Here is a 68,834-nt window from a genome sequence, read left to right on the forward strand (position 1 = left end):
GATATGGTGTCCTAAGGGGTCATAAGACACCATATGACCCCTTAGGACACCATACGACCCATAACGACACCATATTGTGTCCTAAGGGGTCATAAGACACCATATGACCCCTTAGGACACAATACGACCCATAACGACACCCTATTGTGTCCTAGGGGTTCATATGGTGTCCTAAGGGGTCATAGGACACCATATGACCCCTTACAACACCATAAGACCCATAACGACACCTAAGGGGTCATATGGTGTCCTATGGCCCCATAGGACACCATATGACCCCTTAGGTGTCCATACGACCCATAACGACACCATATTGTGTCCTAATGGGTCATATGGTGTCCTAAGGGGTCATAGGACACCAAATGACCCCTTAGGACACTATACGACCCATAACGACACCGTATTGTGTCCTAAGTGGCCATATGGTGTCCTAGAGGTCATAAGAAATCATATGACCCCTTAGGACACAATGAGACCCATAACAACACCTTATTGTGTTCTAGGGGGTCATATCATGTCCTAAGGGGTCATAGGACACCATATGACCCCTTACGACACCATACGACCCATAACGACACCTAAGGGGTCATATGGTGTCCCATGGCCCCATAAGATATCATATGACCCCTTAGGTGTCCATACGACCCATAAAAACACCATATTATGTCTTAAGGGGTCATATGGTGTCCTAAGGGGTCATAGGACACCATATGACCCCTTAGGACACCATATTGTGTCCTAAGGGGTCATAGGACACCATATGACCCCTTAGGACACCATATTGTGTCCTAAGGGGTCATATGGTTTCCTAAGGGGTCATAAGACACCATATGACCCCTTAGGACACCATACGACCCATAACGACACCCTATTGTGTCCTAGGGGGTCATATGGTGTCCTAAGGGGTCATAGGACACCATATGACCCCTTACGACACCATATGACCCATAACAACACCTAAGGGGTCATATGGTGTCCTATGGCCCCATAGGACACCATATGACCCCTTAGGTGTCCATACGACCCATAATGACACCATATTGTTTCCTAATGGGTCATATGGTGTCCTAAGGGGTCATAGGACACCATATGACCCCTTAGGACACCATACGACCAATAAGGACACCGTATTGTGTCCTAAGGGGTCATAAGACACCATATGACCCCTTAGGACACCATATGACCCATAACGACATGATATTGTGTCCTAAGGGGCCATATGGTGTTCTAAGGGGTCATAAGACACCACATGACGCCTTAGGACACCATACGACAAATAACGACACCCTATTGTGTCCTAGGGGGTCATATGGTGTCCTAAGGGGTCATAGGACACGATATGACCCCTTATGACACCATATGACCCATAATGACACCTAAGGGGTCATATGGTGTCCTATGGCCCCATAGGACACCATATGACCCCTTAGGTGTCCATACGACCCATAATGACACCATATTGTGTCCTAAGGTGTCATATGGTGTCCTAAGGGGTCATAGGACACCATATGACCCCTTAGGACATAATACGACCCATAACGACACCCTATTGTGTCCTAGGGGTCATATGGTGTCCTAAGGGGTCATAGGACACCATATGACCCCTTACGAGACCATACGACCCATAATGACACCTAAGGGGTCATATGGTGTCCTATGGCTGCATAGGACACCATATGACCCCTTAGGTGTCCATATGACCCATAACGACACCATATTGTGTCCTAATGGGTCATATGGTGTCCTAAGGGGTCGTAGGACACCATATGACCCCTTGGGACACCATACGACCCATAATAGCACCGTATTGTGTCCTAGGGTGTCATATGATGTCCTAGAGGTTATAAGACACCATATGACCCCTTAGCACACCATACCACCCATAACGACACCCTATTGTGTCCTAGGGGGTCATATAGTGTCCTAAGGGGTCATTGGACAACATATGACCCCTTGCGACACCATATGACCCATAACGACACCTAAGGGGTCATATGGTCTCCTATGGCCCCATAGGACATGATATGACCCCTTAGGTGTCCATACGACCCATAACAACACCATATTATGTCCTAAGGGGTCATATGGTGTCCTAAGGGGTCATATGGTGTCCTAAGGGGTCATAGGACACCATATGACCCCTTAGGACACCATACGACCCATAACGACACCATATTGTGTCCTAAGGGGTCATATGGTGTCCTAAGGGGTCATAAGACACCATATGACCCCTTAGGACACCATACAACCCATAACAACACCTTATTGTGTCCTAGGGGGTCATATGGTGTGCTAAGGGGTCATAGGACACCATATGACCACTTATGACACCATACGACCCATAACGACACCTAAGGGGTCAAATGGTGTCCTATGGCCCCATAAGACACCATATGGCCCCTTAGGTCTCTATACGACCCATAACAACACCATATTGTGTCCTAATGGGTCATATGGTGTCCTAAGGGGTCATAGGACACGATATGACCCCTTAGGACACCATACGACCCATAACGACACCGTATTGTGTCCTAAGGGGTCATATGGTGTCCTAAGGGGTCATAAGACACCATATGACCCCTTAAGAAACCATACGACCCATAACGACACCATATTGTGTCCTAAGGGGCCATATGGTGTCCTTAGGGGTCATATGACACCATATGACCCCTTAGGACACCATATGACCCATAACGACACCCTATTGTGTCCTAGGGGGTCATATGGTGTCCTAAGGGGTCATAGGACACCATATGACCCCTTACGACACCATATGAGCCATAACAACACCTAAGGGGTCATATGGTGTCCTAAGGGGCCATAGGACACCATATGACCCCTTAGGACATTATATGACCCATAACGACACCATATTGTGTTGTAAGGGGTCATATGGTGTCCTAAGGGGTCATAAGATACCATATGACCCATTAGGACACCATACAACCCATAACGACACCCTATTGTGTCCTAGGGGGTCATATGGTGTCCTAAGGGGTCATAGGACATCATATGACCTCTTATGACACCATACGACCCATAACGACACCTAAGGGGTCATATGGTGTCCTATGGCCCCATAGGACACCATATGACCCCTTAGGTGTCCATACGACCCATAACGACACCATATTGTGTCCTAAGGGGTCATATGGTGTCCTAAGGGATCATAAGACACCATATGATCTCTTAGGACACCATACGACCCATAACGACACCATATTATGTCCTAACGGGTCATATGGTGTCCTAAGGTGTCGTTATGGGTTGTATGGTGTCATAAGGGGTCATATGGTGTCCTATGACCCCCTATGACATAATAGGGTGTTGTTATGGGTCGTATGGTGTCCTTAGGGGTCATATGGTGTCTTATGATCCCTTAGGACACCATATGACCATCTAGGACACAATAGGGTGTTGTTATGGGTCGTATGGTGTTCTAAAGGGTCATATGGTGTCTTATGACCCCTTACGACACCATATGACCCCTTAGGACACAATACAGCATTGTTATGGGTCGTATGGTGTCCTAAGGGGTCATATGGTGTCCTATGACCCCTTAGGACACCATACGGTGTCGTTATGGGTCGTATGGTGTCCTAAGGGGTCATATGGTGTCCTAAGGGGTCATAGGACACCATATGACCCCTTAGGACACCATACGACCCATAATGACACCGTATTATGTCCTAAGGGGTCATATGGTGTTGTAAGGGGTCATAAGACACCATATGACGCCTTAGAACACCATACGACCCATAACAACACCCTATTGTGTCCTAGGTGGTCATATGGTGTCTTAAGGGGTCATAAGACACCATATGACCCCTTAGGACACCATGCGACCCATAACAACACCCTATTGTGTCATAGGGGTTCATATGGTGTCCTAAGGGGTCATAGGACACCATATGACCCCTTAGGTATCTATACAACCCATAATGACACCATATTATGTCCTAATGGGTCATATGGTGTCCTAAGGTGTCGTTATGGGTTGTATGGTGTCATAAGGGGTCATATGGTGTCCTATGACCCCTTAGGACACCATATGACCCCCTATGACATAATAGGGTGTTGTTATGGGTCGTATGGTGTCCTAAGGTGTCATATGGTGTCTTATGAACCCTTAGGACACCATACGACCCATAACGACACCGTATTATGTCCTAAGGGGTCATATGGTGTCGTAAGGGGTCATAAGACACCATATGACCCCTTAGAACACCATACGACCCATAACAACACCCTATTGTGTCCTAGGTGGTCATATGGTGTCTTAAGGGGTCATAAGACACCATATGACCCCTTAGGACACCATATGACCCATAACAACACCCTATTGTGTCATAGGGGTTCATATGGTGTCCTAAGGGGTCATAGGACACCATATGACCCTTTATGACACCATACAACCCATAACGACACCTAAGGGGCCCCATAGGACACCATATGACCCCTTAGGTATCCATACGACACATAACGACACCATATTGTGTCCTAATGGGTCATATGGTGTCCTAAGGGGTCATAGGACACCATATGACCCCTTAGGACACCATACGACCCATAACGACACCGCATTGTGTCCTAAGGGGTCATATGGTGTCCCAAGGGGTCATAAGACACCATATGACCCCTTAGGACACCATACGACCCATACTGACACCCTATTATGTCCTAGGGGGTCATATGGTGTCCTAAGGGGTCATAAGACACCATATGACCCCTTAGGACACCATACAACCCATAACAACACCCTATTATGTCCTAGGGAATCATATGGTGTCTTAAGGGGTCATAGAACACCATATGACCCCTTATGACACCATACAACCCATAACGACACTTAAGGGGTCATATGGTGTCCTATGGCCCCATAGGACACCATATGACCCCTTAGGTGTCCATACGACCCATAATGACACCATATTGTGTCCTAATGGGTCATATAGTGTCCTAAGGGGTCATAGGACACCATATGACCCCTTAGGACACAATACGACCTATAATGACACCGTATTGTGTCCTAAGGTGTCATATAGTGTCGTAAGGGGTCATAAGACACCATATGACCCCTTAGGACACCATACGACCCATACCCAAATGAGCTGCACAAAAAAAAGGTTATAGGGTATCGATTAGAAATTTATCAAAGGTAAAAATTTTAAATGGAAGTCATTTGGCTAGCGCAAAAAAAAGGTTATAGGGTATATAGTTAGTGTTTAGTTTAAGGTAAAAAGTTTCAATGGAATTCATTTGGCTAGCGCCATATTTGGCGCTAGCCAAATGAGCTGCACTAAAAAACAGTTATATGGGACCCTTGACCCGTGTTCCAAGCCCACATTCTCTCATTTTGTCTTCTTTCTGCGCATGATCAGACAAAAAAATGTTTTTTGCATGGTGTTGACATTTTATGCAAGGTTATTTTATACATTCCATTAGCTCTCCACCACCTTTTTTTTCATTTGGCAATGTCAAAGAGGAAGAACATAGTTTTTTTATCAAATTTGAATAATTGAGGTAATATTTTCTTGTTTTTAGAATTCAAATACTTATTAAGTTTTATTTTGTTTAAATGTTAGAATAAAAGTGTGAGTCAAAATTGATTATAATCCTATTAGATTTACATTAGATTTAACAATGCATTTGAAGGAAGTTGCATAAGAAAATTATTTGTTTAGTGGTTTAAAACAAAATTTGCAATTTCATACATCCTTTTAAAGATCTTATGAAATAATTTAGAAAAGGAATACATGAAATAATTTCAATTTCATATATCCATTTTAACATATCTAGCATCATCATCATGTCGAGGAAACGACCAAAAAATGTAACACCGGAAGAGCGTGAAGCTAAGAATGCAAAAAAAAGAGAAGGAATGAAGCAACTTCATGAACAAAGGAAATTGAATACCATAGAAGAAGAGGTGTCAATTGAAGAGGTGCCAATTGAAGATGAACATGAAATATCCATCCAATCTAAGAGAGAGACAAAATTGGCCACACAAAGGCAATAGATGCAAAACCTTCATGCAATGAGACAATTGAATCTCGAGGTTGAGAGCATGTCTACAACAATTCAAGTTGAAGGCACCCCATCTCTTACATCTCAAGTTGAAGGCACACCATCTCTTATTGGCACACCGTTGGTGTCTACAACATCTCATATTGAATGCACTCCCTCTATGACATTTGACGTTGCAAGTACTTCACTACTCACATCAAGTATTGGAGCTACACCATCTTGTACACCTCAATTTCAAGGTATGTCATCATTTTCATCTCTGCTTGAAGGTATGCCACCTATCCCTAATGTTGTTGACATTCCTAATCTTGAGATAACTCAAAGTTTGAGAACACCTCCTAGAGTTTTGCATAGAAAGCCTAAGTATTTGATTGATATTGATGCTAATGTTTTGAAACCAATGGTTGACAAGTTTCCGAAGCGTACTTGTCAAAGACATGCTAACCGGATATGGAAAATATTTTTTGAGCCTTTAAATGAGACAGGAAGATGTCAACTATTTGTTGAAATGATGAGAAATCTGAAATTTAGGCCTATAATGAAGATTCTTGGGCTAAGAACATTGATTGAATCAAGCGACAAATGTATTGTGAAGAATCTGATGAATGCATATGATACTGTTGGTTCTAACTCACGCACAAAAGATAGTAATGCCACACGACGTGTCATTACATCAACAATTATAAGCACTCAAACTAAGAAAGCTCACCTCCTTAGAAAGACAAGTAAACAATTGAAGATAAGTAGACAAACTCTAATGAGAGCTTTGGGAAGGCAACAAAGAGCAGAGGATCCATATAACAATGAGTTATGGGCATTTTCAGGTAGATTACCATGGAAAGATAAAGCAATTGTTGAAGCCTTGAGATCCCTAATTGAAGATTTTTGGAAGAATAACACAAGGGTCTCTCCAAATCAAAGAGATTTTGTAAGAAGGAGGAATGGTAGTAAAATCCGTGATCCACATCCGAAACATTTTTTGGATATGACTCAAACACAATTTTTTGCCAAGTTTCAACGTATGTATCCTCAAATAAAAATTAGTCAAAGGTTATTTGAAATGGTAAAGCCTTTTTATGTCAAAATAAATCACACACGCACAACTTGTTGTTGTAGAGTACATATTGAATTTTCTAACCATTATGATGTTTATCAACGCATATGTATAGATTTGCATGCTAACAATGTTTTGCAGGAATGCAACATAAATGGTCCATCGACATCTTCAAGGGAATTCATATCTAGAATCTTATGTGAAAGAGTAGATGGTCAAGTATATTACAATAAGTGTTGCATGGATGGCACATGTGTTGATTGTGGTGGATTGCGACATTTACAAATTTGTCAACATATGGATATTGGACAAGAAATTGGTAATGAATTATTAGAATTTGGAATATATATATAAGACAGTGGCCTACATGCTAAAAGATGGAAAAGAAGCAAAAAGGTGTGAATTGGTTAGTGAGAAGATTCCAGTGTATTAGTTTATGGGCATCTTTCATGAGAATATAGTGTATGAGTATGCAAGGCATAACCATCGAGCTCGTTGGTTGGAATCACAATTTAAGCTATGCAAGGACACATTTCCACTTCATACAATCATTTCAATTGTTGACTTTGTAGAGAACTACACACTACAACCGCATAACGAAATGTAATCACAATATTACAACTCCACACAAGTTGCCATATTTGTGCATATAGCATTCATTCATGCACATGATAGTATGGAAGAGGATATGAAGATATTGAGGGAGTATCATTTTTACATCAATGATGATCGCTCACACTCTACAGAGTTTGTGCAAGGTTGTTTTGAGATATTCTACGATGATTTGGTTAGCCAAGGCATATCATTCTGTCAACATATCATATGGTCAGATAATTGTGCATCATAATTTAAGAACTCTCAGATGTTTTATTGGTTGAGTAGGATGCATAAGTTGACTGCTATTCAACATATGTGGAATTTCTCCGAGGTTGGGCATGGAAAAGGGGAGCATGATGGTGCAAGAGCATGTATTAAAAGAGCTTTAGCACAAGAAGAGTTAAAGTACAAAGGGAATGCAAACTTGAAAGATACAAAATCAATTATTCAATGGTACAATGGTACAATTGGTCCAGGTAATCAAGGTAAGTCTTTAGTTCGCAGATTTTTTTGGTTGGTAGATAAAACTAACATTGCAAAATTAGAAGATTGTTGTACATTGACATGATCGAGTGAGCTACACTCTTTCAAAAGCTCTCATGCAGGTTCATGGACTATCCATATGCGGTGGATGGCATGTTATTGTTGTTCATGTAGAGATGGTGCCTATAATGACTGTGAGTCAAAGGAGTGGGTGGACGAGTGGTGTATGAGACCTCTAATTCCACTTGAGTCATACCGACCTCTGAGTGCACTACAAATCACATAGATGGAAGCATCGACTGACTTTGACCATGTGTCAGATTTAGTCCAACCAGGTAAATTATCCACATGCAATTTTTTTACTTTAATATTTTACCTTAGTTGTTTGCTAAATTCTTCTCACTTTATCATTGCAGGGCATGTTTATGCAATAATTGCAGCTAAAGACAATGAAGAAGGAACATATTATTACCTGTGTCGTTGTGTGGACGCAACAAAGAAATTGGATCGCCCTATGGTAGATGGAGAAAATATTGAGTACCCCACAGGATCAGTAGTTGTTACTGGTACATGGCTTAGAAGGTACCCATTGAAGAAGTCTAACTTGTGGTTGTTCGAGGACTTCGAGACACATAGGAAGATTCTTCATTATTCTAACCTTGTTGTAGCTTCAAATGTTCATTTGATCAGATATGGGGGTAGACCACTAAACAAGAACCTATGGAACGTTCGTGAGTCTGACCATGAGGCCATACTAGACACGATAAAGAGTAGAGCAGATCCAGATGGTTCATTGGATTAAATGTAAATGTAAAAAATTGTAATATCAATCTTATTTGGATATATGTACATGACTTGTATTTTTGACTACTCGAGGCATTGTAATATAAAAAATTACGTTTTTGTCTTGTTTTGTGTGATTTTATGTAAATAATGTCATTTTGGACCATTAGAGATCACATAGGATCATTTCATGAAGTATACCCCGTTAATATGGTAAAAGATGTAAAAAATGCTCATTTGTTGTCAAATCACTCAAAGTGTGAGAAATTGTCGAAATTCGGCATCGTTTTTCTTCATGATAGTGACATGTAAGAATGATCCATCTAATCCTGTGGGGTTGTTTTATGGAACTCTAAAAAATCCTCTCTCAGTTTGGGTAGACTCGGATCCAGTTGCTCGTGGCGACTCTTTCTCAGTCGCGACAAAAAGCGACAAATGAGTTCAATGAAAAGTTGCACAATGCCCCATCTTTCAATCCGCTCATCGCGGCACCGAACCATCAGCTTGTACACATCGGGGTGGTTGGGTTTACACTAGGAATGCCTTCTTTTTTCTCTCCAAATCACCCGATCGTTGCGGGCCACACCCTAGGAGCCAAATCGCCCAAGTGCTCAAAATGCTCAAAGTTGTCAATATTTGGCATCGCGTTTCTCCATGCCCATTAATCATAAGAATGATCCATTTGATCCTATGGGATCATGTTATGGCACTCTAAAAAAGCCTCTCTCGGTTTGGGTAGACTCAGATCCAGTTGCTCGTGGCGACTCTTTCTCGGTCGCGACAAAAAGCAACAGATGAGTTCAATGAAAAATTGCACAATGCCCCATCTTTCAATCCGCTCGTTGCAGCACCGAACCATCAGTCGTACACATCGGGGTGGCTGGGTTTACACTAGGAATGTCTTCTTTTTTCTCTCCAACTCGCCTGATCGTTGCGGGCCACACCCTAGCAGCCAAATCACCCAAGTGCTCAAAATGCTCAAAGTTGTCAATATTTGGCTTTGCGTTTCTCCGTGCCCGTTAATCATAAGAACAATCTGTCTGACCCTACGGGGTCATGTTATGGCACTCTAAAAATGCCTCTCTCGATTTGGGTAGACTCAGATCCAGTTGCTCGTGGCGACTCTTTCTCAGTCGCGACAAAAAGTGTCAGATGGGTTCAATGAAAAGTTGCACAATACCCCATCTTTCAATCCACTCGTCGCGGCACCGAACCGTCAGCTCGTACGCGTCGGGGTGGCCAGGTTTACACTAGGAATGCCTTCTTTTTTCTCTCCAACTTGCTCGATCGTTGTGGGCCACACCCTAGCAGCCAAATCACCCAAGTGCTCAAAATGCTCAAAGTTGTCAATATTTGGCATGGCGTTTCTCCATGCCCGTTAATCATAAGAATGATCCATCTGATCTTCTAGGGTCATGTTATGCACTCTCAAAAAGCCTCTTTTGGTTTGGGTAGACTAGGATCCAGTTGCTTGTGGCGACTCTTTCTCGGTCGCGACAAAAAGCGACAGATGAGTTCAATGAAAAGTTGCACAATGCCCCATCTTTCAATCCGCTTGTCACGGCACCGAATCGTCAGCTCGTACACATCAGGGTGGCCGGGTTTACGCTAGGAATTCCTTCTTTTTTCTCTCCAACTCTCCCAATCGTTGCGGGCCACACCCTAGCAGCCAAATCATCCAAGTGCTTAAAATGCTCAAAGTTGTCAATATTCGGCATCACGTTTCTCCGTGCCCATTAATCATAAGAATGATTTTTCTAATCCTATGGGGTCATGCTATGGCACTCTAAAAAAGACTCTCTCGGTTTGGGTAGACTCAGATCTAGTTTCTCGTGGTGACTCTTTCTCGATCGCGACAAAAAGCGACAAATGAGTTCAATGAAAAGTTGCACAATGCCCCATCTTTCAATCCGCTCATCGCGGCACCAAACCATCAGCTCATACACATCAGGGTGGCTGGGTTTACACTAGGAATGCCTTCTTTTTTCTCTCCAACTCGCCCAATCGTTGCGGGCCACACCCTAGTAGCCAAATCACCCAAGTGCTCAAAATGCTCAAAGTTGTCAATATTCGGTATCACGTTTCTCCCTACTCGTTAATCATAAGAATGATCCATCCAATCCTACGGGGTCATGTTATGGCACTCTAAAAAGGCCTCTCTCGGTTTGGGTAGACTCGGATCCAGTTGCTCATGGTGACTCTTTTTCGGTTGCGACAAAAAGCGTTAGATGAGTTCAATGAAAAGTTGCACAATGCCCCATCTTTCAATCCGCTTGTCATGGCACCAAACCGTCAGCTCGTACGCGTCGAGATGGTTGGGTTTATGCTAGAAATGCCTTCTTTTTGCTCTCCAACTTGCCCGATCGTTGCGGGCCACACCCTAGCAGCCAAATCGCCCAAGTGCTCAAATTGCTCAAAGTTGTCAATATTCGGCATCGCGTTTCTCCATGCCTGTTAATCATAAGAATTATCCATCTGATCCTACAGGGTTGTGTTATGGCACTCTAAAAAATCCTCTCTTGGTTTGGGTAGACTCGGATCTAGTTGCTCGTGGCAACTCTTTCTCGGTTGCAACAAAAAACGACAGATGAGTTCAATGAAAAGTTGCACAATGCCCCATCTTTCAATCCGCTCGTCGTGGCACCGAACCGTCAGCTCGTACGTGTCGGGGTGGCCGGGTTTACAGTAGGAATGCCTTCTTTTTGCTCTCCAACTCACCCAATCGTTACAGGCCACACCCTAGCAACCAAATCGCCCAAGTGCTCAAATTGCTCAAAGTTGTCAATATTCAGCATTGCGTTTCTCTGTGCCCGTTAATCATAAGAAGGATACATCTGATCCTGTGGAGTCGTGTTGCGGCACCAAACTGTTAGCTCATATGCATTGGGGTGGCTTGTGTCTTGGATTACAAACACATATTTAGGTTCAAAGCTTAAGTAATAATAAACTTTGTGCAGTTATTCATCTAATCGTTTGTACTGCAATTATGGATAACCATGATAAATGATTTGCATTAACCAAAAAGCTACAAATCCATGCAACATTGTATATTGTTAAAACTATCAAATATATCCAATACAAACAAATAGGCTTGCCAAAAGCCATATGGACTTAGAATTTCACATATTCATAAAACAAAACATATGTTCAAAATTGCTATAAAGGCATACAACATGATATCCAATAAAGTCAAATAGGGGCTTGCCAAAAGCCATATGGACATAGAATGTCACATATTCATAATACAAAATGTATGTTCGAATTTTCCATATAGGCATACAACATGGTATCCAATAAAGTCAAATAGGAGCTTGCCAAAAGCCATATTGCGATAGAATGTCACATATTCGTAATACAAAACATATGTTCAAAATTGCCATATAGGCATACAATATAGGACCTTATTCTATTCATTTCGCTCTAGGGGAAGGAAACAGATCACGATATATCGTTGCCTATTGAGGGGATGGAGATGTATATGATGTAGGTGTCTTTCGAGTACGTCCACTCGACCTCCTATCTAGACCTTTTTGTAACTCCACCTGATACAATGAAAAGAATGATGTTAGCATATACAACAATTGAATTTTAGAATGACATATAATAGAATAGTCACTTACCGCATACAAATAATGATGATGTTCATCCAGAACAGGTGCACGTTCATGATTTGGAGTGACAAGCCCCTCCTGTAAGCATCACAATATAAATTAAACTAAATACAAGTGTCGTTAAAATTTTCAATAACATGTTATTAAGATAACAAATGTAATGCTAAATTTACTAAATTTATAAATATGTCTCATACTTCTGTTAAAGCAGTTGAACTTGCTACTGCTGAAGCAACACTGCGCTCCATTCATCCTCAGACAGAAGGAGGAGTCTCTGAATTCAACATCTGAAAATTAAACAAAGTATATTGATTAATTGCCAAAACTATCTATATTATTTAATAACAACATTAAAGATAAATTGTTTACTTGGGTAAAAGATTGTCAATGAAATACACTACGAGGTGTTGATGTTGAAGCTCTAGCGTCAAACTATTTGACATCCAAAATGAGTAATTAGAAAATCATTCACATAAGGTTCAACTATCTACATATAATAATTATATTTTTCACTCGTTGTATACTTGTGGAGTCGACAAAGTAGTGAAAAAGGGTGCTGCAGGAATGTTGCTAGTATTGTGAACACTTTGACCCTGTTTTTTATCATAATAATTTACTAATTTAGATATATTCTCAAATTTACATATAAGATTTAATAAAAAGAATGAAATGAACTTGTAATGAAATTCACCTGGGTATCAATGCCAAATGTTTCATTCAGCAAAGATTCTGTCATGACAATGTTCTTTGTAGCAAACTCCGCTCGTGCACGTGCATTCTCAGAACTATTCGGATCATAAGTGCAAACAGAACCACAAGATCGACAAAAATGAGCTGGAACTCGATGCCTAGAAGAATCAACATCATCACTCGCATCACCCTCTACTAGAGGACTAGCATATTGTATAAGGGTCTGAGTGAGTGAGCTAATCGAGTCTAGAGTTTCGACCTCAATACTCTCCTTCACAATGGAAGGAATAATAACATGCTCCACCATAGGTCTGGCCAAGGGTCTTGATGGGAGATTTGGATCACGCTGTGCACCCTCTCTATCATGCGAGGAACCCCCATCTCTACCTTGGAAATCTAGAAAATCAAAATAGTTTGGGATCTCATTAAGGACAAACTCATAGTACAATTTTCTCAAAAAGAATTGGGGTACCTCATGATTATTGCATGGGGCTTGATCAAATACCATCCACCACCTATCCCAAAAATTGTTCTTAATCCCTTCATGATGACACCAATGAATAGGTAATCTCCTACATCCAGGGTGTAAAGGTTGATTCGTTCGGGGGTCCGTAAAAAGAGCACACAAGTCAAATTTATTACTTTTCATTTTCTTCACTGCCGCATATGATAATTTGTCAGCATAAAATTGCTTTTGTTCTTCCTTCTTATGGGACCAAAAATTTATTTGCCCACTCACAGATTGTATGTGAGATACAATAGATTGCAAAGAACTGGCAAGGTTTGTCCTATGTGAGTTTGTTCCAGTGGGATCTTTTAGCCTTGTGATTAAACCTTCAAGCTCTTTTTGGCTATTTTCTATTTGACCTAATAGGTTTTCTTGTGTACCTATGGGGTGTCTAGGGATTGTAGGAGGTTCTTGATGTGCTTCTTCTTCAATATTGTCTTCATGAGGAGGTGATGGAGTGTTTTCAATATTTTCTTGTCTAATCTCATTTTTTGATAATGAAAATAAATTTAAATCATTAAATTTAAATCAATGAAAATTAATTAAAAAAAATGACAATAAGAAAATAAAAATACATACCTCTTCAAGCTCTTCGATGGTGTGGCAACATTTTGATGAGAGATGGACAACTTAGTGCCCAATTTCAAGCTTTTACAAAGGGCGAGCGCAAGAAAATAGAACCCAAAAATGCCAAAACTGTTGGCATTATGTGAACCGGCATGGCATTACATGAACTGGCATGAAGACAAAATGATATTGTATGTTGTCATTGATGTCAATATGAGACATGGTGTGAACCGACACATGTGATAGGTGAAGAGAGAGGAACCAACATATGTATGAACTAGTTTATATGCCAAAGTGAAGCGACATATTTGTTCAAGGTGAACTAGCATGTAGTTATGGGAACCGACATGTAGTTATGGGAACCGACACATGGAAGCATTGTATGACTACCAGTTGGTAGGTAGCTTCCATTTCAGGGTTTCCAGTTGGAGTACCTCAAGTATATGTGACTCAATCGGTGATCTTTGTGTGATGAGTTAGCAGTATGATGGAGGACAGATTGTGTTGCCACATAAGCTTTGTGCACATGAAAGATCTTGCATGAAGAAGACTATTCCTATCTACCTTGGGAATGAGCGAAGTCTGTCAAACAATGATAATGTGTAAAGGGTTATTAGCCGCCATGAAATCGGTGGATAATGGACGATGGAGAATGTCTTGAGATCGATTCAACGGTCAGGATTGAACCGTTTGAATTGCTTAACCTAACAGGTTTAGGGTTTAGGGTTTTTGCTACCAACCTGTATGTTTCCTATAAGGTCGATGTTGTGTTTCTTTCTGAAGTTGTTGGTAAAAGTTGTAAGTGTGTATCCAAGAGAAGTGATACGTGATTCTTGCCAGACCAAAGGAGAGAAGAGATATCTGCAAAGTGAATGTGCAGAAGGTGAAGAGGAGCCTAAACGGATCTGCATTAGCATTTAGTGTTGTTAATAGATCATTGTAATTCATGTTGATCTCTAACCACTTCAACAGTTGTAAAATCCCCTAACAGGGTAGCCTTAACTGGCTTAATTCAAAATCCCTTAAATCGGGTGGTCTTAACTGGCTTGATTAAAATCCCTTAACCGGGTAACTCGAGGCTAATGAGTTCTGAGAAGCTAGAGAGCTTAGGAGATCCTTTCAACTATTGAGCTCTTGAAATCCTCTAACAAGGTGACCCTATCGGGTTTAACCCTTAACCGGGTATCCCTTAACCGAAGGATTCCTAATAGGATCGGTTCCTACCAGAACCTATTGTAATGTCCTTAACTGGACAAGGCTCCTAATAGAGCGGACTTCTAAAGAGTTCAAAAAGCAGCTTGTGGGTATTCATTCCCACTGTGGTTTTTCCCAGTTGGGTTTCCACGTGAAAAATATATGTGTCATATGAAATGCTTTTGTCTTGTGATGCTTTGTTTTACCTGTTAAGCATATGAAGGTTCTATGTTTTATGCCTGTCTATAAAACATATTGCACTCACTGTTGTGAAGATCCAATGGTTAAGTTTACCTGTTTAAGCATGAGAATATAATGATACAGTAGTATTGAGCTAAGAGGGTAGCTTATTGAGTGACCGATTATGACTGAGTGAGCTATACTGGATGTTACCAGTTGCACTCTGTTTTACCAGTATCCCTACTTGTCAGTCATTTGGGGTATTTGTTGTCAAACTGATTTTGGACTGTATTTGTGTTTGTATTGATTCACCCCCCCCCTCTTAGTACCGATTTGGTACTCGTGGTTCATCATTGAGTTATCAATTGGTATCAGAGCACTCCAGATCCTCTGTGTTGTAAGCTTAACCGCTTGAGGAAAAGATCCTAGTCAAATGATGAAGAGGGAAGGTCCAAAGTTTAATAGGGAAAATTTTGGTATATGGAAAGACAGGATGAAGATATTCATCAAAAGCATGGGTGTTCAACACTGGAGTTATGTTGAAAATGTATATGTTGTTCCTACTGGTACTCTCACCGATGGCCAAACGAGAGAGATACAAGAAAATGGGCAAGTCATGGAAGCCCTCATCAGTAGTCTATCTGACATTGAGTTTATTGATGTTCAGGACAAGGCAAATCCCAAAGAGGTATGAGATGCTCTTGAAAATATCTATGGTAGTGATGAGCATGTAAAACAGGCTAAGGAAGAGATCCTGAGAGGGAAGTTTGAAGACATACAGATGGTTGAAGGAGAGGCCATTCAGTAGTATAGAATAAGAATCAAAATAGTTGTTGGAGAAATAAAGAGTGCAGGTGGCAAAATAGAAGATTCCACTGTGGTAAGCAAAGTCCTGAGATCCCTGTTGCTGGTCTATGCAATAAGGGTTGCTGCTATTCATGAGCTGAGATCAATAGACAAGTCTAAGGCGTCCTTGGACTCCATCATAGCCAAGTTGACAGCCTATGAGCTGAATAGTTTTGATGGCAGTGTTCAAAAGACAGAATCAACTTTTAGAGCCTCTACTATACCTTCCAGAAAAGGAAAAGAGGCTAGCACTAGTGGGGAACCTAATTAGAGCAGAGAAATGAATGATGAAGAGTTTCTGATGGAATTTGAAGCTCTTCTTGCCAGGAAATTTTCAAAAGGAACTGGTAAATACAAAGGTAAGCTACCTTTGAAATGTTTTTCCTGTAGCCGGATAGGACATATTGCTATGAACTGTCCTAATAGCGACAACAAGGATAAACCGGAAAGGTTCAAGAAATTCAAAGGAGGAAACTAAAGAAACTATTTTGTGGCAGTTGATGAAGGTGTCACAGATGAGGAATCAGAAGATGAAGAGAATGAAGACATTGTGTTTGTTGCTGTAAAGGAAGATGTGGCAGACAAGAAGGCTCTTGTCTCTCGGTTTGATGATTCCAATGAGTGGATCATTGACAGTGGTTGTTCTCACCATATGACTGGTGACTAGAGCAAGTTTCTATCCTTAGAGGAGTATGATGGTGGTGTGGTTCGCTTTGGCAATGATGCACCATGCATGGTCAAAGGCAGAGGGTCCATCTCTTTGAATGGAAAGAGTAGTGCTGACAATGTGTACTGGGTTGATGGTCTCAGACACAACCTTCTAAGTGTTGCCCAGCTAAATGACAGTGGCCTCACTCTGCAATTCAAGAATGGAGTTTGTAGAATCAAAGGAAAAGATGGCAAATTGGTAGCCACTAGCATGTAGACTAAAGGTAACCTATTTCATCTGACTGCAAATATAAGTACATGTCTTATGGCTAAGCTTCATGATAGCTGGATATGGCATAGGAGATTCTGCCATGTGAACTTTGACAACATTGTGAAGGCTAGTAAGATCAAGGCAGTTAGAGGGTTGCTGGTGCTGAGTAAACCGGATAATACCTTGTGTAGAGAATGTCAATTGGGGAAAATGTCTTCCTCAACCTTTAAAGGTAAATCTTTCACTGCTGACAACTTGCTTGATCTTGTGCATACTGATTTATGTGGTCCTATGAAAACTAGAAGTGTGCAGGGTGATAGGTACTTCATGATTCTCACCGATGACTGCTCAAGAATGATGTGGGTCACATTCTTGAAAGACAAGTCTGAAGCTTTTGGGAAATTCAAAGCTTTCAAAGCATTAGTGGAGAAGGAAAGCGGTAAAAGGATCAAATGTCTCAGAACTGATCAAGGAGGGGAATTCACTTCCAGTGAATTCAACAAGTATTGTGAAGAATTTGGCATCAAGAGACAACTGTCTGCCCCCCGGACTCCAAAACAGAATGGCCTAGCAGAGAGGAATAACCGGACTGTGGTTGAAGCAATTAGAACCATGTTGATCGAAGGAAAGGTAGCTCACACCTTTTGGAGAGAAGCAGTGAGCATTGCAGTTTACACTATGAACCGGGTACTCATCAAAAGGGGTAAGGACAAAACTCCTTATGAGTATTGGACTGGTAAGACACCTGTGGTTAACTACTTTAAGGTATTTGGTAGCAAATGTTACATCAAGAGGAGTGAACATCAGGGCAAATTTGAAGCTAAATGTGATGAAGGAATATTTCTAGGATATTCCACCAAGAGTAAAGCTTTCAAGTGCTACAACAATAGGACTCAGAGAATTATGGAAAGCATCAATGTAAGAGTTGATGAATCCTCTGAGAAGACTGAGGAAACCGGCAGTGAGCAAGTTGTAAATGAACCGGTTGTTAGCCAACCAAGTACCAGTAACAGTGTCCCTGAACCGGTGAATGCTAATACTGATGAAGATGAGGATGAAGAAGAAAAGCAAGAAGAACCAGTTAAGACCATTCCTCTGTATGTCAAGTTGAATCATGATCCCAAGCAGATCATAGGTGATAAGGATGCAGGAATCCTTACTAGAAGAAAAATCAGAGAAAACTCATGTATGATCTCTGAATTTGAGCCTAAGTCATTCAAAGAAGCTCATAAAGATGAAGACTGGATCAAGGCAATGGAAGAGGAACTTGATTAGATAGAGAAAAATGGTACATGGTCCTTGGTACCCAGACCTGAGCATAAAAATGTCATTGGCACCAAATGGGTGTTCAGAAATAAGTTGAATGAGGATGGCACAGTGATTAGGAATAAAGCCAAATTGGTATGCAAAGGATATAATCACGAAGAAGGAGAAGACTATGGAGAAACCTTTGCTCCCATGGCCAGATTGGAAGGAGTTCGTATGCTTCTTGCATATGCAACTTTTAAGAGGTTCAAGGTATATCAAATGGATGTAAAATCTGCATTCCTAAATGGTGTACTTGAAGAGGAGGTGTATATTGAGCAACCAGATGGGTTTGCCCTATTTGAAGAGAGTGACATGGTATGTAGGCTACATAAAGCATTATATGGTCTAAAGCAAGCACCTAGGGCATGGTATGAGTGCCTACATTCCCATCTTGTGAAGATTGGATTTGAGAGAACAAATGAAGATAGAAATATCTACTTGAAGTCTGAAGGAGATCAGATCCTGATCTGTGAAGTTATTGTTGATGACATCATCTTTGGTGGAGATGACAAGATGAGTCATGAGTTTGCCGATGAGATGAAGAAAGAGTTTGAGATGTCACTCATAGGGGAGATTAAGTTCTTCATTGGACTGCAGATCCAGCAGATGAAAGATGGAATCTTCATCACTCAGTCCAAATATGTCAAAGAGGTGTTGAAGATTTTTGGCATGGAAGATAGCAAACTGGTTGGTACACCGATGGTGACCGGTTGCAAATTGACAAAAGAGGATGATTCCGCACTGGTTGATGAGAAGGAATACTGATCAATGATTGGTAAGTTGCATTATGTAGTGCATAGGAATACCGATCAATGATTGGTAAGTTGCATTATGTAGTGCATAGCAGACCGGATATTGCACATGCAGTTGGCATTACTGCAAGATTCCAAAAGAGTCCAAGAGAATCTCACTTGATTTCAGTCAAGCGGATTCTTAGGTATCTGAAGGGAACAATTGACTATGGATTGTGGTACCCATACAACAATAATTTCAATCTGAAAGTGTTCACAGATGCTAATTAGGCAGGCAATGTGGATGACTGGAAAAGCACAACCGGTGGTGCATTCTTTCTCGGTGGTAGACTGGTCTCATGGATGAGTAAAAAGCAGAGTTGTATCTCTCAGTCTACAGTGGAAGTGGAGTATGTTGCAACTTTCATAAACTGCACTCAGACAATCTGGATGAAGCATGTACTGGAAGGCTTCAAGATCCCTGTATCTAAACCGATAAGTATATTCTGTGATAACACAAGTGCTATCAATATATCAAAGAATCCAGTTTTACATTTTAGAACCAAGAATTTTGAGCTTAAGTATCATTTCTTGAGGGAAAAGGTTCAGAATAAAGAGATTGCACCGGAGCATGTGTCCAGTAAGGAGTAGTTAGCAGACATATTCACCAAGCCTCTCCCAAAGACAACATTTGTGCATTTGAGAGGTGAATTAGGGGTATTGCCCCTTCAGGAAGTGAACTAAAAGTGATTGTTCCACATCAGTCAGGTACTGGAAAGACAAATTTTTGGTTGATTGGTGTGTTGAAGGATGCTCCTCCTTAGGGGGAGCAGCATGATGAAACAGTGATGACTGTACCTCCACTTTGGCATTGTTGTCAAAGGGGGAGAAGGAGTGAAGCAAAAAGATATCTGTAGCAAATGGGGAGAAGATGTGAAGCAGAGAAGATATCTTTTGTATATTGCTTTCTATGCCAAAGGGGGAGATTGTTGGCATTATGTGAACTGGCATGGCATTACGTGAACCAGCAGGAAGACATAATGATATTGTATGTTGTCATTGATGTCAATATGAGACATGGTGTGAACCGACACATGTGATAGGTGAAGAGAGAGGAATCGACATATGTATGAACCGGTTTATATGCCAAAGTGAAGTGACATATTTGTTCAAGGTGAACTGGCATGTAGTTATGGGAACCAACATGTAATTATGGGAACTGGTACATGGAAGCATTGTATGACTACCGGTTGGTAGGTAGCTTCCACTTCAGGGTTTTCGGTTGGAGTACCTCAAGTCTGTGTGACTCAATCGGTGATCTTTGTGTGATGAGTTAGCAGTATGATGGAGGACAGATCGTGTTGCCACGTAAGCTCTGTGCATGTGAAGGATCTTGCATGAAGAAGACTATTCCTATCTACCTCGAGAATGAGTGAAGTCTGTCAAATGGTGATAATGCGTAAAGGGTTATCAGCCGCCATGAAATCGGTGGATAATGGATGATGGAGAATGTCTTGAGATCGATTCAAGATTGTTGCATTTAATGCAGTATGATTCAACGGTTAGGATCGAACCGTTTGAATTGCTTAACCTAATAGGTTTAGGGTTTAGGGTTTTTGCTACCAACCGGTATGTTTCCTATAAGGTCGATGTTGTGTTTCTTTCTGAAGTTGTTGGAAAAAGTTGTGAGTGTGTATCCAAGAGAAGTGATACGTGATTCTTGCCAGACCAAAGGAGAGAAGAGATATTTGCAAAGTGAATGTGCAGAAGATGAAGAGGAGCCTAAATGGATCTACATTAGCATTTAGTGTTGTTAACAGATCATTGTAATTCCTATTGATCTCTAACCACTTCAACAGTTGTAAAATCCCCTAACAGGGTAGCCTTAACTGGCTTGATTCAAAATCCCTTAAATCGGGTGGTCTTAACCGGCTTGATTAAAATCCCTTAACCGGGTAACTCGAGGTTAATGAGTTCTGAGAAGCTAGAGAGCTTAGGAGATCCTTTCAGCTATTGAGTTCTTGAAATCCTCTAACAAGGTGACCCTACCGAGTTTAACCCTTAACCGGGTATCCCTTAACCGGGTATCTCTTAACCGAGTGATCCCTAACAGGATCGGTTCCTACCAGAACCTATTGTAATGTCCTTAACTGGACAAGGCTCCTAACAGAGCAGACTTCTAAAGAGTTCAAAAAGTAGCTTGTGGGTATTCATTCCCACCGCGGTTTTTCCCAGTTGGGTTTCCACGTGAAAAATATATGTGTCATGTGAAATGCTTTTGTCTTGTGATGCCTTGTTTTACCTATTAAGCATACGAAGGTTCTATGTTTTATGCCTGTCTATAAAACATATTGCACTCACTGTTGTGAAGAACTGATGGTTAAGTTTACTTGTTTAAGCATGAGAATATAATGATACAATAGTATTAAGCTAAGAGGGTAGCTTATTGAGTGATCGGTTCATGACTGAGTGAGTTGTACTGGATGTTACCGGTTGCACTCTATTTTACCGGTATCCCTGCTTGTCAATCATTTGGGGTATTTGCTATCAAACCGGTTTTGGACTGTATTTGTGTTTGTATTGATTCACCCCCCCCTCTCAGTACTGGTTTGGTACTCGTGGTTCATCATTGAGTTATCAAAAACGCGGGTTTGGAATGTAGAAATGTGGAGCAAGGTTTTTTTGCTATTTACAATGCACATACACCTTATAAGGCGTGCGCACGCCCTATAGGATTGGTGTGCCAAGCCTAAGGCTTAGCACACAAAGCCTATAGGGCGCGCGCCCTATAGTGCGTGCACGTTATGTGCTTTTTAATTTTTTTTTGAAGTGTGGCACCTTTTTGGTACCACAACTTCGTGCATATACCCCTGGCCAAGGGTCTTGGTGGGAGATTTGGGTCACGCTGTGCACCCTCTCTATCATGTGAGGAACCCCCACCTCTACCTTGGAAATCTAGAAATTCAAAATAGTTTGGGATCTCATTAAGGACAAACTCACAGTACAGTTTTCTCAAAAAGTATTGGGGTACCTCGTGATTATTGCATGGGGGCTGATCAAATACCATCCACCACCTATCCCAAAAATTGTTCTTAATCCCTTCATGATGACACCAATAAATAGAGAATCTCCTACATCTAGGGTGTAAAGGTTGATTCGTTCGGGGGTCCGTAAAAAGAGCACACAAGTCAAATTTATTTATTTTCTTTTTCTTCACTGCCACATATGATAATTTGTCAGCATAAAATTGCTTTTGTTCTTCCTTCTTACTGGACCAAAAATTTATTTGCCCTCACAAATTGTATGTGAGATACAATAGATTGCAAAGAACTGGCAAGGTTTGTCCTATGGAGTTTGTTCCATTGGGATCTTTTAGCCTTGTGATTAAACCTTCAAGCTCTTTTTGGCTATTTTCTATTTGACCTAATAGGTTTTATTGTGTACCTATGGGATGTATAGGGATTGTAGGAGGTTCTTGATGTGCTTCTTCTTCAATATGGTCTTCATGAGGAGGTGAATGAGTGTTTTCAACATTTTCTTGTCTAATCTCATTTCTTGATAATGAAAATAAATTTAAATCAATAAACCTAGTTTAATCTTCAAATTAATAAAAAAATGACAATAAGAAAGCAAAAATACATACCTCTTCGAGCTCTTCGATGGCGTGGTCGCATTTTGATGAGATATGGACAACTTAGTGCCCAATATCAAGTTTTTACAAAGGGCGAGCGCAAGAAAATGGCACCCCAAATCGCCAAAACGTGGGTTTGGGAATGCAGAATGCATTCAAAATGCGGACATGGGTTTTTTTAAAGTTTGAAATGCTCATAAGGTGTGCGCCTTATAAGGCGCGCACCCTATAGTGTGTGCGCCTTATAAGGTACGCGCCTTATGAGCATTTTTCATTTTTTTTGAAGTGTGGCACCTTTTTGGTACCACAACTTCATGCATATACCATTTGGTATCTTGGTTTGGATGTGCTAGAGTTACTCATCTCTTTGTATGTTGAGATATTTGCGAGTTAAATCTTATTTTATGTTTAAATCCCCTTTGTATCAATCATCATTTGTGAAATCCTATATGGTGTTCGTAGGTTTGCCATTGGGGTTTCCGTTATTCTCTTTTATTTAGTTTAGTGTTTTCTCCTTTATGTACTTTTAGGTTAAAAGTACACAAAAATATTGAATACCCCCATCATACGAGGGAGCTACCCCTCTCAAACGCAGAGGAAGATTGTGGTTTTACTACAATCTCTCCAACTGTTGGAATGTTTGTCACTACTCTTTCGGGCAAACAAGCTTAGTTTCAGATAAACAACCGCAGTGACAAATCTGTTTACCAACAATCCTCAATTGTGGAATTAAAGTTTTAGCCTTTCCCTAAATTGTTGATCTCAATTTAACTTTTTCATCAAGCTTCCATGTAGGGTTAAATTTTTTGATATAGCATGCTTTTTATTTTGCCTAGCTATTTTATCCACATGTTATTTTTTATTTTTTCTTTAACACCCACCTTTTTATCCCCTCATTAGTGTTAGGACACTCATGTTGATTTATTTCCCACTTATTCATCCACTTGTTATTCTCTTTCTTCCAAGTCTTTTTCCTATGACTTAGCTCCTCTTCAACAACAATTTTGGACTAGCAGTGGTTATCCATATTTTCAACTTTTTTTAAGTAGCATAACCATTGAGTGATCACTGAACCCTGAATTGGGAATATATTAGCCTCAACTAAAATAATCTCATATGGTATCATTGACTAGACTTTGAGGCTGCTAATGATTAGATGTTTTTGAATTCTTTCTATTTGTCACTATTTGTGGTTTGACATGCTATTCCCCCAAACCTCACACCCGTAACTATACAAGCTTGAGAGCCCCTTGGCAATTAAGGTAAAATGCCAATTTGTGATATCTTCCCACAACTATACAAGCTCAAGAACCCCTTGACAATGCTTTGAAAAAATGTAATCTCATAAAATGAGTTAAGATATTTATTTTTCTTTTCCCACTATGCCAACTGCTTTCAACTATTTTTACCCTCCACCAAGAAAATGTGTCTTAATGGATTATTTTCCACCATTGGTACTATGACTCCTTAATATGAAGCATTCAAAGAGATGGAAATGTCTATGGAGCTAGAAGAATGCATCTGAATAGACAATTTTTTTGCATTTATTAAATAAATTAAAAATCTAGACACGGTTATATTATGATTTTTAATTTATTCAATAAATGCAAAAAAATGTCAAATCAAGTACAAATTGTTGGCTGTAGAGATACCTCCCAAAGAGATAGGGAGAATACAATCCATCTAAACATATTGTCTTATTGTAGGATTTATCTTTTCTTATAATTAAGTAAAATAATTTCGTTATATTTTAAAATGATAATTCAATTATCAAAATGATCATAACAAAGTTATGTCTTAAAATTATTAAGACTATAATAACATGATAATCACATAAACATTAACTATTTTTAGTGTATTTCTAATATTTATTTTCAGCAAACGTAAAAGAAATTGGACATTCACCTTCAATTGTTTAAATAGTTAAAAGACACTTAATAATTTCTAAATGTGTGTGAGTATATTCCATTATAACCCCATGCTTTCAAGAAGTCGGGCTCCTTTTCCATTGATGTTCTCTTTTGTGATGGTGTTGACCTCTCTATCACAATCATCAAAAAATTCATTAAAGCATTAGCTCACATTATTATCATAATCAAAATCAAATATTCATCTCTATTTTTTCCATTATCTATTTAAAATAATGTTCAACATCCAAAATTTAAATATTTAATGAAAGATAAAATGTGTTGTGACAAATGGTCATTAAGAATTTGACCCTATGCACTATGGTTAGATTTGTGTTAGTCCTTGTGGATGCTCGCTAGACAATGTATATGTGATGTATGTGAGAACTAGTCACTTTGTATATGTGATGTATGTTGGAGTTAGTCACCTTGTGACATGTGATGTATGCTCAAGTCACTCACTATAGAAATTTGGGGATTATGGAATGATATGACCCATGTGTATTTGTGCACACTATTATTGGTAATGTTTGGTATGAAACCAACACTTAATGGAAAACTATTATCAATAGAGTAATTGGACTAAATTAAAAGATTGCACTTAATTAACAATCAAGGTTTAAAGGGAGATCAAAGATCTCTCACAAAAGGAGAGAATGAATTTCCTCTAATATTGGTGGACATACTACATAGCCTCTGATTTTTCAAAAGGATATCTAGGTAGGTCATCATGGACAAACCTCGAGGCTTAGGTCTAAGTCTAAGGATAACCCTAACATCAAGAGCTTACCACTTTCACTTGTGTAAGCTTTTTTGAGTCTTAGCATGGAATTGTCGCCATAACAGTGGTTGGTTTTAAGTTGGAAGTTGTGAATTAAATAAAAAATATTGACCATAACACTGAATGGATTGATCTTTGTCCCTAAGATGATACATCACCTCCTCATGATATAATTATGTGTGAGTTTAACCAAATGATAATATTTTCTCTAATCTTTTTATAAAAATTACTAAAATTAAATTGAACTATACATAAACAAATTATTTTTAGTATAAAGTTTCATATATACTCTTCTGTCTGTAAAATCAACTAAATATACTGTAAAATATAGATAAACGAAATTTGAAAACAACAATTTAAAGCAAATAACATGGCAGCACACAAATGATGCAGATTGTCAACGTAGATAAAATACTTAATAAGAATTGATAAAAAGCTTGCCCATCACATCATTCATATTCAAACTTCTCTCCTGTATTAGCATCATGGATCAGGTTACATGAGGACTTCAGTTTACATTGTAAATTGTCTGATATCCTCAATGTTGAAACATGTTTATTAAAACATTCACAACCTCAATGAAGCAATTGAAAAGCTCTTTGGAGCTGATTATTTGTTGAGATAGCAAACCTTACAAAAGATTCTAACATGCAGACTTCAAATCTGCCCCTTATCTATGCTGGAAATTCAAGACTTTTATACAAAAAGCAAAAATAAATGCGAAGAAAAATGTGAAGCCCACAAGAACCACAGCTATAGTACTCAGAAAATCATTATCGAATCCAAAATAATCCGCTAAATACTTATTTAGCGGCTCTCCTTGTTTCTTCCCATCTACTTCTATGAGGTCAGTGATGTCTCCGTACTGTGAAACAATGAGTCCATAAACCGTCCAAGCTAATGGGCAGATCCAGTAATACCAAACCCACCATGGTGGAATTTTCTGCATCAAAACAGAGTAAAAAATCCCCAATAGAAGAATGAGATAAACCTTCAGTTTTGAATTTATAGAAGCCAGTATATGTATCGGAGATATTAAATCTCTACAGTTCCTGTTGATTATTTTGTGATGTTTGTGAATTCATTTAACTGTGTGTAATTTATTTGCATTAATGTTTCAGATTATAGATCATGAAATGTGATCCGAAACATTGATGCAGATAAATTATACAGAATTGAATTCAAAAACACAACACAATAATCAGCATATATATTCTAAAACTAGTAGACACGATGAAAATGAGAGAGCATTCATAGCTTTTGGATTTTGTTAATGATTAAAGCATAAGATAATCTCATAGCTTTTAGCTTTTGGATTTTGTTAATGATTAAAGCATAAGATAATACGTAACATGTCAATAAGAATTAGTGTTTGTAATTGTTAACTTGTTATTTGAATATTTTATTTCTAGATAGAGGAGTTGATGGAAACACTGATTAAATTAATTGGATACCTTTCTAGAAATGAAAAATCCTGAAAATAGGCCAAATAGAGAAACACAAGCTCCAGCCAAAACTGTAGCCACTTGTAGGTTTGGTGTGATTGAGACTGTCATCATCCCATAATAGATAAAATAGAGAAATGAAATGAAATTGATGAAGAAAAACCACAAGAACTTGGGAATTGTCCATTTGAAACCAATCATGCCATAGACTATGATGGTGTAAACAACTGTCTGGAATATGGTGTATGGAATCTCAATGGTCACCTGCACTGACATAGTAAAGAGCATTAGCAATGTTGTGTGTTGTTCAATTGTGAATTGTTTGAAAAATGGTAGAATGTGGAGCAAGATTTCACATTAACATAAAGAGAATCTTTGAAAATCTACTTGCCTGTGCCAAAGCATAGGGTATTGCAGAATACATTCCTGCAGCTCTTTCTCTATAGAAAACTATTCTCTCGACTGCAACCAAAGGCTGTACTGTTTGACAATTCATCACTCCTATGAACAACACTGCTGAATACATGCCCCCTATGATATTAAAGATATTTGTATTGTTATCCCTGTTGCAAACACATCTGTTGTTAGTATCTTTGAAATTCCCTTAGAAGTTAGATTAACTTTACAAATTTACTTGATTTTCTTATGTTGTACAATGATGCACATACTGTTTTCCTCCGAGCTGCCAAAATATAGATCCAACCAATGCACCAACCACAAAACTTATTAGAATTCTAATGCTATTGTAGTCTGGACTTCTCCAATATGACCAATTTTGCTTCCACAAACAAAATTTGAACTGTTCAAAGAAAGATTGTGAGAATTGGGTTGGAAAATGAAGATCTTTTGCACCAGGAGGTGGATTACACAGCTCTTCTGCTAAAGATATATTCCTCCTGCATCATTAAGACATGCATCATCATTTGATTTTATTGAAAAAGCCACATATTAGATACAAATCCTAAACTAAACAAGTACTTACTTATAGAGAGTTGAGTTCTTGTAGCGTTCTGCAAAGTCTATTCCATGAAACTGTTCAACAGTACCAGAGCTCACTTCTAACATCCATGTAGCAGGATTTTGCTTATAACTTATATTTGGCACTCCAGGAAAAGCCTGGAACAAAGCAGTTTGGAAAAGATAACATCTCAAGTTATCTCAGATACATTTTATGTTTGTAAAACTCTAAAGATACCATAAAATTCATTTCTTAACTCTTCTTAACATTTCTGCTGACTTATTATAAGACCTCAATACAAATATTTTTCTTTTTTTCTTTTATTTGTTAAATATGAAATTCTAATAAATTTATATCATAACATATACCTTCTTATAAAATTATTTACATTACAATATTTTACGATTGAATTTGATTTTGAATTTAGAATTTAGCTTTTTTTGCTTAACCTTTTGTGCAATAGTTTTTTTCTCTCTTATACCAGATTATATCTTCAGCGACATTAATAAAACATTTTATTTGAATTTCACCTATTAAAAAATGGTCCTACATAGATAAACCTACCTCAAAATACTCAACTACCTTTTCAGAGTTTTGACCCAAGGGTCCTGCATAGATGACTTGACCACCTGTTTTCATTAGGAGCAACTGCACCGAAAATGAACCAGATATTAATGTCTAAATCTATTGAAAAAGAAGAACACAATCAAATGCAGCCATTTCAGATTTATTCTACCTCATCGAAAGATTCAAAAATGTCAATGCTAGGCTGGTGAATGGTACAGACAACGGTTCTTCCTGTATCAACTGTATTGCGTACAGTTCTGATGACAATAGCTGCTGATCTGGCATCTAGTCCTGAAGTTGGTTCATCCATGAAAATAATAGATGGATTTGCAACAAGCTCCACAGCAATTGTTAACCTTTTTCTTTGTTCTATTGACAAACCAGTTACACCGGGAAGACCCACCAATGCATCCCTTAAACCTTCCAACTCTACCAGCTCCAAAATCTCATCTACAAAGGCCTATGGCAGTTCAAATGAATCGATTCAGTGAGGGCTCAAGAACTGAATCCTATCAAATTATGTAAGGATTGAATATGCAAAACAAAAGTTGAGCATGGGGCTTACAGTTTTGGTGTTGTTATCAACCTCTTTTGGAAGACGAAGAAATGCAGAATATAGTAAGGATTCTCTCACTGTTATTTGTGGAGAATGAATATCAGTCTGCTCACAATAACCAGAGATTCGAGCAAATGTTTCTTGCTTTTTGGGAAATCCAGAGATCCTAATATCCCCTTCAATATATCCTCCTGTTTTCCTTCCAGCCAAAACATCCATTAGTGTCGTCTTTCCAGCCCCAGTAACCCCCATCAACGCTGTGAGAACTCCTGGCCTAAATGCCCCTGTTACATTACGAAGTAGTTGAAGTTTATCCTCTGTTTCTCCCTGTTCTTTCATTTCCTGCAGAAGGTTGAGTGCCAAAAGTTCCAATATTATTCAAAAGTCCATTTTTTTTGGTATGTTTATTCAATTTGAACCATCTTATCCATCAATTTAGGATACATAAACACTCAATTTCATAGTTCAAATCACTAGCAATTACAGAGAGCTATCAACTTAACAAGTGGGCTTAAAGTGCTAAACATAGGTAATACCCGAGGCATGTCAACGAAGTAATTCACATTAGTAAAAGACATTGCCAATGGTTTGAAAGGAAGAGCCATTCCTCGTTTTTTCAAACCGCCAGTTTCTACATCCAAATCTGTTGAAATGATTTCTGTTTTGGTTGACCTCCTGTTCATCTGATGCATCTGCATTTCTTCTGCATAAGCAAACACTGTTAAGCAGACCGGGAGAGAGAAGATTTTACGACTTATATTACTATCATGTACGTATGTCTAGAAAAAAATTGCTCTTTTGTAATCATTTTTCTTTTATACTGATTCTTATCCATTTCTAATCTTCTGGTTCTGAAGTTGAAAATGCAAGAACATATTTGAAAAGAGAAGAAAAACCATTCTTACTTGCGCCTTTTCCATTTTTGGTGGCAGATGTTTTAGATGGTGCCCTTTTAGATTTTGATTGACCGAATTGGAGCTTTTGGTCTTGTGCAACATCTTCAGGCCCGGAGACTTGTGTGAGCATTTTTTCCGATATTATAACCTGATGCTTGCCAAGAGCTTCTCGGCACAAAAAACATTCTCAGCATGCAGAAAGGCCCAAATTTTGAATTGAATGAAGAAGGTATAGAATGAACGAGTGAACTCACGATTCAGATATGCAAGCGATATAGTGAATAAAAAATTGAAGAGTACAGAAAACCCCAATAAAGCTGCAGCTCCTATCCAATACCAGTCTGCGTTGGGGTTGATGTTACGCCTCTCAAGTAAACCAAGAGCCAAGTTTGGTGAAGATTCTGTTCTCTGTGATTTGAAAAAGTAATCAAACTGTTAATCTGTTCTTTCAAAAATTTGATTAAGGAGAGGGTTTATATATCCCTGTATAATAGTCAATGCACTTGCTGCTTATATTTACTGTCTCTGTTCATTCACCTCTTGAGTTGTTAGTTTGTTGTTCTTACAACCAAATTGCTATAGCATTTAATATGCAATTAGATTAGTTATTATGGACTGAAACTCACTTTATTCCATCTGGCATCAAGCATCTCATTCAAAACAATGGAAGTTTGTGCATACGATAGCGGAGAACACCAGTAACCCCATCTCAACCACTTGGGTATGTTATCTGTACAGGAAATAAAATGTTGAAGAAGCTGAGATCCAACAAATCTTTTCTTATTTGAGTACTGTGTAGCTTGAGAAGGATGACATACCTTTGGTAATGATGACTCCTCCAAACAGACAAACTAGTAGCAAAGTGAGTGCTGCTCCAATATTGGATACTGTCGTTGTTCTACAAAGTCCTGCTAAAAATCTGAAAAGAGAAGATGACATCTGATGTGCCAGAAATAGGATAAGAAAATGCCTGAAAAACCTGCATTGTCAGCGGCACTATTAAGTGTAAAGATTCTAAAAAACCAACTCTCACAAAGATAAACATCCTAAAATTACTTTCAATTCAGTGGACTCTTCTCATGAAACTGTGACTTTTCGTACAAAAAAAAAATAGTTCAGGAAAAAAAATGAAAACAGAAAATGGTTCAGACTTGAGGGTGCATCATCTATCAATGTTAATGCAATCTCCAAGCCTACCTGACAGCTTCAGGGGCAAGTCCTATTCCATAATAGGTAATGGCAATCCAAACAGCTGACTCCAGAAATGATATTGGAATACTCAGCAAAAGGGAGGGAAGAGAGAAAGCCCATGCAGGATATAGCAGAAGGTCCCGTTGTTTATAAAATACGGGTAGTCTGGCAAGTGTTAGTGGAAGCTCAGCCATGCCATTGAACATGTTTGTCATCAGGGCACTAAAGAGAGCCCCAAGATATAAATTTGCATCCTGCTCATCTCGTTGGTGCATTCGTGTTCTCAAGAACACTGTAGTTGCTATAAATGCTACGAAAATAATCTGCATGATAAACAGCTTCCATGAGACCTACTTATATTGAGTGTGAATCATTATACAGTAGAGCTTCTTATCGGAAATAAAGACTTACTTGTACAGCCTTGAATATGTAAATGAAGGAATTGCGTTTGAGAAGAAGCCATTCTTTAGCAAAGCAGATCTTGAAGATCTCCATTTTAGGAATTAGGCTTTTACTCAATATCGGAGATTGTTTGCGCCTAGAAACCTTGTTGTCTGGTACAGATAATTTTCTGGAGAGCCTTCTATCTTCACGAAACCTCTTGTACATATCCGCAAATTCCTTTACAGAGATATAGCGATATGGTATTCTCCTGTCAGTCCAATATTGCTCTTGGTCCTTCATTGAAGTCACCTACAAATCACAGCCCGGTTACGTTTGTTCAGGAAAAATACAATGAAAGTGAATGTCGTGGAAAGAAAAACTACAGTCTGGTGCATCAGGTAAAGATATATGGACTCTCAGAGAGACTTGAACCGCTGGTCGTTGGGGGATGGGATCTTCTGTCTGATTGTAATTGGCCGGATCTTGTTAATGTTTGAGTTTTTTATCAATTAGTTAAAATTCAAATTAGATTCTTTCATTTGCTGCTGGAATGTTCTATTGATGAGTTACTGGTTCTTTTCTTAATTTGGTTCTGGTATTTTCTATAGAATGTTTGGAGTTCCTTGTCTAGTCTGGAAATAGCTATTTAATTCTTAGAATGCATCAATGCATTAATCTTACAATATAACTTATGTATTGATGCATCCTAGGGGCTGGATAGTCTAGTCTGAATCTCATATCATGTCAAATTTTTCATAGTCCTAGAATGCACCAATGCATAAGTTACTCTTGTACACTATAACTTATGTATTGGTACATCCTAGAGACAGGATGGTCTAGTCTGGCTCTCATACCATGTTGAGCTTTTCATGGATCAACTAGGACTCAAACTAACCCTAGAATGCACCAATGCATAAGTTACCCTCATACACAATTTTTATGTATTGGTACATCCTAAAGACGGGATAGGCTTGTCTGACTCTCATACCATGTCGAACTTTTCATGGACCGACTAAGACTCGAACATAAGACCACCTATTTTCTGCTGGAATACTCTATCAATAAGCTACTGGCTCCTTTAAACCAGCCTGTCTTTAATTGGAATATAACACCCAGAATTTCACATAAAAACAGTTAGAACAAACTTTATGAACTTGTTTACAAGTGCTTAAAAGATAATAACTCTTCAAGAAACTAATAAAAATTATATGTTTCTAGATTTTTACTAAGCATACAAAGATTCCAAATATATTGTTGTCTTTGTTTTCTGAATTTTAACTGCATAAATCTTTTTGTATCAACGTTTCGAATCATACTATCATCCATCATCATGATGAAAGAACTGTAGAATGAAAATCTTGATGGACTGTGAAAACGAGATTAGATTCCAAATATATGTTTACCTCCTGCAAGAAATCTGCAGCACCCTTTCTCTCGGGGCATCTGAATCCACAATTTTGAAAAAATTCAAGCACGTATTTCCTCGGCCCATGGTAGACGACCTGTCCTTCTGAAAGGAGTATTATGTCGTCAAACAATTCAAATGTTTCTGGTGCAGGTTGCAGCAAAGACATGACAATGGTTGCTTTCATATGGGAACAAAATTGCTGCAGACATTTAACAATTTGATACGTCGTAGAACTGTCCAGGCCTGTGGAAATTTCATCCATGAAAAGAGTAGTTTTTGGTCCAACAATTATCTCACCTACAGCCAAACAAAAAAATCATTTACAAATTATACAGTCTCAACCCATAAAAACTTGGAAAACAATAATACTCGAGTGCACTATTTAATATGCATACCAGTCGTGAGACGTTTCTTCTGTCCACCTGAAATTCCTCTAAACATTTCATCTCCTGCTACTGTATCTGCACATATATCCAAACCAAGAATCTGTTTCCAAGTTGGAGTCAGTCAAGACACTCTTCTATATTCAGTCAAGACGCTCTTCTATATTTTTCTTCACAAACTGAAAATTTTGTTAACGTAAAAATCTATAGGATTCCACTTTAGAAAAGCTGAAAGAGAGAAATTTGTAGAATTTTTATTTCCTATTGTATTTTTGGATTCAATTGTGTAGCATTTATTTGCAGCAATGTTTCAATCACACTTCATGGTCCATCAAGATGAGAGAGCTGTGAAAAGCAAAATGAAGTGTGATCCGTTAGTCAATTTCATATTACATTGATGATGGATCATGGAGTGTTATGGGAAACTTGATCAATTTCATATTACATTGATGATGGATCATGGAGTGTCATGGGAAACTTGATGCAAATAAAAGCTACTGAGTTGAATCTAGAAGTACTTACAATTTTTATCATTATGGATTGCCCAAATCTTGTGTCTGATTGTTTTTAATTTGTTGTGTATGACAAATTATAAATTTATTAGTTTGAAGGATTATTTATGCATTCCTTTGGTGCAATTTACTTTTTTATTTGACTAAAAAAAGGTAACCCGCAATTCTATAATTCTTATATTTGTACATATTTTAATGATTTTACAAAATAACTCTTTTTTTTTCTATTGACTTATTTTCGTCTACTTTTTTAGTTGACCAATGGCATCAAAGAATTAAAAAAGTGATGTGGAAGAAAAAAAAATCTAAGAAAACATGCATAAATCTCATCATCTTGGGTAAGAGACCTAATGGAATCCACACATTTGTTTTAACAATGTTGACAAATGTGAACAAATCTAATCACATTCAATACATAGTATGCCTCATACATTTTGACCTTATTGTGAATATGAATATTGATATATATTCAAAATTTTAAATGTGATATGATTGAAGTGATATTAGAACCATAGATGTTTCATAATTTTTAATTATATTTAATATATTTAGTTTATTGAATCAAATATCAACAATATTAATTGCTTGAATAACATTAGTTTATTGGTATTGGTAGGATTACTGGATGCAATATATTTTTTTAGTTGACCAATATTATGATAGAATTAAAAAAAGGTGATGTGTAATTCTATAGTTCTAATATTTAAACATATTTTAATGATTTAAAAAAACATTTCTTTTTCTATTACCAATTTATTTATATTTTCCTTTATTTGAAGGAAATTAATATTTTCAATGTACTTCCATTTATTATATTCTATTGATTGTGCCTACAATATTTACCGTGATATAAATTTTTGAAATATATAATATAAAAAAAAATTAAATTTCTAAGACAATAATAGATTGCATTAAATTTATTTCTAATTTAATTTTTTTTAATTAATATTTTGAAATTTTGCTTTTGATCTCAGATCTTTTCTCCCATGCTTCTTTTTAAGATCATGTGTGCATCTAAGTCTTTCTTTCCTCTTTTAAATGATAGGCCAATCTGAAAAGTGATTAAAACACAACAAATTCAAAAACAATTTTTATTATTAAATAATTTTCAGTAATTAAAATTTAATTTTCTCTTCGGACTTCAAGACAAAAATACTTTACACACAAAAAGAGTAAAAATTTATTAAAGATAAATGAAGATTACAAAGAAGAATGACCAATAGCCCTACAAAGACAAATGAGATAAATCCAAAGGCAAATATTGCCTTTCTACAATACACCAAGAAATATTATTATAATCAAAAGAGTACAATATTATTACTATATGATCATAACATTTTTATTTTATATCCCATCTTACCCTTATCCTTCATAAAAAAGTAGACTTTATGTAGGAACACTTCAATCTTCCATAATTAATAATATTATTTCCAATTTATTATTATAAACATAAAGGGGTAAAAATATTATAAAACCAAGGAGACATTACAAAGCAAGGCCATTAAATGGCCCTATCAAGATCAAAAAAAAAAAATAATATTAAAGTACTAATCTTGATAAAAAAATAATAAAAAAATGAAAAGTTTGCCCACCTTGAGAGCGTAATCTGTCTGAAGGCTACTCTGGACACCTTCCACGGATGTTGCCTGCACTGAGCATTATTACTATCAATATTGTAGAGCTTTTGTGTAATACTAACTTTAAATATATTTTTTTTGGTAGATAAAAAAAGTAGAGACAGAAAAATATATTGATTTTAAAGAAAATTTACACAAAGAAATCATAGATTTCTACAATGATTCAGAAAGGCATAAAAACTGTAGATATAAAGTTATGTCCATGAACATGTAGAGAAGGAGAAAACCACATCCAAAACCCTGAAATTATCTAAACTCAAAGTGGGATTAACTGCTGATTACAAACCATTTATCCTTTTCAGATGAAATCTATAAAAGCTTTATCAAAATTTGTAAGTCTGAGACTTCATTATAGTTTCTTTTAAAAGATTTAGATGAACAGAGAAAATCAAAAGAAGAGCCAACTATATGCTCTGTTAACGACCTCAAAAACAAACAAACTAACTCAAAACCTATCTGTTTAATCCTCTCCTCCAGACATGAGAGGAGACACTGGAGCTTAAAATATTGAAAGCCCATATTTTTTTCATTTTTCTTTTATAAAACTGTTTAAATATATTTTAAATGCACTTATTCGATGACTTAGGCCAATATAGAACAAGTTAAACTTAGGTATTTTTCTACAACTCACATCAATGATATCCATAACAAAGATTACCAAAAGAGAATAGGAAAAGCTCACTTTCATGAAGAGATCTACTTCAGTATCAGGCAAAATTCCAGCTTGTTTCTCCCTTCTGTCCAGCTCGGAGAGAATTGCTATTCAAATATACAATACAGCAAAAGTTGAAATGGAAAAAAGATAAGATTCGGGTTGAGATGTTTGGTTAGGAAATGGTTATCCAGTTTGTAAGATGTATCAATGTATAAATTATTCTTATATATCAAAACTTAATCAAACTTATATCTTGATATATCCTAAAATCTGGATAGCCATTTCCATCTGGTTCCATACCATGGACAATACAATAAAAATATCAGCTGTAATGAAAAGAAGAAATAAGATGCACCAATACATAAGTTACTCTCAAACATCATAACTTAGAGTAACTTATGTATTGATGCATCCTAAAAACTGGATAGCCATTTCGATCTAATTCCATACCATATTTCTGACCAACACCCTGACATTTTGCAGAGAAATCCAAGGTCTCTCTAACAGTCATGGCTCCTACATGCAGATCATTTTGACTTATGTAGGCAGATGTTTTCTGAGGGACAAACTCCTCCAGTGGATGCCCATTGTAAGTTACAGAACCACTTACCTGTACTTCATATAAATAATTGTGTAAGCAGAAAAACCAAGATTGTATAAATGATATGAACTCTTGTGAAGTAAGTGGGTGGGAGAATTTTTTTTGACCTTTAGTTTCTTGTCCAATCTTCCAGCCAAGGCTAAAAGCAGAGTAGACTTTCCAGATCCAGGTTGGCCTAATAACAAGGTAATTCTGCAACAGATGTATCCTATCTGATCACATTCTGAATAGTAATATCTGTACTTCAGGCTATAAAGTTTTGAGATTATTAACTAAAATTTACCTGGATGGCTTTACAATTCCACTAACATTCTTAAGAATAGTTAGTTTTGTCTTTTTAGTCCATGATAATCCAACCATGCCCAACACTGCCTGCAATTCATTTGTTTGTTACCCATCAATCAAATCCTTTTCAAGAACTAAATACCATTGAGATTCAGAACTCTAGCAGTATACTGTAAGAAAAGAACTAATGGTTTCATGAAATGATATTATAATAGATGTGGGTTTTATCTTAAGTTGTTGAATCCTGAGAATTTTCTAGTGATTTTGGGTACCATCTTGGATATAGATCCAGTTTTAGGTTCCGTGGGTGCGTTTCATTGGTGTTTTTAGATTTCAAAATATTTAGTGATTCTAGTTTGATCTTTTTGATATTCTTAAGACCTACGCTGCTGATTAGTAAACTTAGAACTTATTTATTTTGAGTCATATTGGGATCTGATTCTGAAATGAATCTCCTCTGCATCTGGGTTGGCATTTTTAGATACCAAAATGTTTCTGTAATGTTTAATGATTCTAGTTTGATCTTTTTGATATTCTTAAGACCTACACTGCTGATTAGTGAACTCAAAACTCATGAGATTCTAGTTTAATATTTTTGATATTGAAAACTGAATTTAAATTAGTATGTTATATTTCAAAATTTGAAATTTGTAATAGTTTGGTTTAGTATATGACATTCTAAACATACACACACATATATATATATATCTATTGAACAAAATTTCATGAACTATTAAATTTCTCTATATTTTTTACCTATTTTACATTACTTATTTTTATGAATATGTGATTTATCATTAGGATGAGATTAAATAATCTCCATAAAAATTGTGTAGAAATTTATATTTGATATTTTAAATTATATTATTTATAATTTTTTTTAAAAACATAATAAATAATAAATCATTTGTTTATAAAAATAATCACAAAATAAAAATTAATTGCATAATTTTAAAAATAAATTCTTCATTTCAATTGTAAAAGCTTTTGACAAAACTGATCTAAACAAATAATGATTTTGACATTATCAATAATCTACAATCTAGAATCTAATCTTTATCTATACCATTAAAATTAAGTATATATTTATATTTGATATTTTAAATTATATTAATTGTGTAGATATTTATATTTGATATTAAAGTATATTATGCATAATCTATTTAAGAAACAAAATAAATGATAGATCATTTGTTTATTAGAATAATTACAAAATAAAAAATTAATTACAATCATTTTAAAAATATTTAAAAAAATTCTTCTTTAACATGACATTCACTTTGACATTATCAACATTCTGTAAACAATTCTGTAAACATATAATGATTTTGACATTCACACTGACATTATCAACAATTTCACATTCACTTTGACATCATCAACAATCTGTAAACGGATAATGATTTTGACATTTACACTGACATTATCGACAATTTCATATTCACTTTGACATTATCAACAATCTGATTGATTTGAATCTCATTCACTTTGGCATTATCAACTATCTGGCAAACTGTACTAAGTATCGATGATAGTGAAATATAGCTTACCTCCAAGAAGTTCATGGCTGAGTTCGAAAGTGTTGGAAGTGCTCTCGCACCAACTAAGCACTCAGCATTTACTGTCAGATTTTCGAACCCAACTTCTACCGTTGGGATCCTAATCCCTACTCTGTGCATTGCCAGAAACATTTGTTAATCAGAAATACATGAGCGATCTAAAAAGGAGCGTTAGATGATAAATACTTCTAACAAGATAAACAAAGTCAACCATAGGAACCCTATCATCTTTTAAATATATACATAGAATACATATTCTATGTAATGAGGGGCTATTGGAAATTAGTCACAATCAAAGATGGGTTAGTCTTATATGGGAAGTAGCTTAGTGGTAGAGTACTCCAACGATAAATGGAAGATCTTAGATTTGAGGTGTAGGTGGTCCATGAAAAATTCAACATGGTATTAGAATCAGGCTACGACGGGTCTATGAGCCCCAAGCATTTTATAGAATGGCTTAATACAGTTGTTGGAAACTATGTTATCAGAAACGAGAAACCGAAATCGTAACAACAATGTGATGAGGTATTTAGAAGTTGAATGTTTATATATATATAAGCCACATCTGAATCAAAGATGGACTGATCTTATATAAGGTTCAAAGGTAAAGCACTCCACAAATAAATGGATGGTCTTAGGTTGGAGTGCTAGCTGATTCATGAAAAACTCAACATAATATGAGAGCCATGCTAGACCAGGAGCTCCAAGCATTCTATAGAGTGGCTTAATGGAGGTTGCTGAAAATAAGCCACATTGGAATCATAGATGGGTTGGTCCTATATGAGCCAGTACCATAGTGGTGGAACAATACATCAATCTCCTAATTTCAAGTCCTAACTGATCTTATATGGATCAGCAGCTCAGTGGTAAAGCACTCCAACAGCAAATGGGAAAGTCCTAGATTCAAGTCCTAACTAGTTCATAGAAAACTCAACATGACATGTCAGAGTCAGACTAGGAGATCCAAACATTCTATAGCGTGGCTTAATGGGAGTGCTAGAAATAGGTAACATCTGAATCAAAGATAGGCTGACCCTATATGATGAATAGCTCAATGATAGAACACTCCAACAATAAATGAAAGATCCTAATTTCGAATTCTAACCAATCCATAAAAAGCTCAAAGAGAGAATCAATACATGATCAATATGCACCTCAACATAATGAAATACCCATTAACTAATCGAGAAATAACACTGATTAAAAAAGTTGCTTCCCTCCCCTACTTGCAAGCATTACATTCCTGCATATGTAATTTTTAAAGTTTCCATGTCTGAAAAACCCACCTATCTATACGAGCTCTCAATTTTCTCAAGAACTGATCATTGTCTTCTTCAACCACTTTGAAAACTTTCTCAATGAACTTCTGTCTTTGGCTGCTTCCCAAGTTCCGAACATCAACTTCCCTGAGAATTTCCTTGCGATGGCCTTCACCATCTTCACTGACACTCTCAAACATGATACCAGTTCTCAAACGGTTAAATTTTGGCAAGCTCTGAATAGCTGCCCATCTCAAGGCAGCTTCATCATCCTCCACATCTCTTTTCTCAAATGGACTTTGTATAGTAGAAACACTTGCACTTGCCATATCCCACATATTCTTACTTGGCCTTTTCATTGCCCTCCTTTCTTTAAAAGCTGCCATCTTTCTGAATTCAAACACCTCGTAATCTAATCAATCATCTTCTGAATTCAAACACTCCTTTTAATCCAATCAACCATCTTCTGAATTCAAATACTTACTAATCTAATAAATCATCTTCTGAATTCAAACACTCTTTTTAATCCAATCAACCATCTTCTGAATTCAAACACTCTTTTTAATCCAATCAACCATCTTCTGAATTCAAATGCTTAATAATCTAATCAATCATCTTCTGAATTCAAACACTCTTTTTAATCCAAACACTCTTTTTAATCCAATCAACCATCTTCTGAATTCAAATGCTTAATAATCTAATCAATCATCTTCTGAATTCAAACACTCTTTTAAATCCAATCAACCGTCTTCTGAATTCAAACACTCATTTTAATCCAATCAACCGTCTTCTAAACTCAAATACCTAGTAATCTAATCAACCATCTTCTGAATTCAAACACTTAGTAATCTAATCAATCATCTTCTGAATTCAAACACTCTTTTCAATCTAATCAATCAATCTTTTACTACTACTCTACTCCTTATATCTCTGTAACACTGGTCTTAATTTTCTCCAGTCCTTTTTAAGTAGCCTTTGATAACTCTTAATACTGGAAGGTGCAATCTTTATATGCATTCAAAGAAATAAATAATTACAGTGGCATTGTCAATTTCATTGCAGCATTTGTTTTCTTTTACAGTAGAACTTTGTGATCTTCCTAATGCCCTTTGTGTGTGGGGACAAACAAGATGAGCTAAAATTTAAAAAAAAAATGACCTTCCCTTTTTTCTCCGCCTTCTCCGTACAAAACTATATAACATAGCCCAAAATTGTATTTATTTGACATAGTATCCTTTCAACAACTTAATATTAAATAATTTAAAATATAATCCAAAATTGTATTCATTTGAGACATGGTATCCTATGAACAACTTAATATTAAATAGTTTAATACATAATTCAACATGAATTCTTCGGCAGAGTATCCCATCCACAACTATTTGTATTTATTTGACATAGTATCCTTTCAACAACTTAATATTAAATAATTTAAAATATAATCCAAAATTGTATTCATTTGAGACATGGTATCCTATGAACAACTTAATATTAAATAGTTTAATACATAATCCAACATGAATTCTTCGGCAGAGTATCCCATCCACAACTATTTGGCCACGTTAAAACATTTTCATGGGAAACAAGGTGAATAAACTATAGAATAAAAACAAAATTCTTTATTCTATCAAACCTCAGAATAAACGATCATATAATAACAAATTATCTATGTTGCTGATTTTGAAATATCCAACTGTATTGTTTCCTTTCTCGAGGAAATTCCAGAAGCATCGCAGAAACATATTCTATGGTAGGAATAATAATTATTGTTTATATTACGAATCAATTCACTTAATGTAAAACAAAATGATTAATGGAAACTATTGTCACTATAAGAATAAAATTTCATGGAAATTTTTATAGAGCAATGGGTTTCCATTCTTTTAAAAACAAGTCCTGTAATATTAGAGGAAAATAGTTGAATTGAGTAAGAGTAAGGGATCGATGAGAAATAGTAGTCAAATGTTCTTTGATGGTGTTGTAGATGATGACAAGGTTTTACATTGGGTAGTAAATGAAAAACTTTCAATCGATGATACAATAGCAATGCTTTCACAATCAAGAATCGTGACGAGGGTGACAAAGTCATAAAGAGACATGCAAGTGTCAAATATATTTTTTGAGTAATTACGACCCTTTTTTTATCAATTGAAACTTCTCAAAGATTTAGTGGAGATTTATTGAAGAATCATATCTTGAATATTATTTAGTAATGTATTGTGTTGCTTTGGAGTGTGGTGTTTTTCTTAAAAAAAAAAGCATTTTCCCATCTGAATCACTATGCAAAGTCTTATTACTTCTTCTGGTTTTTAAATGTGTTTTTGCATTATTTTTGTACTACAAGTTAAATTAGTTTTGAAACATTTTCTGTACTCTCCTATCAAATTTTAGTGTCGGGAATTGTTTCTTGTAACATCGTAAATTGCACCCCGTGCAATTCCACGTCACATAGTGCCTTCACTTTAGTCAAATCAAAGATGATGATCAAAGTTCCATTTCACATGCTTACTCAACTTGCTTCAAAACCCGTTTTGTTTGACTTTATGACCATTTGGACTTATTTATTCATGGACACTTGCATGCCACAGAGACGTTTGCATGCCATGTATTTGTTCTGTGAATACTTAGACCAAAGGTGGCCATTAAGACATTACACTTGCTAATTATGACAATGTAACACCTCCTTTTGCATCCACCAACTTTGAGACGATTTTGAATCTTCTTTATCTATCTATTCTTGCCTCATTTGGACCTCTAGACAATTTTATGGACTCTCTTGTGCTCTCTAAGATTTCATAGCTGGTTTTTGCATCTTGCTTGGTGTCTTCTACACGTTGGTTACATTATCACCATTGTTGAAGTTTCGTCCACCTGAGAGATTCATACTTGTCTTCATCACAACAAGCTTCAACTTTTTTGATGTTGAAGGAAAGTTCTTTCTCTCTTACCTATTGCATTATTCATTTGATCATCTTTGTTATAACATATCATTTTGTGGCACTCTTTTTATCATTTTTTCATTATCATTTATCAATCAATCTATTTTTGTTGTTCATGGAGGTGGAAACACCAAAGCAAGGGTTTGACTGTGGAAAACCTCTTATCACAACCCCCAACATTTCGTCCTCTTTCGTTTGTGTGCAGAATTGGTGAAGGAAGATATAACATCTACTAGAGGCTTCATTCACTGGACTGGTTTTAAGTGTACCTATCTTTCCAAGTTGTCTTTTTGTAAATTTGTTTCATCTTGTTAGTTTCTTGTTTAGCATTTTTATTGTACTTAACACCCAAAACTTGAGTGTTGTTGTTTAGTACCTTTCTGGTATGGATTTTGTGCCTTGTTCGTACAAGATGCTTGTGTAGAGAAAAGTAGTTTTTGGATTCAAATGTTTATAATATTTGATTCCTTTGGCTCTCATTATCCTGATGATGGATCACGAAGTGTGATCCAAAATGTTGATGCAAAAATATTATACACAATTGAATCCAAAAACTACTTTGCTCTTTACTATAGATTGTGGAAATCTCTTAGCATTGAAAGATGCTTGTGTGTGGTGTTGTCATCCTCGATCCACACATATGTCCTGGACAAAGAGCATACATAGTTCTCTAAGTGGTCTAAATAATCTATACTTTCAATTTCAATAGTTGAAATAATCTTATCTTTTAGTATCATCTAGAGTTATTCACATTTTATAATCCTAGTGAGGAAACTTAGAGGTGGGAGAACCCCAAAGGTTTGCTTAGAGTGGAGAGAAGGTTATTGATTCCTCGAGGGGCTTGACCACCCTTCATAATGGTTCCATTTTCCTACTCTACATTTCCAAAATCTTAGCTTCCTTACAATTAAAATAAACCCTCATAATGAAAAGGTCAATTGCCTTCAAAGTGTAATGTGTCTACAAGCTATTTTGGACACTTTTCGCACCTGTTTCCTATAATATCAATCTAGATAATTTATTCATATCAATAGTGAAGACATATACTCATATAATACTAACCTTAAACCTCCTTAAATAAGATGTAAATGCAAATCAAATTTAGTAGGCCTAGCTAATAGATAAAAACTAATTTTAAATATATTTTAGATGCACTTGATAGATGACCTAGGTTAGTATAAGACAAGTAAATTTTAGATTTTTTTCTACAATTCAAATATTTGAATTGAAAAAAAAATATTCATAACAAAGACATCAAAAATCTCACTTTCATGAAAAGATCTACTTCAATGATCTAACAAAATTCTAGCTTCTTTCTATCATCTATCCACTTGATAGAGCAGTTGTATTCACATATTCAACATATATCAAATTTTGTTGGATCAATTATCATATTTCTAGGAATCGATCTTATGGATTAATCATCACTATGGGTATAAGGGAAGATGCTGATTTGAAATTTCACTAACACTCACATGTTTCACTATAATGACAAATCATGTGTGGTATCGAATCCTCAACTTAGGTTCAAGTCTCTAGAATTACATTAAGAGGTATTGGACTAACAACCACACCTTTGAGAATTTATCTCATGGATTAACCACCACGCTAGATATAGGTGATTTAGAAGTTTACTAACACCTAGACAAGTTTTGGTGTAACCAAAATATAACAATAATATCAATTGTAATTAAAAAAGCACACAAATCAAAATTTACGAGATGAATTATTTCATACGATATTTACTACTAACACCCTAACACATTACATAAAAAATTCTCTCTCTAATAACCATCACCCGTACATGAAGATCATTTTGAATTGCATAGGTAGATGTCTTCTAAGGGATAAACTCCTCCAATGCCATTATAAGTTATAGAGTCACTTACCTATACTTTTTGATGGAAAAAATGATAATTATATTAATTATTGAATCTAAAAATATTACATAAATATTTCCCAACAATAATAGTTATAATTAAAATTTATAGAATAAAAATGGACAACGAGGTTCACTATATGCCCATCATCTCCAAGACTTAGAAGATCACAAGACCAAAGCTTAAAAAACATAAATAGAAAAATAAATCCTCAACCAAAATAATATTGAGGAAGCATTATATAATGCAAAGAATGACCTAAAGATATAGATCTTTGATCCATAACATTCCAATCATGACCAATATTAGATTCTCATTTAGCCAAACAAACAACACCAACATTCTAGTTTCTAGGAACACGAATAAAAGAGACGAAATCAAAATTTCATGATAGATGAATAATTTTCTCCAAAGACAAAGCAAACCTCCAAGAATACTTCAAAACTTTCTCAATATTTAAAAGGGAAACCAAAACCATGAAACTAGTCTCACATATATAATATTTTTTAGCCTAGTTTACAAGCTTTCTATATTGCCACAAGGACAAGCCAAGCCCCTGTTTGGTTATTAGTATCAATCTCTATAGTTGAAAGGAAAAAGAAATGAAACAACCTATCATTGTCCCTCGCAACTCCACCAATCCTTATTAAAATTAAATTGTTAGAAGGAGGTATTACTACATTTATAAAGAACTTAGCTAGTAAAGATTATTTGATTAAATCTAAAATCTTTTGTTAGGTATACCCAATAAGACTCTATAATCTTGAAAGATCCAATGATTTCTTTCTAGCCAAATTTTCGAAAGAATAAAAATATGACCTATACCCTCTAAGAAAGTGGTTGTATAGAGGCCAAAGCAATATACTACCCAAGACTTAGTCAAAGAAGTAGCATGAACAAAATATTAATTTCAAATATGTGACCACTATTGTCAAGTGCCTTTAAAAAATGGGCACTTGAAGAAAAGATGAGACACACACTCCTTGCCAAACCCACAAAGAACATATTTGGAAGAACCTTGGAAACTTCTTTTTCTTATGTTGTCCCAAGTAAGACATTTATTTTGAATAAGAAGCTAAATACAGAAGTTACACTTTGGCCAACGATAATTATTCCATATTTTTCTGCCACAAGGGAAAATATTGTACCATTTTTCTTTCATATTTTAGGAGTTGGTATTCACAAGACATTGAATACACTCCCTTTGGCTCATATCATCAAGAAAGGGCATCGACCTCCTCCAAATAAAATAAAATTTAGTAGTCAATGCTTGACTATTAAACTTAGAATGCCTAAGATCAAGGCCTTCATTTTTCTCACATGCAAACTTGGTCCCAACTATTAAGAATCCAATTATGAGAATCCAAATTTGCTTCCCAAATTTTTTTAAGATAAATAATTAAATTCCTTCAAAAAGTCTTAGGAGTAGAAAGCACTAGAAGTCTATACATAGGAAGAGCCTGTAGCTCCGATTTCAGGAGGCAAGACAACCAATGGAAAGGGTAATGATTAAACCTTATTTTGATCCTATCAAGAATATGTTTCTAGTGAAGGTGATTAAGAAGACCAATTAATAACAAAATACTATGTTATTTCAAAGGAACATACCCTATCTTGATTTACAAAATAAAAACAATTCTTTCTCAAATGTCTAAAAGGGTATTCAAAAAACAATTTTTTTAATTATCTTGACCTTAAGAAAGAAAATATAAATCCAAATCAATCTTGAAATTGGTTGCTTAAAAAATAATAGTGACACCCATTAATGCAGTATCATCTACAAATTAAAGATGAGAATGAGGACATATGAGAATGAGGACCAAAATTTGTCACCACTTGCCAATTGTAAAGACGGGCAATGAAAATCATCTACATTGAGAACCTTCCCAACCCTTCAAATATAAGAATAAAAAGATATGGTGAAATGAGGTTACCTTGTCTCAATCCATTTGAAGCAAAAAAAATGAAGATGGAGTTCTATAAATCAAAATTTAAAAGGATCATGAAGTCATAGATCATAATCCAATCAATTTATTATAAAAAAATCTAAATCTACATAAAAAATTCTAATAAAACACCAAATTAGATCCTAACATATACCTTGAACATATCTAGCTTGATAAACATTGTCTTTTTCTTAGAATACCCCATGGAATGGATAGTTTCTAAAGCAATAAATATCCCATTTAAATTTTGACATCCCTTACCATAAAACCTCCTTGCTTATGTGATATCAAGGAATATAGAATCTATTTTATATGGTTAGCCATTTGTTTGGTAATAATATTGCAAGTATTGTAGGAGTAGATTGGTGACTCCTCAACACCCACATAATTCTTGCAAGACCAAAAAAATTCCATACTTGAGAGAATGCAAGAATAGCTTGCACAATAAGGATGCATGAAATGATTCATTGAATATGAAATATACAATTATATATGTTGCTTAAATAAAGGTGATGTGTGATGTAGTATGAGAAACTAACATGATACAAACATTAAATGCCTAATGCAATTATTAAAAGATTATGTAACTAAAAGTAAATGATGTTAAAACATGACCTCATTATAACTAATCTCTAGGATACCACCTAGGACTTACGTTAACTTAACATGTGAATATGTCCACTCACTAGGCAATTACAAGGTACAAGACCTTGACTAGGTACTAGAAAATATTCACTTTAACAACCCTGCTTAAGTGCAAACAAGGGAGATGTAATTATTATGAAAATGATGAAAGAAGAAAAGATGGGTCCCAACTATTAGACCATGTCAGGTACCCATGTACAAATGATCTCTCAAAAACAAAGAAAGGAGAAAACTCAAATTCAATCAATCTTTCTCCATGTACGAAGGCTAACAAGAGAGACCATATAACCCCTTATAATGTGATGACTTACTACAAAGAAGCACTAGAAGTACACTATGGAGTAAAATTGAGAACCCTCAATCTTAGCAACAAAGGAAAAGATACATCTGTGCAAAAAATTAGAAACTCTTGATCATGGAGTATCTTGGGAATCATAACAAGCAAACAAAATAAATTATGTTACTACAAACGAATAATTGAAAAAATCTAAATTGACACAACTCTAAAATTTGATGAATCAACAATTTATTGACAAATGATCTAAAATTAAAATTAAATTATCAAATTGACACCTTCCCAAGTGACAAGATGTCCATGTAATGCTTTAGGATACCCATTAGGAAAGAACTAAAATAGAATGTACCTATGTTAGAAAAAGAAAAAGTGCACATGGATAGCTAGAAAGAGCTCCTCACTACCTTTCTGATGTTGCAAGAATCACAAAAAAGAGAGCTTGTGGAAAAAAAGGTATGAGCTTGAGAGACAAAAATGAAGATCTGACTTCAACAAGTAAAAAATGGCATTAAAATAGTAGAGCTTGCAAAAAATACTAGTTCATTTAGAAAGTACATTGAACAAGCTTTCTAACGACATCGTATTTTTTAAAAACCAACTCCGTATGTGAAGGCTATTACTACTCTATCAATTAGGGTCAAATTGCAAAAAAAAATAAAAAAAATTAGCACCTAGGGGTTGGCCTCGGGAGTCCATGTGATTGTTGTTGGTGGTGGTAGAAAAGAAAAATCCTTGCCAGCAACAGTGTCAACATTTCTAGGGTAGCGAGGCAAAGGTGGTGCTCCCTGGAGCACTAAGCTCTTGAGTCTCCATGAAATTGTGAACGTAGATAGTTAAGCACTCAAGCACTTCCAACAAAAAAAATAATGACCAAACATTTGAAACACAATTTTTTTTGTTTAAAATGCACTTTAAAAACCTTCGTACCATATATTATTTGACCAACTAACCATTTGATCATGTGTTAGAAACACAGTTACCATTGCACCAAAAGATCGACCTATTAATGCCTGATATAACCATGAGACATAATGAATCCACAGGAGGTGGTTAAGCCATGTTGCAAACTCGAGTGTTGTGCTGCACAATACAAGGAGACCAAGGGTGCACACCTTGCAACAATCCCCCCAATGCAAGTAAGGTGTTTAAACTCGTGACCTAGGCTTTGACACCACTTGTTAGAAACATGATCTTGTTGCACCAAAAGATCGACCTATTAATGCTCAATACAACCGCGAGACTTAATGAATCCATAGAAGGTGGTTAAGCCATATTGCAATCCCGCACAACACAAGGAGACCAAGGGCACAAACATTGCAACATCATGCTCATGTAAGAATGTACAAACCATTCCAATTCCACAACAAATAGACCAAGCTTATGCAGGGAGGACGAAATGATGATGACATGAAATGAAATAAGCCAGAAAATGTAGGAATATGGTGAGATATTTTTTATTGACACGAACAAGACCTCAACAATATGAATCGTATGACTAGGCACAAATCTATACAACCACGTCATAATGACAAAAAACGTCTAATGCCCCTAAAAAAAGTCCATTTTTTATGATATGACTATCGATTCTTACATTCTTGGGCCTTCTAGAGGTAATGGCAGAGTTAGAATTGACCCATTTAAGTGCCCCAAAATTTTAGCTACCCCTAAAAATAACAACTAAAAACCTACTTGAAACCTTTGTAGATCAAACAAAACATAACAAAAATTAATGAAACAAAAGGCAAACCTAACTTTCCCTGATGCCCTAGATTCAACCATGAGGTCGTTGAAACCTAATTTTTTCTATATGAGATATTAGGATCATCCTAATGATGGATCACATAATGTGATCCAAAATAGTTATGCAAATAAAGACACACAAACTAATCTAGAAGCAACAACAAGAACCCTAATATGTGCTTAATAAATTGTTCAAGCCATAACACGCCCTCAAAAATGGGAAGGAATTTGCAACACTGGAGCTCTGATCATGGTATCATGTTAAGCACCTACCAATGATAAATAAATAAGGTAGCTAAAATGCCTCAATCATTATATTTAATAATTGATTGAATATGACAAGTATAGCTTGCATATTAAGGATACATAAAATGATTGATTGAATATGAAATATACAATGAGATGCCTTGCTTATAAAGGTAATGTGTGACATGGTATGAGAAACTAACATGATATAAACATTAAATGCCTAGGTAAATAAAAGGAAATAAGGTGAACATGACTAGAATCAAAACAAGCACCTGTCAATGATAAATAATGTTTACATTTTAACCAAGAGGAAGGTGAAATTTGATGAGGGTATCACAAACAATCTAATCCACTTGTAAAGCCTTGGACACCCATACATTGGCATTAACTACCTTTTCAAAGCAAAATAACTATATCCAATATTTCCTTCAAAGAAATTTTAATTTCTTGAAGAAAAGGAATGTTAGATTTATGAATTTGGATGAGATCATAGATAGCCTTTCGATGAGGAGAGTTATCCAAACCCATAAGATCCTATGAGGTAACAATCATTTTTAAAGGATAAAAAAAAATAATATAAAGTATGGATTACTCCAAATTCAATTAATATTTCTCTTATTAACTTCCCTTTCTCCTAAACATTTTTCTTCTTTTCAAGATTCTTTTGTTGAAGACTTAACAGAGTAGGATTTTAATTTCTAATACTAACACCATCTTTAACTTTAATATCATGAAGGGTTATAGGTACAACATAATCTATAGGTTCTTTAACTACATTAACAATCAAAATTGGAACCATATCATTCAAATGAAAACCAATCAAATTAGCCCATGCTTTGCACGATACCCTTCGTAATCTAACACTTGCACAATAGATGGATCAAGAAGATTTATGATGGTGTGAGTTGGGAAGAGTAATGAAGTACCAAGCCTTGATTAACTAAAGCCTTCTCAACCAAATTAGAATCAAGATCTCCAAAATTCTCTAGCATATTTAACAAATCAATTATATGAATTCCACTTGCAAAAATCCTTTTTCATATGCATATTATGCCTTCCTCTATTTCAAGACCACACAAGAATAAACCCATTTGAGTCAAACCTTTCAATATGAACTAAGGCTTTCTTTCACCATATAAACACCTTTTTGAGAAGAAAGAGCCTTAAAAACTCATATTGGGAAATTTCTTTGAAGATGCTCATAATCATGACATAGATGATGACTAAAAGGAAGAGCCTCATAGTCCACATGTTAAATCCAAATCATATTTCCCAACGTAATCTCTATTGAAACAAAAAAAGGATTATTGAGATCAATCTCTACAAAGACATTGGCATAAGTAGTTACCTATTTCTCTCATGTTTTTTATTAGAAGAGCCAACAAGTTTCCAAGAACTATTTCTATTGAATGAAGAATGCCAAATCTCCAAAATTCTATGGGTAATCTAAAAAGACAAACCCAAATTGGAATCCAAGACATGGGATCTCCTCCATAGGATCAAATATAGCATGCCAAGGTTTAATGAACAACCTTTCTTGATTGTTAAATAAGGTTCTCCTTACAATGCCTTATTTCTATTTGCTATATTTGTGAAGATTACAAAGAAAAATATATTAGCTGATAAGACAACCTCCATATATCTCCTTCTAGCTGCCATGTATTACAATTAGTGATAAGAGATTTCCACAATCCATAATATCAAGATAAATTGTTTCTAGATTCAATTGTGTAAAATATTTTTGCATCAACGTTTCAGATCACACTCTCTGATCCATCATCAAGATGGAGAGAGCCAAAGGAATCATTAAAAATATTCCTTCGACTCTCTTAATCCCAATGATGGACCACAGAGTGTGATCCAAAATGTTGATGCAAAAATATTGTACACAATTGAATCCAAAAACAACTTATCATGCAATACAATTCCAATTTTTCAAGAAAGACAAAGTAGCTCTAAAACCCACAAATTTACAAGTTAATGCATCCTTTGATAAATAAAGCACATCATTTGTGATGACTCTCAGATTAATAACCATAATAGGTCATTCCACATTCTTTTCTAAACATCCATTTGATCTTAGAATGATTTTCCATTATGTGATTTGAAGACACCCACATTGTTGTAGGTGCCCCAAACTAAACCAAATTGGAGACAATAGATGAAGAAGGGAGGTTTTGTTGCTAAAGGAAATCCACTCAACCTCTATAAGGGCTTGAAAATTCTTGCTATAGGTAAAAGGAACTATGTCATAGGTGCAATAGTCCATTGCTACTGGAACAAGAACCTCTACTGCAGGAACACTAATCTTAGGCTACATGGATTTGACAACATAACTCCAATCACAAGATAAACCATATACTCACACACAATAATAATTGATTTTCTAGAGTAGTAAGAACTCACAAAAAAAATTTACCATTCATAAGAAAAACATACATTCCTATTAAAATAATTTTAAAGGATAATATTTCATTCCTTTGATCTTATAATAATAGTCATTAACACACATTTTCTTGCCTTTCGAATCCTAGGCCAAAATTAAGACTTCCCTATTTTTCCTTCTTCATGATTTGTGTCCTCTTCTACCCTACTCTTTTTTTTTTTCCTTGGTCCCTTTTCCTTCTTTCTATTTTTCATTTTCTTTAAGATTCCCCCTCTCACTAAAATCCTTATAAACTTGGAAGTTTTGGCAAAAATCTTGCTTGAAATAGTTGCTACACACAAAATCTCATTATAAATGTTCAACAATTTATTTTTGGACTCAAATTCTCAATTACATTTCTTCTTCTCGATTTTTTCCATATCATTATTCACTCACAAGAGGTACTTTTCCCAAACACCAAAAAAACATACAAAATTAACTAACATGACCAAAACAAATCTTAATCCATTCAAACAACATTTTAAAATGGAAAAACAAAGCTTAAACCTTAATCCATTGAAACAACATTTTAAAATGAAAAAGACAAAGCTTTAACCTTAATCCATTCAAAACAACATTTTAAAATGAAAAAGAACAAAGTTTGAACCTTAATTCATTCAAACAACATATTTGAATGAAAAAAAGGGAAGATCGAACCTTAATCCATTCGAACGCCTTCTTTAAATGGAAAAAAATTCTGCAATAAACACTTTGATTGATAAGGAAAAAAAAATAAAAATTCCAATTATTAGGAAAACCCAGAATGAATCCTCCCCCATTCAATCAAACGAAACACAACACTTCAAAATCACTGGAGAAATTCAAATGATCTTCAAACTCACAGATCACACATGCAATGCACAGGGCTCAAATGCAGCGGCATCCGAAAATGAGGCAAAGCAAAGCCGAAGCCAGCATCGCCATCCCCAGATAGAACTTGCAAGGAAGGATCACTTACCTGTACTTATCATAATATAAGTAGAGAAACCAGAATTGTAGTATATTTTTTAGCTCCTGTAAATTATGGATATGGCAGAATCTGTTTTAACCTTTAGTTCGTTGTCCAATCTTTCTGCCTAAAGTAAAAGTAGAACATATTTTCCAGATCCTGGCCGGTCTAATAACTAGGTAATTGTGGAACAGATCGCTGGAATTTCTAAATAGTGCTATCTGTACTTAGGTCAAAATGTTTTAGAAAAATTTAACCAAAATTTTCATGTATGGCTTTAGGATCCCGTTAACATGCTTAAGAGTAGTTTATTTTGCCCTTTTAGACGATGATAATCTAGCTATGCCTAATTTGTTACCCATTAAGCAAATTCTTTTCAAGAACAAAATACCATTGATAAATCCAGAAACATGAAAAAGTTTGATAGCTGCTCCTAGAATATTTTTCCTGAGAAGTTTGTTCTGAGTACGACATAACCAGTATGGTTTATTTCTTAAAGTTATGGAAAGCTATATGGTGGGGCTTCAGATGGTCTTGGTTCGAAGGCTGCCGTTCCTAAGAAGAAGTCTTCTGTCGATGTTGAGCCTGTTTCCCCATTCTTCTCTGGTTCTGGATCTATGAAGGGTTTTCAGCAAGGTTTTGTCCTTCCTCCCGTTATTGACGCTCCCACTGCTGGTATTGCGTCTGTAGGGTTCGTTGGTTCTCCTGGTGCCTTCTAGGTGACGTTTACCCTGGTGTGGGGGCTATAAAAAGTGGCGAATCCCCTTCGTCCCCTGTTCAGGCCAGTGGTCGTTGCGCTGGTGTTGCGACTAAGAAAATAGACGATTGTGGGGCTGTTAGAGTTTTCTCTACCCCTGGGAGAGCTGAGGAGACCGTCGGTATGTAGCCATCCTGCCATTTGGAGTGCCTGATGTTCTCAAAGGAAAAGTCTAATTCACATTCTGCCTTGTCTTCCTCTTTGGAAGTGGTTGTGGATGGCAGAGGTTGGTGTCTTAGGGTTCCTCACTTCTTGTCAGGAAATCATCCCTTATGCTTGATAAGTTTTTTAATGGGAAGTTGCCTGTCTCTAGGCTAAACTAACATGGTTAAGAGATTGCTGTTAAAAGGAAATAGAATTTGAGGGGTTATGTTGTGATCTCAGCTATGATAAATGGCTTCTTCTGTTTTTTATTTGCATTTGGACCTTCCATACTTATTTTAGACAAAATATATATTTGACTTTCCGTTACCTATTAAAAGATTGTGTGAAGAATATATAATTTTAATTTATTATTAAAATGAAGATAAATAATCTCCATGAAAGTCTTATATAGGAAAGGATCCAGTAGTTGAGCATGTACCAATTGTTGTGAGGGTTGTTGATACATTTTGTTCCAAAAATTGAACAAATAAAACTTATTGTTTGAAACAAAAAATATCAATTTTTGTTAGGAAATGTACCAAAATTTGTTAGGAAATGTACCGATAGTTGTTAAGAAATGTACTAATATTGTAAAAAGTAACCAATCAGGTGATGCCATGTCAGCTGCACAACTATTGGGGTCTCTTTTGCATGCCTATTGGTCTCACTTTTTTTTGGGGCTGTTTTGGACACCTTGGCAAAAAGCATGCTGATGTGGCATCATATTTGATGATGTGGCCCTGAAAACTTAGTTATAAGCAAGGGACTTGCCAAGTAAGCTGCTGTAAAAAAATTGGAGTGATTTGAAATTTCCAAGTAAGATTTTGAGAAGCGCGAAGTTAGGGTGCACAACTACTGAGTCCTTTCCCCTATATAAAATTCCAACGATACTCGCAAAATAAAAAATAGAATACTAACATATTATAAAATAAATTCTAAATTTTAACTGTAAAAGCCTTTGATAAAGCTGTGCTAACTATATATGATGTATTAACTGTAGTAAAATGTAGCTTACCTCTAAGAAGTTCATGGCCGAGTTCAGAAGCGTGTGCAGTGCTCTCCCACCAAGCAAGCACTCAGCATATACTGTCAGATTTTCCAACAGTATTTCTATTATTGGGATCCTAATCCCCACTCTGTTCATTGCCAAAAACATTTGTTAATCATAAATACATGGGCGATCTAAAAAGTAGTTTGCCAAGTAATGGAAGATAACTGATAGTTACTATTTACAACATAATTACTAAGAACACTATCTTCTTTCTAACGGTGATTTTTTCTTCATTAAAAAAATTCCATACTGGTACTCTAGAGTCTAAACACTCTGTAAACATGGGCCAGTACACGATCACTATGGTGCATTACCTTGGCATTCTGAGATACACATATAACTCTTATTGAGGAGTAGCACTGGTCAAAATAAATTACTTCCCTCCACTACTTCCAAGCATTACATTCAAAAATCACTATACATGTGTTATTTTAAAGTTTCCATGTCTGCAAATTCTACCTATCTATACTTGCTCTCAATTTTTTAAAGAACTGATCGTTGTAACTTGTCTTCTTCAATCAGTTTAAAAATTCCCTCAGTGAAATTTTGTCTTTGGCTGACTCCCAGCTTCCAAACATGAATTTTCCTGAGAATTTCGTTATGATCCCCTTCACCATTCTCCTCAAAGATTATACTGGTTCTCAAACAGTTAAATGTAGGCAGCCTCTGAATAGCTGTCCATCTCAAGGCTGTTTCATCATCCTCCACATCTCCTTTCTCAAGTGATCTTGATCCGGTGAAAACACCCAGGCCATTACCCACATTTTGTTATTTGGGCTTCTTATTGCCTTGCTTTCTAAAGCTGGCATCCTTCTGAATTCGAACACTCTATTTAATTTAATCAATCATCTTCCCACAATATTACTACTGCTCTACTTATATCTGAAATCTCAGTAACACTGGTCTTTTCCTTCAGTCTTCTTTGATCAAATGTCTCTTACATTTTTCTTCTCTCTTAATACTAAATGGTGCAAATCTTTATGTGCATTTTAGGAAATATATGATTACAGTGGCATGTTTAATGTCTTTTAAATTTTTGTTTTCCACAATATGAAATAGGGCCTGCCATAATTCCCCATTATTTTATCCATTCATTTATGCATTTTATATATGTTTTTCTTCATTACAAATATAAATCTGAAAGTCTTCTCAATTAACAGTAAAATAAAATACTAACATATTCTTCATTTCAACTGTAAAAGCCTTTGATAAAGCTGTTCCAAAGGAATAATGATTTCCTTTTCATTCACTTTAACATTACCAACAATCCCTAGGGATGGCAAACTGTGCTCTCTCTCTCTCTCTATATATATAAATATGTATATGATGGATTAAATTTAGTAAAATGTAGCTTACCTCTAAGAAGTTCTTGGCTGAGTTCAGAAGCGTGTGAAGTGCTCTCCCACCAAGCGAGCACTCAGCATTTACCATCAGATTTTCCAACCGGATTCTATTATGGGGATCCTAATCCCTACTCTGTACATTGCCCAAAACACTTGTTAATCAGAAATATATGGGCGATTTAAAAAGTAGTTTGCCAAGTAATCTTCTTTCAAATGATGCTTTTTCCTTGATTAAAAAAATTCCGTACTGCTAGTCTAAACAAGTACACGATCAGTATGCTGCATCACCGTGGCATTCCGAGATACACATATAACTCTTATTGAGAAGTAGCACTAGTCAAAATAAATTACTTCCCCCCACTACTTCTAAGCGTTACATTCAAAAATCACTATACATGTGTTATTTTAAAGTTTCCATGTCCGAAAAACCTACGTATCTATACTTGCTCTCAATTTTTTCAAGAACTGATCGTTGTATTCTTCAATCTTTTGAAAAATTCTCTCAATGAAATTTTGTCTTTGGCTGACTCCCAACTTCCAAACATCAATTTCCCTGTGAATTTCGTTATGATCCTCTTCACCATTCTCCTCAAAGATCATACTGGTTCTCAAACAGATAAATGTTGGCAGCCTCTGAATAGCTGTCCATCTCAAGGTTGCTTCATCATTCTCCCCATCTCCTTTCTCAAGTGATCTTGATCCAGTGAAAACACCTGCCATTACCCACATTTTTTTATTTGGGCTTCTTATTGCCCTCCTTTCTAAAGCTGCCATTCTTCTGAACTCAAACACACTTTTTAATTTAATCAATCATCTTACCACTATATTACTACTGCTCACTTCTTATATCTAAAATCTCAGTAACACTGGTCTTTTCCTTCAGTCTTCTTTGATCAAACGTCTCTTACATTTTTCTTCTCTCTTAATACTGAATGGTGCAAATTTTAATGTCCATCCAATGGAGTATATGATTACAGGGACATCTTTATTGTCTTTTTGTCTTCTACAATATGAAAAAGGGCCTGTCATAATTCCCCATTATTTCATCCTTTCCTTTATGCATTTTATATATGTTTTTCTCATAATTACAAATATAAATCTGAAAGTCATCTTTATTTAAAAAATAAATAAATGCAAGTTGTTAGTAATCCTCGGCAGGCCGTCCGTGCATGGACAAGCAAGCCAATCTAAAATTTTATTTATTCTTTAAATTTTATCCCATTGTATTTATTGCTTCTCTGTCTCATTGAAAAAAACAATATATAAATTAAAATTGTAATTTATGTCTCTTTTTGCAAAGTTTAACTTCGATGCTTGCAATTTATATGTTTCCTTGTTTTCTTGTTTTGCGTTTGAACCTTACCATGTATTCAGTATTACAACAATATAATTTAGAGATTCACCTAAACAAGAGTTGTAGCCTAAGACCTTTCAAATGTTAATTTAAAAGTTTTATTAATTGTGCGGCGTCTTTTCATATAATTTTAATATTTGGAAAATATATTTGTTTAATATTAATAATTTTACTTATAAACTTAATTTATAGTTTATGACCTTTTCTTTCCTTTTCTTTCACATACATATACACATACATACATTACACTTTACTCCTTATTTTTATTGTAGAATGCCTCTTGACATTAATTATTTTCTCTATTACATATATACATGGATACACAAATATAAATTTTTAGTTAAGAATTAGTTTATTCTATTTACATTGAGTAGTTTTATTTGAAGAATTATGGTGCTCTAGCATGTAACTTTTATTTTATTTATTTTTCTATAATTAAGTGCCTATATTACTATTAAAGAAAAATACTATTATACGTATTCAAAAAAAGAGTGTGTGGAAGATATAACACCTCAAAAAAAACAACATAAAATCAATGTGGCTATGTGGCAAAATCACACCACTAGTGGGTGGGGACAAGGATACTTGTCAAGAAAACAACATAAAATCAATATGGCTATGTGGCAAAATCATACCACTAGTGGGTGGGGACAGGTATACTTGTCAAGAAAACAACATAAAATCAATGTGGCTATGTGGCAAAATCATACCACTAGTGGGTGGGGACAAGGATACTTGTCATTTGATTTTCCTTATGTACTAGTGAGATTTAGGTTTTCCAAGGGAGGTTCCCATCTAACATCAACATCTTCCTCTTTATCTTCCTTTTATGGATAAGTGTGATGAACAAGTGAGTGAAATAGATAGAGAAAGCCAAGGAAACTTATCAAATTTGAGTCATCCAACAAATACACAATCATGATCCTAAGGAGAGGTAGAATAAGGTTGAGAGAGTTGAAACTACCCATTACTATTTCTATCCCTAGATCTTTGTGTAGGGGGTTAAGAAGCATGTGAGTGCACATTCCCATCATCATGAGTAGATTGGTTGCATCCACATTTATAATCATGAGAGGGAGATTGGATCTTGCTATAGGTTAAAGTTGATGGCACCTTAGTAGTCATGTAAAGGTATTATTTAGTGATCAATAAACACCTACATATGTGTTACTTCAAGTGCTACTTGCATATGACTATCAACATTATGTGATTTTTCCCTAGTAGACTTTGGGAAGTGCTTCCATAATGCTACAAGTAAAGTTGTATATTGAGTCAAGAACAAATTACCAAAGCGAGTATCCCATATTTGAGATGAAATTGATGTCATGATGCAAATCCAAAAATAATGGTAGTGGGTATCTCACTTCCATAGAGTTGTCAACTTCCATTCTAGGGGAGGTATGCTTAGATCTATGAAGAACAAAATGCATCAACACTTCTTTTCCCAAGAAGATTCATCGAAAATATGTTTGTAGATAGATTTGTCATAACTACATTGTGATAAAAATAGCTTTAGAATCATTCGATGGGTAATAAAAAATGTTCCAATAGTTGAAAATATTGCTATTGGATTAGCAATCTTTCTCTACGTTTGGGAGGGGCAGTTCCCTTGTATGATAAAATTATGAGATTTTTAGGGATATCCTTTTGGCTAGAAACTAGGAAAGAAAAAAAAAAGATAGAAAAAAGAAGGGATGATGGAAAATACATAAAAGATGAAGAATAAACACATAGATTGATTCCCTCAAAAATAATATTAAAAAGAAAAGAATGCAACCGAGGTTATATAAATAGAATGCAACCTAACATAAAAAAAGTTACATTCGCATATAATTTCTGATGCAGGAGCATCTAGTGATGTAAGGATAATCTTGCATCATCGAAAAATATTGTATTTCTCTTTTGTTTTGTAGTTTTCTTTAGTTGTTTTGGAGCCCATGATAACACATATGAGGTGTAGGATAGAATCTTGAAATGACCAAAATATTCACCTACTATTTTTGGTAATTCGACCTATTTAGGTTCGTATAGACATGAAAACTGACCCTAAAGAGCAAAATTGAAAAACAAAATGATTGGTGAAAGAACCACTTCAATATCGTGCATCATTTGGAAGATATTAAAATTTTTGTCTCGAGATTTTTTTCCAATTAAGTTTCAAACTCAAATTTGAGGACCCTCAGAAGCCTCATAAAAGGTTGAAATTCAGACAAATCGATCTTTAAAAGATTTTGGCATTGTAGATTTCTTCGTGATCAAAAGTTATGGCTTCTGGAAGTTGTTCCAACAAAACTCAAGTTTTAATGAAATTCCACTTGGGTGAGAAAAATGAACCGATGGACCACTAGGTGCCAAAAAGAAGAAAAGTTACACTTTCCAGAACATTTGAAGGCAGTTATTGGTGCTAAATAAAGTGGTAAATGAGGGTTATAGAATGGAGTTCCAATAGTTTAGATTGTGGCTCTATCTTTTAGATTTATGTAATAAGAAAGCCCTTGTTGCTGAAGCATGTTATTTTTTGAATGTCGTATTTCATTTCCTTGAGATAATACAAGGCATCTATTTGTTTCTTGCATTTTCTATTTATTTCTCTATTGTTGTTGTGTGTTTGGGTTTGTAAGGGGAGTGCCCATAATCAAGTGATATTAGAGAATAAGTTCTTGAGTGTGTATACAGATCGCCAAACGTGAGGTAATTTGCACCAAGATTGTGGTTGTGTGTCTGTGAGAAAAGTGAGGAAAATGCCTCCATGAAAGAACTGTGGTTGAAGAAATGTTGGTGTGACTAAAGAGGGTTTTAGAGCCCTTCAGAGATAAGTTCAGGCATTGCAAGAAGAGTTTCATAGAAGAGTTGATATTAGGGTAAGAGATGAAATTGAGAATGAATTTAAAGAAGAAGATTAGTTTGAAGTGGAACAAGAAGTAGCTAGAAATCTTCATGAGGCTAGGCTTTTAAGGGCCATTTTGAAGATTAGAAAAAGGCCACAAATTAAGTTTCCACATTTTATGAAAATCTTAATCTAGAAGAGTATGAAGAAGTGGGTGATCCTGAAAGGAAAGGGTCAAGTTTTCAAAGACCAAGCTAAAGGGCCATTCAAGTATTTGGTGGAAAGAAGTTCATTTAGAGAGAAATAGAAGATGAAAAGAGAAAATAACAAGATGGGATTGAATGGTAGACAAATTGAAGAGACAATTCATTCTTGTTGACTATGAGCTTGGTTTGTTGAAAAAGATGCAAGGGTTGAAGTAAGCAAGTGTTGGTGCTGGAAATAAGCCACACCTGGATCGACAATGGACTGGTCCAAGAGGGGCCAGTAGCTCAGTGGTAGAGCACTCCAACAACGTTAGGTTCGAGTCCTAGCTGGTCCATGTCTCAACATGGTATCAAAGCCAGGTCCAGGCTAGGAGCCCCAAGCACACGAGAGGTGTGGCTTAAGGGGGGTGTTGGTGTTGGAAATAAGCCACACCCGGACCAACGATGGACTGATCCAAGAGGGGCTAGTAGCTCAGTGGTAGAGCACTCTAGCAACGTTGGAAGGTTCTAGGTTCGAGTCCTAGCTGGTCCATGTCTCAACAACAGGAAAATCTATCATAGAATATAAAAAGAGTTCTATCGAGACTTGATTAGAACAGGCCATTTTGAGGCCAATAAGAAGAAAATTGCCCATAACATAAATGGGTTGAAGCCGAGTATTCAAGAAGAGTTGAGTTTGGTAAGAATGTCCACCATTAAAGATGCATATCAATTTTGTTTGAAGGTAGAAGAGAAGCTAAATAAAAGATTTGAGAGTAGGCAAAATGGAAGAGGTCATGATGAAAAGATTGGTGGACATTCTATGGAGGCCGAAATGAAGACTAGAAGAAGAATGAAGAATCTAGTAGCAATTAGAATTAGAAGGGAAATAATTTCTACCGTCCCCATAATCAAAATAATGGAGATCAAAGAGGAAGAGGAAGAGGAAGAGGACAAGGATTAGGAAGAGGAGGCTTTCATGGAACATATTTCCAGTGTGGAGAAGGACATAGAGCCTATGAGTGTCCCTATCATCAAGAGAGGACAAATAAAAGGCCTAAGGGTAATGCTTGAGTTGCCCATGTGTAGATGAAGATGCCGAGTCTTCACATTCCGAAGATGTAGAGAGAGGAGAGGTTCCTTTTACCAAAACAACCTTGTTGAATGATGAGAAAGAACCAACCCAAAGGAATAATTTATTTTGCAGAAGATGTAAGTGTAATGGTAAAGTTTGCAACATGTTATTATAGATTGTGGTAGTATCGAAGTTAGTAAATTGAAGTTAGATAGGTGAAGGCATCCAAATCCCTATCAGATTGCTTAGTTGCAGAAGGACCATAAGGCTTTGGTCAATGAATGATGTTTGGTAAAGTTCAACATTGGAAATGGCTAGTAAATTGAAGTTAGAAAGATGAAGGCACCCAAATCCCTATCAGATTGCTTAGTTGTAGAAGGACCATAAGACTTTGGTCAATGAACAATGTTTGGTAAAGTTCAAAATTGGAAACTATCATGATGAGGTATTATGTGATATTATGTCTATGCATGCTTGTCATATGTTGTTAGGGAGACCATAGCGATTTGATCATCATGCAATATATGATGGGTATGCAAGTACCTATTCTTTGACAAATGATGGAGTTTGACATAAGTAGAAGTCATTGAATGAGATAGAAGAAAAGGTATGCAATAATGCAAGAATATGTTTAGTTGATGGAAGAAAATTTCTAGATGGAATGAAGCATGAGCATCTATATTTTTCTTTAATTCCTAAAGCTAACAAAGAAGCAAGAATTATACCTATGAAAGTTGTAGATTTGTTGGATGAGTTTCAGGATATTGTATCTGATAATGTACCTGACAACTTACCACGAGTGAGAAAGATTAGTCATTAGATGAACTCAATTCTTGGAGCTAGTTTGCCAAATAAGGCAGCCCATAAAATGATTCCAACAGAGAGTGAATATTTGAACAAGTAAGTGCAAGAGTTGTTGCATAAAGGGTTGATTCAAAAGAGTTTGAGTCCATGTGCAGTACGTACAATACTAGCATTGAAGAAAAATGGAGAATGTAGGATGCGTACAGACTCCTGAGCTATCAGTAAGATTACTATCAAGTATAGATTTCCCTTGTCGAGGATGGATGATATTATGGATTGTTTGAGTGGAGCTGAGTACTTCACAAAGATAGATCTGAAGAGTGGATATCACCAATTTTGGATCTGTGCAGGGGATTTTGGACTCTTAGGATACAAATGGAAAACAACCTTCAAAACAAAGGAGGGCTTGTAAGAGTGGTTAGTCACGCCTTTTGAGCTAACTAATGCACTGAACACATTCATGTGTTTACTTGTATGCTATTCTATTTTTCAGTAAAATATTGGAGGAGCATATAATGCATATTTGTAGGGTCTTTGAGAAGTTAAGAGAAGAAAGGTTACTGATTAACATGAAGAAGTGCAGTTTTGTGAAGGAGTTAGTGTACTTGAGATTTGTTGTCTCAACAAATGGACCCAAAGAAAGTAAAGGCTATCCTTGAATGGCCAACCCCAAGGAGTGCTACTGAGGTGAGATCTTTTCATAGCTTGGCTAGTTTTTATAGAAAGTTTATTAGGAATTTCAATAGTATTTGTGGACCCCTAACTGAAGTGATGTGAGGGGTAGAAAAGAGTTTAAGTGGACTACAGAGCAATAATGAGTTTTGGTTTGTTGAAAAGCAAAGTTTAGAGCAACCTATTTTAGCTCTCTAGATTTTAACATGGTATTTCAGGTAGATTGTGATGCTAGTGGTAATGTCATTGGAGTTGTTTTTAGTCCAGATGGTAAACCCATTGCTTATTTCACTGAAAATTTGAATGATGCCAAGAAAAAAATATTTTGTTTATGAACATGAGTTTTATGCTATAGTTTAGGCATTGAAGTAGTGGAGACATTATCTTTTGCCAAAAAGAATATGTTTTATTTACTATTCATCAAGCTTTGCAATATTTGAATAGCCAAGGGAAATTGAATCTAAGGCATCTAAAATAGGTTAAGTTTTTGTAGAGTTACACCTTTGTTTTGAAGAATAGGAGTGGAAAGTCCTGCAGAGTTGTAGATGCCTTGAGTAGAAGGAAAAATTTGTTGATAGAGATGTAGCTTGAAGTTGTTGGACTCCATGGACAAAAGAGTTTGTATCTGGAGGATCTTGATTTTGGAGAGGCTTGGAGAGCTTACATGGAGCCTGCTACTTTAGATAGGACTAGGTGGTTGAATTTATAATCCAGGATGGGATGTTATTCAAAGGAGTCCAGCTATGCATTCCAAAGAGTTCCACGAGGGAGAATCTAATTAAGGAGAAGCATAGTGGAGAGTTGGCTGGACACTTTGGTCGAGAAAAGAACATTGCTCTTGTTATTGAGAAATATTATTGGTCGAAATTGTAGTAGGATGTTAAGAAGTTTGTTCAAAGTTGTAGAGTATGTCAAATGGCAAAAGGAACTAAGAAAAATACAAGGCTATATTAGGAATTACTTATACCAGAGAGGCCATGGAAGGATATTAGTATGGATTTGTTCTTGGTTTATCATGACTTAGAGAGGACATGATTCCATTTTTGTGGTGGTGGATAGATTCTCGAAGATGACACATTTTACTCCTTGTAAGAACACTAATGATGTTGTTCATGTGGCAAAGTTATTTTTCAAATAGGTGGTGAGACTACATGGTCTACCAAAGAGTATAGTTTCAGATTGAGACACCAAATTTGTTGGGTACTTTTGGAGGACATTGTGGAAAAAGTTGAAGACAAATTTGAAGTTCAGTTCAACACACCATCCACAAATTGATGGATAGATTGAAATGGTCAATAGGAGTTTGGGAAACCTATTGAGATACTTAGTAGGAGATAAGCCCAAGGGATGAGATTTAATTTTACCTCAAGCAGAGTTTGTATACAATATTTTGTCAATAGGATATAAGGAATTTTAGATTGGAGAAGTCATGGTTCATTTGCGAAAAGAGAGGTTTCCAATGGGAACATATATTAAGTTGAAGATGAGATTTGGGCGATGCAAAATCTTGAAGATGCATGATTCAAGAAATGCTTATGAGGTAGAGTTGTCAAGTGGACTTAACATTTCACTTGTGAAATAATATTTTAGATTTAATAGAGTATCATGAAGGTGGTATTGAAGATGAAATAGTAGAAGCATAGTGGAATATTCCAACAACTACTTCAGAGGAGGAGGTAGAAGACATCTTGGATAGTCGTGTGGGTAGAAGCACAAGAAACAAGTAACATGAGGATTATTTTGTCAAGTGGAAATGAAGACTTGTTGAAGATTTATCATGGTTGTCTAAGGCTGAGGTTGACCATCTTGGTTTTCCTCCAACACCTGAGATGTGGCAAAGTCACTTTTTAAATTACCTTGGGTGTTTGATGTAGGAGCATCTAGTAGTGTAAAGGCAATCACACATCACACAAAAATACTGTATTTTCTTTTTGTTTGTCAGTTGTCTTTGGTTGTTTTGGAGCCCTTGATGACACATACAAGGTCTAGGATAATTAGAAGCTTGACGACCTGCTATTTTTAGTAAGTCGGCCTATTCGGGTTTGTATGGACATTAAAATTGATCCCAAGGAGCGAAATTGAAAAATAAAATGATTGGTGAAATAATCATCTCAATATCCTACACTATTTGAAAGATATTGAAGTTTTTGTCTCGAGAAATTTCTCCAATGAAGTTTCAAACTCAAATTTGAGGAGCTTAGAAGCCCCCAAAAATGGTTGAAATCCAAACAAATAGATATTTACATTATTTGGCATGATATATCTTTTCGTGAGATTTCCAACGATATGTTATAATAGTAAATTAGATGCTCGAGCCAAAAGTTATGGTTTTTGAAAGTTGTGCCATTCAAACTCAAGTTTCAATGAAATATCACTTGGGCAGGAAAAAGGAACCGACGGACCATTGGGTGCTAAAAAGAAGAAAATATACACTTTCTAGAACATTATAAGGTGGTTATTGGTGGGAAATAAAGGGGTGAATGAGGGTTACAAAATGGAGCTCTAGTAGTGCAAATTGTTGCAGAGCTTGTAGATTTATGTAATAAGAAAGCCCTTGTGGTTGAAGCATCATATTTTTTGAATGTTGTAGTTCTTTTCCTTGAGATAATATAAGGCATGTGTTTCTTTCTTGCATTTTTTATTTATGTTTTTGTGTGTTTGGGTTTGTAAGGGGAGTACCCTTCATCAGTTTCATGCCTCACAAATTAGAAAATAGCCTATAATTTCATTCCAAATGCATGAAGTAAACACATATATTAAGGGAAAATATTAGTACTCATCACATGATAGAACATATTCAAAAGAAAGGTCATAAATTTGACATAAGAAATTACAGTATAAAAGACAACATGCTTGCTCATAGATAAACCATATTATCTCTTATTCAACTCAAAACTAAAGAGCTTTATACACTCTTTCACTATTGTATAATGTGAAAGAACCCTATAAAAGTTTCTTCCAATCCAAAATTTCTTTACAATGAAAATATTTGTATTTATAGCCGTTTCATTGATAACACTTTTATAATTAGGTTTTGTTAAGCTCAAGCTACCATCAACCTTGTATATCTTATATATTTATAATATTGTTTGTGAATGTAGCATTCTTTAAATGCCTATTATTGTTATTTAAAACAATGCATTAATCTTTATTAAATCTAATGAGGTTATAATGATAATTTTAGTTTGTGGATTGATGAAACATTACATTCAATTACAATGTAATTGATCATTCAGTGAATTGACATTTTTCCCATGCAAGCACCAACTGTATGGATGTATTCATTATACCTGCAAAGAACATTTAGCATATCAAGTGTAGAGGTATCATAGTAGGCTCTCACATAATTGAGTGGGGCTTCGATTTGTAGAGTTGCAATGGTATTGTCTTTTCTCTAAAAAAAAAGAAAGCAGAGTGTGGGCTCAAGTTGGGCTTAGAGGCCACTTTCTTCCAACACTAACTCCTTTTAGTATATTTTTTTTAATTTTAAAAAATTATAGGTAATAAACTATTGCATGATAGAATGAAAATGATTTCATCATGGAACTAAGCATGGATTACTTGGGAATAACTATGCATGTACATGTCATGTCCCATCCTAGAGAAGATATCAATAATGAAGAAAATCATCTTTGCATTTAATAAGAAAAGATTTTAAGAAGAAAAGATTTGCATTTAATCATCTAAAGGAAAGATGAATTACTTTTGTCTTGGCCGACCCCCTTTCTTACTATGCAAGATAACTAATGAATATTAATGTTGATACAGGTATATATTAATTGCCTATGATAATAGTGTGCAAGTCTAACGAATACACAACAATTATTATGATTGATGAGTCTAATGTAGACAACAATCATGTTTAAAAGAAACAACAATAGAGATCATTATAAGACAACGACTGTATTACAACATTTGACTTCATTCTGCTCCGGTCGCTCCAGATTCGCTGCCATGATCTACTCTTGCTGGTTCTACTTCTACTGCTGTTTTACCACAACCTGCTGATGCTCTGCAGCAACCCCCTGCTGTTTTGTTGCAACACTCTGTTGACACTTCTGATTGTAACCCTATGGGGTCCCTCTCGATTGATCTCTCTTTTGATGGTCCTAGTGACATCATCGCCTGGACTATGGTTTCTCGCAGGCAGAAGTGGAAGTCTTCTCCCCTCCCCCAAACCTCCCTTGTCTAGATTTGGGTGTCTCTCCCATTCCTTGATTGGGGTTTGGGTGTTTTCTGGTTTGACAGGGTTCTCTTTGCCCTATCCAACTGTGTTTTGTTCCTTACTGCCTTCAGGTTGTTGTTTTTTTTCCAACATCATGGTTTTTGGTGTTGATTGTAAGCGGTTGATAGCTTTTTACTATGTTAAGGGTCAGTGCCCTAGCTAACACTGCTTTACTAATAAAAAACATTTGACTTCATTGGAAATAGTGTTGTGTAGCAACTATAATACAATGTTTGACTATTAAGAAGAGGTGTGATCTTATTGGGAGCGATTTTATTATAATCACCAAATGATGCGATTTTAGTGTATTTATCAATAGCTGCAATTTAATTATAACTAGTAATGCTTCTTTATAAGCTGCAATTTAAGTTAAGGGATGCAAAAAGAAGATACGCCTCATCAATTCTCAAAGGGTATTACTTTTTGATGTACATATATGTATATCAATATGTTGTAAGGAACTGTAGCATCCTAAAATTGTGACACTTGCAATTTCGACTGCATTTGGGTCTTTACGATGGCGACGCAACGTTGAACCTGAATGGAGACCCCGAAACCTATTTGCGACATCAAAAAATGCATATTTCTGCACCTTGGCCTGATCCTTCCTTGCACCCTGCTGTCCCGGGAGCGCCCTGGTCCCTAGCCCTATTTTGGGCCCGGTCTCTTGTTGGGCATCGGGTCTTTAAGTTTGCAATTTGGAAAACAATGTTTCTAGGTCGGCCTAAGGTCGAAAAAATCAGTCTCTCAACCCTAATTGACAAGTATATAAACTACTTTTCCTCTCCTAGAAAGGGAGGAAGGAAATAAGCAAGAGCAAGAGGCGGAAGCAATATTCAAACATTCAAACATTCAAGCATTCAAGCATTCTTTCAAGCAATTGAGTATTCTAAGTCTCCATTCAAGGCTAGGTGTTGCATTCAAAGACAAGGATTCAACCATTGAAGAGGAGATCATTTACAATATACAACATACAACATCCTTACACCTTCGCATGTAAGAATACAAACATTCTTATAACAAGGTTGCAGGTACGCGGCTGTAATTGAAGATCTGGAATCCTTGTGCAGAGACGAACAGATCCCCCTTCGTTTTGCGGATTTTTCGGAGGACCGTGTGCGCTCCGGGCGCCATTGTCCCGTCAAATTTCGCTCAAATTTGCAGAACAACATCGTCTCGACATTTTACTGCTAATTTCAGGTCCGTAGCTTCATCC

General features: G+C 36.0%; 1 protein-coding gene across 4 annotated transcripts; it reads right to left on the reverse strand.

The window, feature by feature from the left end:
• Positions 1-26,487: 26,487 nt before the first annotated feature.
• On the reverse strand, positions 26,488-40,328 carry LOC131050460 (ABC transporter G family member 35-like). Of its 4 annotated transcripts, none has more exons than XM_057984644.2 (24): positions 40,141-40,328; positions 38,846-38,966; positions 37,294-37,382; positions 37,118-37,202; positions 36,860-37,019; positions 36,437-36,513; positions 35,710-35,763; positions 33,618-33,708; positions 33,218-33,519; positions 31,842-32,123; positions 31,437-31,753; positions 31,058-31,218; positions 30,856-30,969; positions 30,494-30,640; positions 30,358-30,404; positions 29,880-30,026; positions 29,353-29,685; positions 28,957-29,247; positions 28,785-28,868; positions 28,245-28,378; positions 27,931-28,158; positions 27,654-27,825; positions 27,272-27,526; positions 26,488-26,760 (listed from the first exon to the last, which is right to left on the reverse strand). In XM_057984644.2, the coding sequence occupies exons 1-24, from the start codon at positions 40,311-40,313 to the stop codon at positions 26,488-26,490; spliced, it is 4,137 nt and encodes a 1,378-aa protein (XP_057840627.2). In that variant the 5' UTR covers positions 40,314-40,328. The 4 variants fall into 4 exon arrangements, with proteins under 4 accessions (XP_057840627.2, XP_057840626.2, XP_057840628.2 ...); XM_057984643.2 differs by having other exon boundaries at positions 29,880-30,046; positions 30,249-30,404; XM_057984645.2 differs by lacking the exon at positions 30,358-30,404 and having other exon boundaries at positions 29,880-30,043; positions 30,482-30,640.
• Between the last annotated feature and the right edge of the window lie 28,506 nt (positions 40,329-68,834).

Source organism: Cryptomeria japonica, chromosome 1, assembly GCF_030272615.1.
Source record: "Cryptomeria japonica chromosome 1, Sugi_1.0, whole genome shotgun sequence".
In the NCBI taxonomy this organism is placed as follows: domain Eukaryota; kingdom Viridiplantae; phylum Streptophyta; class Pinopsida; order Cupressales; family Cupressaceae; genus Cryptomeria; species Cryptomeria japonica.

Bases quoted from the DNA above. Each gene is read 5' to 3' on its own strand.
- LOC131050460 (XM_057984643.2), bottom strand. From the start codon at position 40,313: ATGTTTGAGAGTGTCAGTGAAGATGGTGAAGGCCATCGCAAGGAAATT. The intron at 37,383-38,845 runs GTAAGCTATATT...AATGAATTGCAG, and splicing joins CAGCCATGAACTTCTTGGAG to GCAGTGTTGGGCATGGTTGG. The intron at 27,527-27,653 runs GCAAGTAGATTT...ATGTCAGTGCAG, and splicing joins TACCCTATGCTTTGGCACAG to GTGACCATTGAGATTCCATA.